The 70,574-nt window shown below is 47.9% G+C and overlaps 2 protein-coding genes across 5 annotated transcripts; one reads left to right on the plus strand and one right to left on the minus strand.

Annotated features, from left to right (window-relative positions):
* The first annotated feature begins 7,880 nt into the window (after positions 1-7,880).
* On the plus strand, positions 7,881-37,119 carry LOC113405781 (leucine-rich repeat-containing G-protein coupled receptor 6-like). Its single transcript, XM_026647031.1, has 8 exons — positions 7,881-7,928; positions 8,167-8,232; positions 10,634-10,705; positions 14,538-14,609; positions 16,631-16,756; positions 19,666-19,826; positions 33,091-33,171; positions 34,270-37,119. Exons 1-8 carry the CDS (start codon positions 7,900-7,902, stop codon positions 35,505-35,507), a joined length of 1,845 nt encoding a protein of 614 aa, XP_026502816.1. The 5' UTR covers positions 7,881-7,899; the 3' UTR covers positions 35,508-37,119.
* A 3,223-nt stretch (positions 37,120-40,342) lies between these two features.
* On the minus strand, positions 40,343-58,197 carry LOC112119319 (ubiquitin-conjugating enzyme E2 T). Of its 4 annotated transcripts, none has more exons than XM_024217955.2 (8): positions 58,110-58,191; positions 51,407-51,519; positions 50,089-50,158; positions 49,002-49,107; positions 48,197-48,295; positions 47,949-48,032; positions 41,075-41,184; positions 40,578-40,699 (listed from the first exon to the last, which is right to left on the minus strand). In XM_024217955.2, exons 2-8 carry the CDS (start codon positions 51,513-51,515, stop codon positions 40,672-40,674), a joined length of 606 nt encoding a protein of 201 aa, XP_024073723.1. In that variant the 5' UTR covers positions 51,516-51,519; positions 58,110-58,191; the 3' UTR covers positions 40,578-40,671. The 4 variants fall into 4 exon arrangements, with proteins under 4 accessions (XP_024073729.1, XP_024073723.1, XP_024073715.1 ...); XM_024217947.1 differs by lacking the exon at positions 40,578-40,699 and adding an exon at positions 56,166-56,290 and having other exon boundaries at positions 40,708-41,184; positions 58,110-58,197; XM_024217961.1 differs by lacking the exon at positions 41,075-41,184 and having other exon boundaries at positions 40,343-40,699.
* Between the last annotated feature and the right edge of the window lie 12,377 nt (positions 58,198-70,574).

The raw sequence follows: 70,574 nt of genomic DNA on the forward strand, positions 1-70,574 counted from the left end.
TCTCCTTTTCCTCCCTCTTACACCAAGCATCTTCCATCCCCACCTCGCCCGCACTCTCCTGCCATGCCTACTCCTGCTCTATATCGCCCGCTCAGTTCTTCGTCTCCCGCTGCGACAACCTAGTGCCCCTGTGCTATGCCAGCCTCCTCTCGGCCGCACCGGTCACACCCATGCCCAGAGTCGCCGTCTGCACATATGTGTGGGAGGGCCAGCGAGAGGGGCTGCTCACCGAGTGGCTTCAGGGAGGCCATGGTGGCCACATCACTGTCCGGCAGAGCAAGGGGAGTGTTTGTGCTCGCCCAGCCTGCTGGCAGGGTCACCAGCTCAGCTAGTCAGTGGCTACACGAGGGGGCAGAACTATTGTCCGTCCAAGTGCCAGGGAGGGGCCCTGAGACAGGGATGAGCCCATTTTGCAGAGAGCCCTGGTTCCCTGTTTATTTATCATCACTGAGGCCGTGCCACTCATTCGTGGTGATGTAGAGGGGGGGCATGGGGACAAGAGGCAGCCCCGTTAGTATTTTGAGGAAGGGTTGGGTGGGAGACAGAATTGGTTTTGGTTGGCCGGAGGAAGATGAATTCCCTGGGTAGGAGGAAGATCTCTCGTAGTAGAACCAAAGGCAGAGCTAGAGCCAACAGCTGGAAGCTGAAATCAGAGTGGAAACAAGAGGCACCTAGTTACCAGCAAGGGGGAATTAACCGTTGAAACGGGTTCCCAGGGGACGTGCTGGCTTGACCATTGGTCAGAGGTTGGCTGGTTCATTCTCAGCTATCTCCTATAGCTCAGCCACACAACGCTGGGCTCAGCGCAGGACTCCTTGGGTGAGCGTCTCTGGCTTGGGTTAGGCTGGGGGCAGAGTGGAGGATCACAGGGGTCCCTCCTGGGCTTTACCCAATCTGTGACAAGGTGGGAGGCAAACGGTGGCCAGGAAGTGCTACGGCCAGCCCTGCATCAAGCCAGCCGTACCACGAACAGGCTGCAAACGTAGTTAAAAGTTGGACAGACGTAATGGTGAGACTTTAAAACAACCTAAAATCCTTGGCTAGATAAAGTGGCATAAAATGGGCCCGTTCCTTTCATTGTGCTCCCAGAATCGGACACTCGATCCAGAAGTAATCCCCCAGACTTCAGTGGAGCTATTCATGGCGTGCCATGCTACTCAACATGAGCAAGGCAAGCAGAACCAGGCCCTAGGTCTGATGTAGCAGGGCTGTCAATGATGCTCCTTCTACATTTGTTTCAGTGGCATTATGGGTGAGACAGAGTCTACGGGTGAGTCTGCACGACAGCTGGGCCACTGGAGCACCCGACGTTAACGGCAGGGCTTTTCCCTTGATATAGTTAATCCCCTTCCCCGAGAGGGGGTAGCTCGGTTGACAGAAGAATTCTTCCATCAGCTAGCCACGTCTAGACAACCGAACTACAGCACTCGGGGCCAAATTTTGCACAGCCCTGAGCAACACAGTGAGGTCAATCTAATTTTCGGTATAGACCACGCCTAAGGCTCTGATCCCATCCTAAGGGTCGTGGTGGATTCTCCATCAGTGGCCATTTTTCAATCAAGACGGGATGTTTTTCTAAAAGCTCTGCTCTAGGGATCATAGTAGAGATGTGCTCTGACCCGTGTCCTACAGGAGGACAGATGAGATGATCGCAATGGTCCCTTCTGGCCTTGGAATCTATAACTCTGTGCATCCCCTCTGTGTTTCAAATCCTCTGCCCCTTTTAAGGGGGTTTCCTTTCCCATCTTCTGACCCAGTCACATCCTGGCCTTTCTCTTCCAACAGGGGTTTCCATAACAACAACATCAAGGCTATTCCAGAGAAGGCATTTGTTGGGAATCCTTTACTCCAAACCATGTAAGCAATGTGAACCGGGCTTTCCTACTTCATTCTGTATGGGGATCTCGGAGCTTCTTTTCACTGGCTGGAGGCTGTGTCCATCATTTCCCAGGGTTGTCATCTGACATGCATGTGCCAGGGAGGGGGGGATAGGATTAAAGAAGGACCCTAAGAAAGAAGGTTTGCCTCTTAGTTCTTCCCCTCCTGTCCTCTAACCCCCTCCTTTTCCCATGTGTCCCCCCAACCCCAGCTCTGACGGCTCCAGTCTCACACGAAGCCCTTACAGAGGCGGAGAGATGAACGGATCATTTGTACGGCAGTGGTATTGCTGTGTGTAACACACAGCGGGGGAGGGGTTTCTCCACTCCTGCCCAGATGTTAGCCCATGGTGATGCTTAGAGCCCTTGCTTGGAACTTGTTTGTGATAGCTGTAGCTGTGAGCTTGGGCTGCGGCTAGGGGGAGCTGAACCAAGCCAGTTTGGCAGGCCAAGTTCACCTCCCCAGACCCAGCGGGGTGTGAAGGCCCGTGGGTAGGATGCAGAGGGTTGCCGGCACCACTCCCATCCCACCATGCAGGTTTTCCAGGCACTTCCTCCCTTTGCTTCTCCCACCACACGTTTGGCAATGAATTGGTGGAAGCTCTGACGGGCTGGTGCTGTCTGTCGCGTGGGGGAATCCCATCAGAGGGATGGGAAAATAAAATCAGAGCCAAGCAAAGCGACCCTCAGCCCCATTCCACGCGGCATGCGCAGCAGTTTGGCTTAACAGGGGAGCAGCGCCATTGCGCCATGCGCCTTCTAGTCGTGGCTCCGGAGCAGTAATGGGACTTCACAGAGGCACCTGCAGCCCAGCAGGCGAAGCCAGGGCTGCGGAGCGCTTCCCCACGTGCAGCAGGATTACAGGCCCCTCCCTTCAGTGCTCAGCCTGGATTGGAGCCCGTAGCATAGGCAGGAATGATCTGGAGCAGGTGGGCTCACCACGAGGTTGCCGGAATCTCTTGCACAGCTCATTTCTAGTCGCTTCCGCTGCTTTGGACTGACACTAGCATCTCCTCCAGTCCGCACAGGGTAACTAAGCTGGGTATTTGTCTCCTTTGCAGCCATTTTTATGACAATCCCATCCAGTTTGTCGGACAGTCCGCTTTCCAGTTCTTGCCAAAGCTGCACACTCTGTAAGTTCATCACTCGGGTCCTTAAAGAGGTAACACAACTGGCAGTCCATGCCTCCGGGGCCAGCTGACTGGGCATCTTCCATCCCCCTTCCCCCTTGGCCTTCCAAGCCCTTGTGTCTGGAAGTACCTTCACCAGGGGATCTTGGCAGAGCTCTGCATGGCCCATGTTAATGATCCAGGTGTCCACGGTCACTCAGAGCAACCTCCTTTCTCACTGCAAGCGGGGCAGGGCCTGGCTGCTAGCCCCCCAGGCCTCTCCAGTGTCCCTGCACCTCTCTGGAGAACCATCCCACTCACCAAACATCAGTGTGCCTCCCGCCACGGCCCCGCTTGAGCCGCAGACACTCCTTAACTTGCTGCATTCTCCATGTGCCGAGTCTCACACCACTGTGCAGCACTGCCCGGCCCTGGCAATACCGTGCTGCCAGGCATAGGCGTCAAGGGGACAGCGGCTCACAGATCAGACACCGAGTAACGTGTTGCCATAGCAGTGTGTCACAGCTGGAAACAGCCGCTTTCCCCTGACAGGCATTCGCCTGCATCTCCTCTGGCACCACTTGCCATTGTGTAGTGCATCTTCTTGACCAGCCAGGCCCCCACATGGAGTGTTTTGCAGCCAATCCTCCGTTGGTGCACAGCAGATGGGCCCGTGGCAGAGGTAACCTCAAATGGGCTCTCTTTACTAGCCTCATAAAGCCGCTGGGTGCATAGTTATATGCTCCAGCTAATAAAATAACTTCTAACGAGAACCACGCAGCGTTCTTTAGCTCCCTAGGATAAAGGCACCGGGGAGCTTGGAGGAGATCCCCTAGCATCATTTTGTTGTTTGAAGCAATTTGCCAAGAATGTCAGGGTTTGGAGGAGGGGGTTCTGACCCTGCCAAGTTTCCTGGGGAGTAAACGTCTGAGTCCCTGGTTCAATGCATCTGTGCCCTGCTCCATGCCCCAGCCAACAGTGACACTCTCCTGGGAGAGGTATCTTCAGGAGTGGGGGTGCTTCCCACCTTCCTAGCTAGGCTTGGGCCACCACCAGTCAGCTGCCAAAGCTTTTGGAGAAGAGGGGATTTGAAGCTCCAGCACCTGCCCTCACTCCTTCCAGTTTGCTCTGCCCGTCTTCCATATGACCTTCCCTGAGCTTGTCCGTCCTTCTCTGCAGGTCACTGAACGGAGCGACAGACATCAGAGAATTCCCAGATCTTAAAGGAACCACCAGCCTAGAAATTCTGTGAGTGGCAAGTCTCCCTCTTCCACGTTCCTTGTGGTATTTCCTTCCAGGCTTCGGCATGGGCTCGGAGGAGACAGCGTTTACCAAGCTATGCAGTGCAGGGTCTTAGACACCACGGAAGACTCCACTGCCTATCATCTAGGCTCCTCTCTGCAGCTGCTGCCAGTAGCTCCTCCTGGAGTCTCCCACCCTTGCCCGCCATGTGTCTCTTTGCCACTGTGTTCTCTGGCTCACCACCTCCTCCCCACTTGGTCTGTAAAGCCAGCTACCCACATGGCCCTCCAGAAATTTTATCCAGCACCAGCCATTCAGTCCCAGTGCTACCACATCATTCCCTGTGGGAGGAGGTGGGGGGCTGTGCTGCCCATAGGTGTGTGGCAAGCCGGAAGGCAGGGACAAAGAAATCCAGAGGTTGTGAAATTTGCAGCCTTTGAAACTCACCGACCCTTCCCCTGGGTGTGCCTTGAATTCCAGTTCAGCTCAGCTTTAACCCCAGCGCCCTCCTCTTCCCAGAACCTGACCCAGGGCAGTCAGGAGCCCAGGCTCCCAGGGATGAGCCTTCCCTGCAGTGCTCTGTCCTGGGATGGCCTCACCCCCCCCCCCCATTCTGTAAGGCCAGCTACCTCCCGTCAGTCCCAGGACCCTTCTCTCCAGGACACTCCTGGGAGATCAGAGAGCTCCACAAACAGGGACCCCACTGACACTGCAGAACCGCCCACCATTTCTGCAGGGCCTCAGATTCCCCCGCTGCGCAACCCTGATCCCCAGACGGAGGGTGCTCTGGGGGACCAGCACATTCCCCTTCCACAGTCTCCAAGGAGAAGCCCATTGGCAAGTTAGGTGTAGAACCAAGCAATCCGTGAGCCCCTGGGTGTGTTAAACTCGTTCCTCTCCTCCCCCAGCCCAGTGCAGGGTCCTTCCTCCCTGTTACCAAGTCACCTTTAATTTCTCACCATGTGCTTTGCTCTTTCATTTGCTCCGTCCTCCCCCAGCGAGGGCTGGGCTCTCTGCATGCCAGCTTCTCAATAGCCCCTTCTGTCTCCTTCACGCCCCCAGGACCTTGACCCGGGCAGGGATACATTTGCTTCCCAGAGGAATGTGCCAGCAGCTGCCCAGCCTCCGAGTCCTGTGAGTAACCCACACGCTTCTCCACCGTATTTCACTGTCCCCTTCTTTGGTGTGCTTGTCTGATCCCAGCACAGCACCCAGTGAGGCAGCTCTGGGCTCCGGGACATTAGCTAATAAGACACATGCTGGGGTTGACTTCTCTCTGCTCTGAGGCTTTGTGTGCTATTCGCCCCAGTGTCAGGGCGGAGTGGAGTGGGTGCGAAGTGCTTCCAAGTCAGCATGGCCGTGTTTTGCCCCTGCTTTGCGCGGATGCCAATGGCACACCAAGTGCAGGGCTGGGGGGAATCCTACCCGCTTTGCACAAGGCATTGCGCCAAACAAACCGAGGCCTCTGAGCCCTCCCAGGCACAACTCCTGGCGGAGCGAGGGCTCCCCCTGTGTGCCTACAATGCAGCACTGATTAAGGGGGTCTGGGCCTGATTCACTTCTCACTTACCTGGTGTAAATCAGGAGTGACCCCCAGCAATGGTGTGACACTGGTGTCAGTGAGAGGGGGATCAGTCCCTAAGACTTTCCTGATGCGATGTGTGACCGTCACCAGAGCTGGTTGGAAAATGGGTTTTTTCCCCCATGGAAAATTTCAACTTTTTGGCAAAAAAATGAAAACTGGACATATTCAGTGGAAAAACTTTTGGCAAAAAAAAAATGAAAATTTGATTTGGAAATGCTGCCGAGGTGCCACTTGGGACTGTAGTGCTGAAGCCTTATGCTCCCGTTCTCCTCTATGGGCCGGTCTCTTTGGCCAGACTACATTTCCCATGATGCACCCTGGTCTCCTTTCTTGTTGAGCCGCTGTGGTGTATCCTGGGAGTCCCTGGCTATGGTGAATTGTGGGAGACCTGGTCTGGAAGGGGAACACAGATCATAGAGGGGAATGGGAGCATCAGGCAACTGGAGGCACTGTGGTAGCAATTCTGAATCAAAAAAATTAGGTTTTGGCCAAATTGTTTCAGTCTTCAGGTATTTGGGGATTTTTTTGAAAAAAAGGATCCAAATTTTCCACCGAAAGCAGAGACTTTTTGTGAAAATTTTCATTTAGTCAAAACCCCACTTTCGGTTGAAAAACTGTTTGGATGGGAAATTTTTGACCAGCTTTACCAATCATGCTTTCCTCTCCTCTGTGAACTAGATGGTTTTGCCTCTTTCTCTAATATTTTCCTTGGTGTCTTTTCTCTGCCTCAGGCCATTAATTCTATTCATTATTGATGGGAGACAGAAAGGCTGTTGGTTAATTCTCCCTTTTTTATAGTGCTCTCAGGTCAGGCAAAGCAAGGGTCAATGTCTGTGTGGTATGGTAGAGTTGTCTAGTGGTTAAAGCAGGAGACTAGTTCTCTCTCTCTCTAAGGTACTTTTCTGGCCTTCATCACCATGGTATCTGAGCACCTCACAATTTTAATGTATTTATCCTCACACATCCCTGTGAGGCAGGACAGTGCTATTAGCCCCATTGTACAGATGGGGAACTGAGGCCCAAAGAGACTAAATGACTGCCACAAGGTCACACAGGAAGCCTGTGGCTGAATTAAGAATTGAACCTGCTAGGAGTCAGGACTCGGGGACTTTGTGCCTGGCTCTGTCACTGACTGTACGTCTTTGGGCAAGTCACTTCATCACTCTATGCCTCAGTTTCCCCACCTCTACAGTGAGGAAAATAGCTCACAGGAGGCATAGTTAATGTTTGTAAAGTGTGTTAAGATTCTGGGCTGGACAGTGCCATAGAAGTACAAAGTATAAGGACTAACGGTTGTACGGGGGGGGAGTTTGAGGGCAAATGCTTGTGACTGGTGCAGTGTGGGCAGGGCCGGCTCCAAGCACCAGCGAAGAAAGCAGGTGCTTGGGGGCGGCCAATGGAAAGGGGCGGCACGTCCGGGTCTTTGGCGGCAATTCAGCGACGGGTCCCTTAGTGCCTCTCGGAGCGAAGGACCCGCCGCCAAATTGCCGCCGAAGAATGAAGCGGCGCGGTAGAGCTGCCGCCGAAGTGCCGCCAATTGCGGCTTTATCTTTTTTTTTTTTCCCGCTTCGCCGCTTGGGGCGGCAAAAAAGCTGGAGCCGGCCCTGAGTGTGGGGCACAGATGGCCCAGCAAGGACTTGGGGGGGGGAATCACATTTTGAATGACGTCCTGGAATGGGGGAGATGCAGCTGACAGGCAGGAACATCCTGCACTGGCTGTAATGATACACTGAACATGCCGTCCTCCCAGAGAAGGGTTCAAAATCAGGATCAGGCCGGTGGTGCAGCTTGGTGCATGTGCAGTGCCTGAGAACAGGCACCACCACCACCACCCTGACTACCCTGTGAGCTAACATGTCTCCTGGCCTCTGAAAGTGCATCTGCCGCGCTCATCCATCCCCAGGTGCAGGAGGGGAGCCTTGACATGCACAATTCCCTGCTCTGTCTGTGCAAAGGCAAGGCTTCATGCAGGCCTCCCCAAATGTTGCCGCTGCCTCTGGGGCGGGGGCTGGGTGGGGAGAGCTACGCAGCCCTGCCCCTCAAGAAAAGCCAATCCCCAGCGGTAGAAGCGGCTCGTATGTGACGGATGGAGCTGCGCTGGGGCTGGGTGAGCAGGTGAGCCATTGAGCAAGCTGTGCACAATGCAAGGAAATGAACGAGGAAATCAGTGCCAAGTGTCAGGTGTGCGGAGAGCAGATCTGCCTCTGTGCCGGGGTTTCCTGCTTTCCCCAGCTGCACGGCCCGAGGTCAGTCCGCTCCCCTCCTTAGCAATATCTGCTTTCCAAGAATGCTCTCGGGATGGCCTGCTTTGCTTTTAATCTCCTGCCATGTCTGTGGCATTCCTTTCCCACAGCGAGCTCTCGCACAATCAAATCGAGGAGCTGCCCAGTTTCCACAGGTGCCAGCGGCTGGAAGAAATGTGAGTCGAGAGATTCCCTCCTTCAAAGCTTGGTTCGGGGGCGGGGGGCCCTCTTGAGGCGGTCCTGGCTCGGAGGAGACCCGAGGGACTGAGCAAGGCGTGGGAGATCCAGATCCAAGGAGATAAAAACTCAGCCGGGGTTTTGCCAGGACTCAAATCCATGTTGGGGGTGAAAAGTTCAGTTCACTAACACTGGACTCAGATCCCCTGAAATAAGCAAGAGAGGCTGTGCTAAGGGCCCAGCACCATCTGGGGTGCACTGAGAATTAGTGTTATTATATATGGAGATATACCTACCTCATAGAGCTGGAAGGGACCCTGAAACGTCATCAAGTCTAGCCCCCTGCCTTCACTAGCAGGACCAAGTACTGATTCTGCCCCAGATCCCTACGTGGCCCCCCCTCAAGCAGGGCCGGCTCCAGCATTTCTGCCGCCCCAAGCAAAAAAAAAAAAAAAAAGCCGTGATCGCGATCAGCGGCGGCAATTGGGGGGGAAAAAAAAAAAAAAAAAGCTGTGATCGGCAGGTCCTTCGCTCCTAGAGGAAGTGAGGGACCTGCCGTCCCCAAATTGCCACAGGTGCCGCCCCTCTCCCTTGGCTGCCCCAGGAACCTGCTTGTTAAGCTGGTACCTTGAGCCGGTCCTGCCCTCAAGGATTGAACTCACAACCCTGCATTTAGCAGGCCAATGCTCAAACCACTGAGCTATCCCTATTATGTGGAATAGTCACCCCAGCCATGGACCAAGGCCCGTTGTGCTAGGTGCTGTACAAACATAGAACAAGGAGATGCTCCCTGCCCCAAGGAGCTTAACCCACAAGGAGCCTTCTCCGGAGAGATCCCAGCCCCAGAAGGAGAAAGAAGGGCTTGATTGCATTCAGCTCTGCTTTAACTTCATATAAAGTTTAATTCCCCATCTGAGCATCCTCTGATCTATTCCAGCCGATGGCATTAATAGGACCCCTATCACCATGGTAGCTAAGGTTAAGATTTTCAAAAGGGCCTAAGCGAGTTAGGTACCTATATCCCATTGAATTTGCCTTGGGCCCAGGTATCCTGCGATTCTACAGCTGCAGAATTGGCTGTGGAATTCACCCACTTGCCGTAGAGCTGTGCTCCACAATCGGACCTTTCATTTAAAATGATATGTGTCTAGCCTTTATGGTTGGGGAGAAAACCTTGAAAATAGAAACTGAGTTTAATCGGTCATGGGGTCTGCCTGAGTCTGCAGACAGCCTGAACCAAGAGATGCTCGGGAACAGCACAGAGACCTGGCAGGGGAGCAGACAGACATGAGGGCTGAGGGTGAGTCCTCCAAAGCATTACAGCTGAAGATGAGATGCTTGAATGTGTTTCAGTAGGCAAGAGGAAGGGAGGGTAGGATGCCCACTCACAGCAGGACAGATGGAATTGCTTGTGAAGCATGGATTCCCCTTAGGGGCGTGGTGGAGTCTTCATCAGCTGGAGTCTTTACAGCAAGATTGGGTGTCTCTATCTAGAAACTCTGCTCTAGCTCGACCGCAACTTATGGGCTGGATGCAGGGATCCCTGGGTGAGGTTATGCAGCAAGTCAGAGCAGATGCTCAGAATGGCTCCTCTGGCCTTTCTGAATGTGTGACTTAGAGACAGACTGGGCTGCGAATACGAGCTGGTCTTGTGGGCAGTGCAGAGAAGAGCTCCGTGAAAGGATCGCACCTCCCGGAGTGCATGGGGAGTGTATGGTTCCATAAGCCAGTGCAGCATGGCTCCAGCCAGGGCCATGATACCTTCCCACCCCCTTGGGTGGCTTGTGCCCTGGGTTGCCGGGGGCGTGGTCATTGCATTCAGGGGAATGCAGGGATAGGGCTTGCACATGGTACGTGGCTGAGACTTAAAGAGGGTGCAAAGCATGGGATTTGGAGATGGTGGGTCAGAGCTCACGCCTCTGAATGGCTCTTTGTGAAGGGCTGGATTGAATCTGCTCCTTGCAAGTGAGTGTGCGCGCACACACACACACACACTCACTCTCACGCTAGCGTCAGTCACTGTCTAGCCCTATAGCGAAGAGCCATTCGGGGCACGCATTCTGACTCACCGCCTCCAAGCTTTGCACTGTTGTGGAGCACCCAAGCTCCATGGTGGGAGGGTGCATGGAATGGGAGCAGCGGCCCGGAAAGGCTGGGAACGCGGGAGCCTTTGACAAGCCCAGACAGATGGTTCTTTTGCTGTGGGGGTGGGGGGTTGTGTGTGTGAAAGGGAACGCTGTCTGAGACCCAGCGTGGTGCTTGGGAGAGGGCTGGGTTTGGGTTGCTTTGTGTCCTGACCCGCTCACCCCTTGAAATAAGAGCAGGGTTGACAAGCTTTCTTCTGCTGCCAGGGGGCCCGGAGAGATCCTCTCTCTCATGCCAGCCTCTCTGTCTTTTCAGAGGCCTCCAGCACAACAGGATCCATGAAATCAGAGCAGACACCTTTGGGCAGCTCGCGGCCCTGCGCTCCATGTGAGTACAGCTCTGGCTCCGCCGGCACTGGAAACTGCGGGGCTCTTTGTTGTGAGGAAGGGGAACTGTGGGCTCACTGCCAGGTGTGTGCAGGGTGCTCACGCAGTCCCAGACCTGAAAGCTTTGCTTGCACTGCTTGGCTCTTGGGTCCCAAACACCCGCCCAGGGGAAGCAATGGACCACAGGGCTATACGGGCACATGGGATAAAAGCCCTTTGAGCTGGTGAAAACCAGCTCCAGGCAGAGAACTCATGGACTCTGGCAGTGGCTGGGTGCAGATCATGCCAATAATGGCAGTGCATAAGAATGACCATACTGGGTCAGACCAAAGGTCCATCCAGCCCAGTATCCTGTCTGCCAACAGTGGCCACTGTCAGGTGCCCCAGAGGGAGTGAACCTAACAGGTAATCATCAAGTGATCTCTCTCTTGCCATCCATCTCCACCCTCTGACAAACAGAGGCTAGGGACACCATTCCTTACCCATCCTGGCTAATAGCCATTAATGGACTTAACCTCCATGAATTTATCTAGTTCTCTTTTAAACCCTGTTATGGTCCTAGCCTTCACAACCTCCTCAGGCAAGGAGTTCCACAGATTGACTGTGCTCTGTGTGAAGAAGAACTTCCTTTTATTTGTTTTAAACCTGCTGCCCATTAATTTCATTTGGTGGCCCCTAGTTCTTATATTATGGGAACAAGTAAATAACTTTTCCTTATTCACTTTCTCCACACCACTCATGATTTTATATACCTCTATCATATCCCCCATTAGTCTCCTCTTTTCCAAGCTGAAAAGTCCTAGCCTCTTTAATCTTGCCTCATGTGGGACCCGTTCCAAACTCCAATCATTTTAGTTGCCCTTTTCGGAACCTTTTCTAATGCCAGTATATCTTTTTTGAGATGAGGAGACCACATCTGTACGCAGTATTCAAGATGTGGGCGTACCATGGATTTATATAAGGGCAATAAGATATTCTCCGTCTTATTCTCGATCCCTTTTTAAATGATTCCTAACATCCTGTTTGCTTTTTTGACTGCCGCTGCACACTGCATGGACATCTTCAGAGAACTATCCACGATGACGCCGAGATCTTTTTCCTGTTTAGTTGTAGCTAAATTAATCCCCATCATATTGTATGTATAGTTGTTGTTATTTTTTCCAGTGTGCATTACTTTACATTTATCCACATTAAATTTCATTTGCCATTTTATTGCCCAATCACTTAGTTTTGTGAGATCTTTTTGAAGTTCTTCGCAGTCTGCTTTGGTCTTAACTATCTTGAGCAGTTTAGTATCGTCTGCAAACTTTGCAACCTCACTGTTTACTCCTTTCTCCAGATCAGTTATGAATAAGTTGAATAGGACTGGTCTTAGGCCTGACCCTTGGGGAACACCACTAGTTACCCCTCTCCATTCTGAGAATTTACCATTAATTCCTACCCTTTGTTCTCTGTCTTCTAACCAGTTCTCAATCCATGAAAGGATCTTCCCTCTTATCCCATGACAGCTTAATTTACGTAAGAGCCTTTGGTGAGGGACCTTGTCAAAGGCTTTCTGGAAATCTAAGTACACTATGTTCACTGGTTCCCCCTTGTCCACATGTTTGTTGATCCCTTCAAGGAACTCTAATAGATTAGTAAGACATGATTTCCCTTTACAGAAACCATGTCGACTTTTGCCCAACAAGTTATGTTCTTCTATGTGTCTGACAATTTTATTCTTTACTATTGTTTCAACTAATTTGCCCAGTACTGATGTTAGACTTACCGGTCTGTAATTGCCGGGATCACCTCTAGACCCCTTTTTAAATATTGGCATTACATTAGCTATCTTCCAGTCATTGGGTACAGAAGCTGATTTGAAGGACAGGTTACAAAACCTAGTTAATAGTTCTGCAATTTCACATTTGAGTTCTTTCAGAACTCTTGGGTGAATGCCATCTGGTCCCGGTGACTTGTTACTGTTAAGTTTATGAATTAATTCCAAAACCTCCTCTAATGACACTTCAACCTGTAACAATTCCTCAGATTTGTCACCTACAAAGGACAGCTCAGGTTTGGGAATCTCCCTAACATCCTCAGCCGTGAAGACTGAAGCAAAGAATTCATTTAGTTTCTCCGCAATGACTTTATCGTCTTTAAGCGCTCCTTTTGTATCTCCATCATCCAGGGGCCCCACTGGTTGTTTAGCAGGCTTCCTGCTTCTGATGTACTTAAAAAACATTTTGTTATTACCTTTTGAGTTTTTGGCTAGCCGTTCTTCAAACTCCTCTTTGGCTTTTCTTATTACATTTTTACACTTAATTTGGCAGTGTTTATGCTCCTTTCTATTTACCTCACTAAGATTTGACTTCCACTTTTTAAAAGATGCCTTTTTATCTCTCACTGCTTCTTTTACATGGTTGTTAAGCCACAGTGGCTCTTTTTTAGTTCTTTTACTATGTTTTTTAATTTGGGGTATACATTTAAGTTGGGCCTCTATTACGATGTCTTTGAAAAGTGTTCATGCAGCTTGCAAGGATTTCAGTCTAGTCACTGTACCTTTTAATTTCTGTTTAACTAACCCCCTCATTTTTGCATAGTTCCCCTTTCTGAAATTAAATGCCACAGTGTTGGGCTGTTGAGGTGTTCTTCACACCACAGGAATGTTAAATGTTATATTATGGTCACTATTTCCAAGCGGTCCTGTTATAGTGAATGGAAGTGAATGAAGCACAGGGCAGAAAACACACACATTAATATATGTATGTGTGCACCACAAATACACAGATGCCCTCCGTACACACATCACATACACTAACCACACATATTAACCCCACAGAAATACCACACGTGCTAATCACACACAAACATATGCACACTATGCAGCACCTGTACTAACTACACAAACACACAGACGCTACACCCTGCACATACTAACCACACACATTTGCACACTACTTACTACACCTACCAACTGCACACAGATGCTGTAGTGTACACCACACATGCCACAGCTACTAACCACACACATTCACCCACTGTATCCCATGTGTACTAACTACACACACACAAACTCATACGGACACACAACTGCCCACTAACCCCATCCATTCGCGCCATGCATGCTAATGCGTGCACACCAGCACTTCGCACACACTTGCACACCCGAGCCCTACAGATTCCGGCCCTGCTTGCCCATTCCTGGGGGCCTCCCTGTAGGGTCACTGTACCGGGAGCAGAGGGTACAGGGCCAGTAGCCTGCTGCTTTGGCACTAAGGGGAAGCCGTGAGCTGCCAGTACCTCGGAGTTTAGTATTTCAATGCAAAAATCCCCAAACTTGCAGAAAGAAGCTCAGGGGGGGGGGGGGGGGGGAATCTTTCCTCAGGGGCCAGCCAACTTGGGCCCTGACAGGGGCTGTGCAGCCTTCGCCCTAACGGAGCTGGATTCCAAAGCTCCAGGGGGTACGGATCTGGCTTGATTTCGGATGGCTTCCTTGCTGAGAGAGAGCCCAGGACATTCAGTGATAACACCCAGAGTCCCAGCAGCCTGGGGGAGAATGGAGGGAGGGAAGAAGGGACATGGGGAGAGGAAAAGGAGAATGCACATGCCAGCAGAGGGGACTCAAGAGGTTTTACTGGGGATCCGGTCTGGGCTGATGAGAATTTGGCCTTCCTCAGTAAGAGAGGGGTCTCCCCAGGGCGTGGTGAGGACCAGGGGAGCTTGGACATTGAGATTTGAAGGGGTAGTGGCTGGGTTTCACATCTTGGCCTACCAATCTCGATAGCTTCCCCATTCACAGGCACCCCACCATTCTCCTCAGCCCCTCTCACCGCCATGTACTTGCCTTGCAGAGACCTGAGTTGGAATTACATCCAGTCGATTCATCCGGAGGCCTTTGCGACCCTCCACTCGCTCACCAAGCTGTAAGTTGCTTCGAGATTACTCCTGCAGTGGGACAAGGAAAGTGCTGTTGTGGGGACCTCAGGTTCCCTCGCAGAAAGGGGGCTGGGCAAAGATGCTCACACACGCCAGTGATGAGTGTGGTATAAATGCCCACACAGACAGACTGGCAGACAGGATGCCTTGGTGGGCCCTGCATGGTTGCTGTGGTGCTCATGAAAACACATGCACCTGAACGTGCCTCTCAAGTGAAATCTTGAAGCTCCAGAAAGAGTCACAGAGTTTAAGTCCGGAAGGGACACACAAATCATCCAGTCTGACCTCCTGTGAATCACAGGCCACTAAACACCACCCAGCCACCTCCATCCCAAGCTCCACAACCAGAATTAAAACAAGGTATTACTGCCCTCAGGGGACTCAACTGTTATGTGCCACAGGCAGAGAATAGGAGGGACCAAGGTGCACCAGTGCCCAAGGCCTACAATGGCAGGGATTGGATTTGGTGAGATACTCAGATGAGCATAGCAAGTGACCTGCACCCCATGCTGCAGAGATAGGCACAAACCCTCAAGGTCCCTGCCCATTTACCTCCCATGGGGTCCATATTTTCCCTAGACACCTTTTGCTAATGATCAGCGTGGATGCTATATCAACACGGGACTTAGACCCCGCTCCTCAAAGGTTGCTTTCGTTGGGAGTTAGGATCCTAAATACTTTTGAGGATCTGGGGCCTTCCTCTTCTTATTCAGCCTTCTTCCATGCCATGATCCTGCCGTGAAGCTAGTGATAGCTCACCAGTCTAAACGTATCAGGGGATGGGTATTGACCAAAAGTCATCATCGTCTGATGACCATTCAGTAGCTTACGTGCAAAGATCCGTTGGTCTCTGTTGCTAACGGACAGGTGTCCAGTCCCCAGAATTGCTGGGTAGCAGCCTGAGCAGGGGGCCAAGGGCTGAGTTTGAATGGGACACACTCTGACCCCTTCACTAGAGAGCTGAGGCAAAGTCTCACCCTAGGTCAGGACTGAGCCGCGTTAACAGGGCAGGATGAGTACGCTTGGGCTGCGGCTGTCCATGCTGTAGCTGATCAGGGGATGAACGAAAGACTTCACCCTATAGCTGAAGCTAATGTATGGGCAGAGCGTCAGCAAACTGAGTACGTGATTGCAATCAGGGGTAGGACCCTACTTTTGATGTCATGTGGAAAATACCAGAGATAGTGCTTTGCCACGCTAATTGGCCTTCCAAGACCCAAACCCAGAAAATCGTCTAATTTATAAGACCTCAAGAAAATGGGAAGTGATGGATGATGGGAGCGGGGGAGCAGATCAAGGCATTCTAATACCATGATTACGAGAGCAAGGTAGAAAACCAAAGTAGAGCTTACAGCAATGGCCAGCAGTGACGGAGTCTTCCTAATAGTGGGAGGCAACAAGGCCCCGCCCACTCTGTGGCCCTGCCCCTCCTCTACCCCCCAAGGCCCCGCCCCCTGGCCAAGCCGGAAGCTGGCGCTGAACCGGGAAGCCCAGGCCCCTCCACCTGCCTGGGGTGGGGGGGCCTGAGAGCAGCCCCTGGCCTGTGTCCCCACCCCCAGCACTCCCAACCAGGGCAGGTGGAGGGTCCACGGCTTGCCACAGCTGCCCACACAGCTCTTACCCCGACCGGGCTCCAGCTTCTGGCCTTGCCGGGGGGCAGGGCCTCAGGGGGAAGAGGAGGGGCAGGGGCTAGGCCTGTGGCGAAAAGGGGATGGCCCAGGCCTGTCCACTTTCAACAAGTGGGAGGGCCATGGCCCCTCGGCACCCCTGGCGACGGCACTCCCCTAATGATTGCTGTATCTTTTCATTCATCCCCAAATTGGGACTGGCCCCCAGTCAGCGCCCAGCAACACTTCCTGCCCTCTCCATTTCAGTATCATATTTTGGACATCCGCCAGGTCAAGATGACCATGGGCCATCTGCAGAGCTGTCCAGCCTCTCTTGGTTAACACACCTCTGATCAGCAAACCCCTAATCCTGCTGCCCCTCCTTCTTTTCACTACAACAGAGATTTGACCGACAACCAGCTGGTAACCCTGCCGCTGAATGGTTTGGGTGGACTGACCCATCTGAAGCTCCAAGGCAACCCAGCGCTGTCTGAACCCTTCAGCAAAGAAAGCTTCCCTAAGATGAGGTATGGTTTGGCTCTGGGTGCCTGGTTCACCTTTATCCTCCGAGCTCCATGTGGGTCTCGCCAATGGGCCTTTATTTGTTTATTTCAATCAGACTCCTGCTCTCCTTGTTTACTGGACATTTTCCTGCCATTCTTCCAGGCCGGCAGGTCGAGAAAGCCCAGCTTCATGCTAACACTCCGCATCCATCCTTCCGAGCCTTCCGTGGGAAACCGATGTTCCGCTTAACGTCCCATTGCTCACATCCGCCAAACACACACACAAGCAGAGCTCGTGAAGCCAGGGGCGTGAGCCTGGGGCGTCTCTGAGCGGAAAACATTCTCAGAAGCCAGTTCTAGCTAATGACATCCAGCTTTCCTTCAGTAAACGCTGTTTGTGTGGCCGGGTCTTGTCTGCTATGGATTAATGAGCCGCCCGAAGGGGTCACATTAAGCAGCTAAACAAGACAATGCTGCATAAGGCACCGAGGCCACCTCTGCACTGGGAATGCCGGCTTTGTGTTCCCAGCGGCGCTGGCGACCCTCAGCACCTATGTTAGCAGTGAGTTCTTAGCGCCGTCCCCTTGTCACAGTGAGCTGTGGCTCGTGTCCGAGCCACATTCATGCCCTGACTCGGAGGTGAAGGCCAGCATTTTTCAAAAGTGGCCTCTGATTTGGGGAGTCCTTGTTATTGGGTGGTTTTCAGAGGTGGTGTATGCTCCAAGCTGGAGCCACGGGGTCTCGGTACCTATGCAAATCAGACCCAAAGTGTCTCAAGTTGGGCTTCCAAAAATGGAGGCTGCCAGCATCAGAGGCCGTTTTTAAAAATGTTGGTGTTTGCAGCTGAGGGATTGGTGGGGATAAGCCGCACACTGCCTTTTAAATCTGCCTCGTCAATGTGACCCCAGAGGCTCTCTCTCTCTTGATCCCTGCCTTGTTATAGCAGCATCCTGTTCTGTGGCTGTTTCCCAAGAGGTAGCCCAGAAAAATTGGATGGCTTGTTATATCCCATGTCCTGACATGCAGGCTAATACCATGCAGTGACATTGGGCCAAATTCAGCTCTCCCAGGCAATGGTGTGAATCCAGACTAACCCTAGTGATGTCCATTTAGCTGGTTTGGATTTACATCGGTGTAACTGACATGGGGAAGGTGGGCCTTCGACTCAGACTCAGCCTGTGCACCCACTGATCTTTCCAAAACATCGGCTTGCCAGTGCTAGAGAGACCGTATCAATCCTAATTGCTGCCCTTTCTGATGGGGGCATCTGGAAACAGTTCTTAGCCACCTCCTAAGGATCTTCACTTTCTTACCACCTTTTGGTAATAGGATTTAATCTGGAGTTTACAACAGGAAGCAGATCTGTATACAGAGTTCCCATCGCCTCCCGGGGCTCGGCCAGAAATGTTTGGTAACTTAAAACGAAACCATATTTTTAGACTATAGAGTTTCCCCAGATTTACTAATCCTGTCAAAAGACCTTAACTGCCGGAAAAACTGAAGACTGTCTCGACTGGATTGCCAGGCTTTACTGGCTTCCAGAAACGAAGCAGGCATTTGCTGTCAGTGGTGGAAGTGCCATTTCAGCCTGATAGCCCTGATATTTAACTCTGATGATATTCAGCTGCAGTTTAATTGACCTTGTAATACAGGATGTAATTACTGGCCCTGCTTCTGATTAGCAGTCAGCTGCATTCAGGTATCTCGCTGAATTCGAGAAACATAGCTAGGCTTCCTTGAGTGGGCTGGCAGGGCATGACCCAGGGCCATAGGGCTGGCAGAGCTAGTTGGGGTATCCCCGACTTCTGATTCTAATCTAACCCCTGTGCCCGAGTCCCCCTCATCCTCAGAGTTTTTGGTGAGTCCATCACCATGCTGGATAGCTACCGTCTCGATGCCTCCGCCAAAGTGAGGTGCACATGCAATGTTCTCAAGAGCCTGGGCAGGTGCAGGTAGCACTGGGGCATCATCTAGGGACTGTAATGGGAGCTGAGCATCCAGCCGGTGTTGGGTGACACGCTGTGGGCTGAGGGCACAGTGGAGGCCTGGCCTGAGGACTGGGATCCTAAGTTGCATTTTCAGAAGAACAAGCTACTCCACATACTGGAAGGTCACTCAGGTGAGAGGCACAACCAAGCCACAGCGTGAGGTGCTCCAGTAGCAGACTGCCCCAGGGCGGCTCTGTAGTTTGTGCACCTTCCAAACAGTCGGCAAAAAGGGTAAAAATACACCCCCCAAGACACAGGCACCTGCTTGAGGGCCAGGGAGGGTAGCACTCAGCCATCTGGCTCCCAAGGGGAGTCATGAGTTATTACTTGTAAAGCAAGGTGAAGCTGGGAAGTACGCGCATGACACTTAGCCATGTTGTCACAATGTCCTCAGCTTGCTGTGAGGTTAAATACTTGCTTTTAACTTGTTCTTTGGATCCTGGACATGTGTACTAATCGGTTCAGGAACAGGACACCCACCTACTCCTGCCCTGTGCTGCCTGAGTCACTTACAGCAGGGCAAAGGATGCAGAGCGCCCCCCATCCTGGTTTAGTCGCATTTTGCACTGACTGCACCGAGCGTAGGGCAATGGGAAATCAGGCCCTTGGTTTCACGAACAGTGACGTGTTACATTCTCAGCACACACACACAGAGAAACCTCACTGAAAGGTTGCAACGTAACATAACGTTGTTTCTTGGACTCCAGAACGATAACACACAAGAATCCAAAAAGCAGAGAGAACAAAAACAGGCTGCTCCCTAAGGCACAACTCTCCCAACCTGGCTTTTAAGCTGCCTCTTTCCAGGCTGACCCACATTGCAGGCTTTGCTATAGAGCCCCATTGCCTGCAAGCAGGAAACTCTCCCCACTCTTCAAGCGATAGCTTGCAATTCCAACACAGTCCACATGAAGTAGCTAAGAGACCTGCTTTTCCCCTCCGTAGAATCCTAGAAGTGCCCTATGCCTACCAGTGCTGCGCCTATGGAGTCTGTAGCAACTTCTTCAAGGTATCCAGCCAGTGGGAGACAGAAGACATGAGCCCGGAAGATGAGGATACCCACAAGAGGAGCATGGGGTTGTTTCCGGGTCATGCTGATAACCACTGTAAGTAAATTAGGCTGAGCTGTGATCAATTCATAGGCCAGGTTTGGCTGTATATTTGGGCCTGATTCTGCATTCTCTTACACTGGGGTACATCAGGAAGAACTCCAGCGAAGGCAATGATTGGCATTAGATCAGTGTAAAATAGAAGCAGGCCCACAGTTTTCCATGTCTGGCTGGTCAGGGGGTGTATCATTTCCTGGATGCTGACACTTTGGGCTGCAATCAGTGTCACTGTCTAAGGGCCCAGTGGAGCTAGGCTGGAATCTCCAAAACAGCCTGGATTGGACAGAATGGCCTGGAACTCGTCAGCAGCTGGGGGGCAGGCTCCCTGGTGGCCTCACATTTAGGAAAGAGCAGTCCCCTCCCACAATTCTTTTACTTTCAGGACTATTTCTCCCCTCAAACAATCTGACCTGAGTTAGTGACTGGGCCATTTGGTCATCCTGTGACAGTGCAACTGCCGGGCAGAATGCTGATCATGCAGCATCTCTGTCTCTAGTGTAACACACCAGATAAGGACACCGCTCAGGGTGAATACTGCTTGTAAGAGAATAAAGAAGGACGAGAAAGCATAAAGCACAGAACTGGAACAAGGATTGGAAATCACAGAGGGTACAATGAAAAACAATCCTTTTGTGCCTGGCGATCAAAACATCAGGCAAAAGTGGCCCACAGTCAGGCACGAATAAAAGGAAACACTGCTCCATCCGGCAAACACTGTCAGCCTGTGGGCTCAGATGAGATAAATACTGGGGCTAGATTATGCAGGAGTGATAGCATAGTTAAGATTGAATGAAGCTTTCTGTTTCAGAGCCAGTTTTTCAAAGCACTGTAAAATGCACATAGAATCATAGAATATCAGGGTTGGAAGGGACCTCAGGAGGTCATCTAGTCCAGCCCCCTGCTCAAAGCAGGACCAACACCAACTAAATCATCCCAGCCAGGGCTTCGTCAAGTCTGACCTTAAAAACCTCTAAGGATGGAGATTCCACCACCTCCCTAGGTAACCCATTCCAGTGCTTCACCACCCTCCTAGTGAAAAAGTTTTTCCTAATATCCAACCTGAACCTCCCCCACTGCAACTTGAGACCATTACTCCTTGTTCTGTCATCTGCCACCACTGAGAACAGCCTAGGTCTTGAAAATTGCTGTGCCCATGAGAGCCAGGAATAGAGTTGGTGAGCAAATTTGGGGTCATTTGGTACAGTGGATCAGCAGATATAGCCTCCTCCCCCTCCCCCCCACTGAAAAAATGACCAGCCTCTAAGATGTTCTGGTTCTGATTTATGCCCAGAGCTGGAATGAGAGGTACATATATGCAGGAGCCACATAAATTGACATCAGTAGACATCCCCTGATCTCATCTCGTGAAGGACACCAAAAGCCAGCTGCTGATTGTAATATTTCCAGAGTTATTAGACTGGCTGCATAAAGTGCTATGCAGGCTGCTGCAACCCAGATCCAGTACAGGAGCATGTCAGTTTCAAGACCATTGGTTACAGTGCTCTAAAATTGACAGGCGCATTCAGATCATCTTGAAATTTGGTGTGCCGTTAGAGAGCCTGGGGTAGAGTTTGTGGCGTAAATTTGGGGTGATTTGATCAGGCAGGCTCCCCAGACACATTCTCCTCCCAAGTGACCTGTCTCAAAGTACTCCCGAATGTACATGCTTAGACAGATTACCTTGAAAAGAGCTTTAGGGTGCAAAGTTGGGACCATGCAGTCAAGGGTCTCCTGAGATAAAGCCCCTCCACACACACCCAAATGACCCGCCTTTAATTAACAAAGTGCTCTAAAACGTACATGCACAGCCCAATTTGCCTGAAAACTGAGGAACCATGGGTCAAGCCCATGACTTCTGCCTTTGTCACTCTAAAAAGCTGCCGTCGTAGGTTTCACCCTGATGAAATGCATCAGTATTCTCAGGAATCGATGTTTGTTGCGCACCAAGCAAACACTGGCAGCTTCCCCCAGCAGCGTGAGCTGGATCCTTTGGTGGAGGCGGGAGTGGGAGGGGGAAACCTTCTGATAAAGGCGAATACAAATATGAGACCCACAGTTCCTGTTTAGCTGCTGATATCCAAACCAACAGAGCGAAGTAAGAGCATTTCACAGTGCAGCCGGGAGACTGCTTGATTTTTTACGTGTTTGTGTAAATACGTGACCCCACGCACATTGACTAGTTATGGAGTCACTTGAAAGGAGAAACAGATCAGGCTCAATCCTCCTTCTGGGCCAACAAGTGCCCGGTGTGTTAGAAGGGGACACTACTCCCCTACCCCTAGGACTGCTGTGCACTGAGCCGGTCTCCTGGCATACAGACCTGCCAAATGGATGATACAGTAGCAGGCGATCTGTCAGACATAAAGGACCCCTGGCCATGCCCCCTGCATCAGCAGCAGGGAGGGAGGTGGCATAGGCGTCCACTGGTGCTGTGCCCTTGTACGCTGAGGCCTAATGCTCGTTTTAGGTGCATGGTCTGCCGGAGGTGCGGCACCAAACAGTTGTACACAGTGCAGAATCCGGGCTGTGCCTTTTTTTTGCAACTCTAAGGAGAATGCAAGGTCCACCCTTGCCTTGCCAGGCATGCTGTGCTAACCCAGAGCACGATTAATGCTTCGTTGAAAGCATGGTTCTATCCATTTTTATGTCAGAAGTTGCTATGGTGCCCTCTCCCCTGGGCCAGGAAGTGAGAAGAGTTACTCAAAAAACCAGAACTGCTCAATTCCCAACTGCAGGAAAATCTGAGATTTCAAAATTTCATTTAGCCCCAAAGAGGGACCAAAAGTCCAAATCGCCTCATTTTTCACAAAATGAACTATTCCAAACTCTTGCCTTTATCATTTTGACCATATTATATATTAGTAGAACCATTTCAACTTTTATATTACATTGTCAATTATAGTATCATAACATTCAACTCAAAATGAAAGGTTTGGGTAATTTCCCATAAAAATGCTGACAAAATCGATACATTCCCCCAAAAAATGTTTCCATTTAATGGGCTCGGCATTTTCCAGTGGAAAACATTTCCTTTGGAAAATTTGCTAGAAGGAACTTTTGGAACAAAATGAATAGCTAGATATGGAATGGAATGGGTTCCCTAGGGAGGTGGTGGACTCTCCATCCTTAGAGGTTTTTAAGGCCCAGCTTGACAAAGCCCTGGCTGGGATGATTTAGTTGGGGATTGGTCCTGCTTTGAGCAGGGGGTTGGACTACATGACCTCCTGAGGTCCCTTCCAAACCCTGATATTCTAGATGACCTCCTGAGGTCCCTTCCCACCCTGAGAGTCAATGATTCTATTATATTGGTCTGAATTATGGGTATACAGCTATGAAAATGGTCCATAGACCTCACATTATTGACCAGGGCAGTCTGTACTCCCTCCCCCCTCCGATCTATTGGAGCCTATGAATAAGCTTCATTAGTGAAAACTAATAAACTTAGCTCTTGTGAGTGCGGCAGGCCCAGGAATCATGGCAAGCTGGGTAGTAACACTGAGTAGGTGATGTAGAACCACGTGTTAACATCAGCGCTGCAGGAACCTCTTCGCAGCCTTGTCATTTTTTCCATCATTAATGTGTCCCATACTTTAACAACATTGGTGCACGCAGCTGGGGCGTTGGCCCAGCGAATTGCAGCCATTTCAATGAAATGTAAAATGAACTGGCTGTGCTATGAGTGTCAGCGACACTCCCTGCAGATCCCCACCATTCAGGGACTAGCTTTCTCACTGCCATTTGAGTCATTTGATCACTCAGTGGCTACTCTGTCGTGCTCCGATCCTGCCGGGGGCTGAGCGCCCAGAGCTCCCGTTGAAGTCAATAAGAGTTAAGGGTGTTCAGCACCTCCCAGGAGACCCTGAGCTGAATTAGTTCCAACACCTTTTAGGGTGTTCGTAGGGTATTAGGACCAGGAAGTGAAGCAGAACAATTCTGAGGGATGAGACTCTTGGCAGCCCAGAGGGAGGAAGAGCCACCTAGGCCTATGCTAAATGCCTGTCCGAATAATTCCCATGGTCTGAAGGTGCAAAGATCGTGCATTGACTGTACAAGCATGTCCTTAGCTAGGCGTGGCCCTGGCATGTCTCGGTCATTAAACATTCAATAATGGACCCTTGCGTCTCCAGTGAATGACTCACTTTTGCTCGTGAGTTTTTTAAACACATGTATAAATTGCTATTTTAACATTTTAGTAATTGTTTTATTCCCAAGGCCTCCTGTGTGGCCTTCAGCAATTGTAGCCAGGCCTTGTTACATGAATTTAGAAGGACAGTAAATTAAGTGCCTCAGTAAGGAGGAACAAAGCTTTCCGCCCTTCCCCCCAGAGATTAAGCTTCTTGCTTAAGAGCAAATAACCCAGGATTTTTGCCCAGGATGTAGCAATGGTGTGAAAGACAGGAAACTGGTGCCGTACAACCAGATTGCTCCAGGCAGATGGGAACTGCTAGCCATGGTAAGCAGTCGACCTAGGAGAAGGGACTCCAGTTTCAAACCAAGAGCATCAGACTTGGCCAGCTGGTGTGTAAAAGTTGTGCCAGTCACACGTGCTCTGTGGGTCTTTGTCTCCAGAGAGTATTTCAGTACAATGCTAGGGCGTCCCCTGTACGAGACAGGCAACTGCTTCACCTAACAGCTGTGGAAAATGGGAAAAGGCCACCGCATTCCTGGCACATGTGACTAAAGAAAGGAATCCAAGAACTATGTATGGCTTCCCTGAATGTGGGAACAATGACTGTGAAATCAAGAGAAGTGGCCAAGATGTTGAAAAGGACAGTGCACAGTGCCTGTAAACAAAAAGACAAAATTGAAGGGATTGAAATCCATGAACATCAGGGAGGGTTACAAGATAATGTATCAGGGCTCAGAAGCAAGGCGGAATGGATCAGGAATAATCATAGCAGAAATATTACAGGAAAAGGTAGTGGACATGCAAAGGAAGACTGATCAGCTGATAAAAGTTAGAATAGCACTGAACAGAGAACAAATATACATGCTGGAGTTTGGTTGTATGACTGAAAAGAAGAAATTCTGAGAAGATAGCACTGGACCAAGTGCTAAGTGAAGAACCACAAGGTGAGTACTTGATGATTGGAGCTGACCCCAATGGACAGGTTGAGAACACAGTGATGGCTACAACAATTGTCATGGAGGATGAGACTTTGGAACCAGAAGTGAAGCTGAAGGATACTTTAGGGTTAGCCAGAGCCCATGGCCTGAGAATTTAATTACATACTGATCCCAGACTGACTACTTCCTGCCAAGAGGAAGAGATCTAAAAAACATGAGAAACTGTAACGTGATCCCAGGAGAGCAGATAGCGGAGCAACATAGATTGCTTGTCATGGACTTCCGGATGAAAAGGCTACGGGGCAAAAGACAAGTTGTGGAACAAAGAATAAAGTGGTGGAGGCTCACTGATAAGTCTGAAATTTAAGGATGAGGCTCTAAGGAGGTTGGACAATGACCAAACCGATCATGATAATACCAGCGAAGACTGGGGGAAAATAGCCAAATAATATTACAGAAAGTGAACAACTTTGTCTGTGGGCAACCAACAGGAGGGGAATGTCATGGCTAGGAGATGTGGCGATGGTCCAGCAATATGCAGGAAGCAGTAAAGAAGAAGAAGGCAAGGTTTCAATGATGGCAGAAAGTAAGAACGGTGGAAAGTTATGAGGAATACACGCTGGTAAAGAAAATGGTAAGAACCGTGAACGTGGAAGCTAAGGGTCAGGCATGTAAAGCCTCATACACGAGTCTATTAACGAAGGAAGGGGAAAAAGCAATCTATAAATTAGCCAAGATTAGGCAAATAAGCACAGAGGACTTGGAAGTTGTGAAGTATCAACTGTGAAAACGGAAGCGTGCTGATGGAAGACGGGGAAATCAGTACGAGGTGGCCACGGTTCTATGAGAAACTGTTCAATGGGGAGGATGTGAAGAAACTGTTGAGGGGAGTACGTGCAAGCAACAGCCTTACAAGACCTATCCCCGTGGTGGAGAATTTAGCTAAGTCTAACCCTGCAGCTGGGAGCATGCTTCCCAGCACAGTTACACAGACGCGTACTAGCTTTGCTTGAACTTTCATGCTAAAAATAACAGCCTATCCAGGGCAGCACTGGCGGCAGCTCGGGCTAGTCACCCAAGTACGTACCCACCTGGACCCCCTGGGTCTGTACTTGGGTGGCTAGCCCGAGCCACTGCCCATGCTCCCCCAGCCATAGTATTACTTTAGCATGCTAGCTTGAGCAGGGCTAACACGTGACCGTCTACCCATGCTGGGAAGCCCGATTCCAGCTTCAGACGATCGCCTCAGACAATGCTAGAGATGATGACAGGTGAGAAGGGAGTGGGACCCAATGCGGGACCAGTCCAGGCATGTAAAGCATTAGGCCATGAGGGAGTGGCGATGGTAACAAACTTTTTCAATTTAATTCTCCATATTGAAAAAAAGGCCTGATGTGTGAAGGAAGAGCACATCAAGTATCAGATAGGGAGATGTGAAAGAATGTCATAATTACCGACCCATCAGCTAGGGTTGCCAACTTTCTAATTGCACAAAACTGAACACCCTTGCCCCACCCCATGCCCTGCACCTGCCCCAAGGCCCCGCCCTTCTCCGAGGCCCCACCCCTGCTCACTCCATCCCCCCTCCCTCTGTCGCTCACTCTCCACCACCCTCACTCACTCGCTCATTTTCTCCGGGCTGGGGCAGGGGGTTGTGGGGGGGGGGGGAGGGGGAGGGCTCCAGCTGGAGGTGCGGGCTCTAGGGTGGGGAAGGGGATGATGGGTTTGGGGTGTAGGAGGGGGCTCCAGGCTGGGGCAGGGGGTTGGGTTGGGCGGGGTTACAAGCTGGGGCAGGGGGTTGGGGAGCAGGAGGGGGTTCAGGCTCCAGGAGGGAGTTTGGGAGCAGGAGTGGGCTCAGGGCAGGGGGTTGGAGTGTGGGAGGAGGTGAGAGGTGCGGGCTTTGGGCGGCGCTCACCTCAGGCGGCTCCCCTTAAGCGGCGACATGTCCCTTGGCTCTTAGGTAGAGGCATAGCCAGGCGGCTCTGCGTGGTGCCTGCTGCCTCCACCTGCAGGCGCCGCCATTCCTCCGCCTAGGAGCTGAGGGACATGCCGCTTCCAGGGAGCCACACGGAGCTGGGTAGGGAGCCTGCCAGCCCCGTGCCAACCACACTTTTAACGGCCCAGTCAGCAGTGCTGACCAGAGCTGCCAGGGTCCCTTTTCGACCGGGCGTTCTGGTCGAAAACCGGACACCTGGCAACTCTACCACCAACTTAATGAGTCACACGATGAAATGACTGGAAAGAATTATGGAGGAAAACTTCAGGAGGAGTTGGAGTATCAAGCGGTTGACCACCAATTCAGGTTTATGCCAGGAAGGTCAACGATGAATGCAGTGTTTGCAGCCTGAACATTGCAGGAGATACACAGGGAAAGATGCAAGAAACTGCACTTATTAGCCATGGATTTAGAGAAGGCCTATGACAGAATTCCTAGAGAATTGTTATGGTGGTGCCTGCGGCCACACAATCTTCTGGAGACATATGTTCAGACTATCATGGACATGTATGAGGGTAGCACAACAGTAGAGAGCACAGAAGAAACTGCACCGACAGCGAGTCATTCACTGGGAGGGTGGGTATACATCAAGGCTCAGCCTTAAGCCCATTCCTTTTTGTGACTGTAGTGGACACCTTGACTCAGGAGATTAGGGGAGAGGCTCCGTGGAGCATGTTTTCACCAATGACATTAGATTGTGCCATGAAGATAAATCCGAACTGGAAAGGGACTGAGAACTATGGAGGGCTGCATTAGAAGAAAATAGCTGATGAATTGGCCAACAAAAGACTGAATATATGCAACGCTCCATTGAGAGGGACAACGAGAAGCCAGTAAAACAGGGTGGTATTCAGTTCATGTCTGTGCAACAACTTCCATAGCTTGTTCAGTGTTGAGTGATGAATGTGGATGTTAGGAGCCGTGCGACGAGTCCTTTGTGAAATGGAGGGGGTTGATGGGACCTCTATGCTTTAAGGACATGCCAAGTAAACTAAAGAGCAAAGTGATACATCCATGATTAGGCCAGCCATGATGTATGGGTCGGAACGCTGGCCAGTGAGGAAGAGAGAACAACCACTGCACACTGCCGAAATGAGAATGCTCAGGTAGACGCTGGGTAAGATGAGAGCTGATAGGCTACGCAATGAAATGGTATGAGCCATGACACAGGTAGCCCCCATCATGGAAAAGCTGAGGGAGTATCACCTGATATGGTTGGTCATGTGAGACGACAAGATATGGGATAGGATGCACAGAGAGTACCAGAGCTAATAATCGTGGGACAAAGACCACAAGGAAGACTTAGAAAATGGTGGTTTGAGATGCTGAAGGAGGACATGAAAAAGGTTGGTGTCAGCTTAGAACACTCACTGGACAAGAACGCTTGGAGACCAAGAACAAGAGCCACCAACCCTGATGGATGGGACATGACAAAGGCGAGGAAACAGCAGCATATAACAGTTTGCATTCAGCCACTTCATTGCTGTAAGACAGCCTGCAAGAAAGGCTATGGGGCAGGTTTTCAAATGATAACTAGCTCCTTCCATCAGTAGATCTTAAAGCACATGACAAAGGAGGTCAATATGGGGAAACTGAGGCACAGAAAGGCAAAGTGACTTGTCCAAGGTCAACCACCAGGTCAGAGCCAGAAATAGAAACCAGGTCTCTTGAGTTCCTAGTCTGGTACACTATCCACTAAACCACACTGCCTCCCAATGAGCACTACTTCCATTTAGCCTCCTAAATGTAGTGACCAGGTTTTATTTAGCAGCCATCAGCTTCGAGAGCAGGATGAAATCAGTGGGGTTGTTTTGCCCAGTTGTGATTGGTCTCTCTTAGTTTACAGCTTTGGCAGGAGAAAGGACAACGAAGATGGCAGCAAAAATTAGCAAGGCCATAAAATATAAGCCTCATTTCCTAAAACCAACAGACTATCAGAACTCGGGGGAGAGAAAACATTCCGTCTTTCTGTCTGATGCACAGTTATCATCAATGAAAGGTCACCATTCGCCAGCAGTCACCATGCTATGGTATTTGACATTGAAATTGTCAACTCTTTAGACATATGCTCTTCAGGGCATGGACCATCAAGAATAGAGCTGAGCAAATATTGATTTTTCGGTTTGATGGACAAACCAAAACGTAAAATAAAAATCAGTTCATTTCTAACCAAAAATGAAACTTTCTTGGGTTTTCTTACCAAAACAAATAAAAAAAAATGAACAAAAATTCTTTTCAGGTTGAATGAAATGTTTCATTTGACCTAAAACAATTTTTTGTTGTTGTTTCATTACTTTTTGGGTGCTTTTTACCCTTTTTAAAAAAAATTAAACAAATTGAATGAAATTTAGAAATGAAACACCATGTCAAAATGAAAAGTCAAAACGTGTTGTTTCCAAAATGTCAAAATGAACCATTTTAATTCTGTCCATTTCTTTTTTTCTATTTTTTTATTCAGCCGAAACTATTCGTCAAATTCAACTCGAATTCCCAAATAGTTTCATTTTGGGGCGACTTTACTATTTGACCAAAAATAATTGCCCATTCTAGTCACACCTGTATGTCTGTAAAACATGTAACACAGTGGGTTCCCGATCTCAGCTGAGGCTTCCAGATGCTAGCATAATACAAATGATAATAAAGATGTGGGATACCGCTGTTCCCCCATACGAAGAGCAGGAAATAACTGAGGGACTTTAGATCCCATTGTGTGGTAACTGTTGACCAAGCTGATTTTGTCAGTTCATTAGACTGGCTGCTGTCTCAGGGACCCAACCCAGAGCCCCTTTCTCCTGGCTGTAGAAATTCCTGTTCCTAGTGAATGACTGGACTGGGTAGCTCACTTCTGTCTGGGTGGCACTTTGCATCTGTGACAGTCACACGTAAAACACAGACTGGCTTTTTATTCCCACTTGTAATGGATTCTGCACGCATCCTCCATTATCTCCAACTGTGCTCCCATGGAGGTCAATAGGAGTTTTGCCACCAGTTTCAAAGGGAACACAATGGTGCTTCTTTGTGTACTTGGGTTGTTTTGACTAAAGGATGTTTATGGGAACATGCGCCTTTTCCAGACATATTGCCTAGCTCGCCTTCTTAGCACCTCAAGCTAAACAAACAGCAGAAGATCATCTGTCTAGACAGTTGGGCAACACAGCCTCTTCTATCCCGGTTGCTGACATGCTCGGAGCTGTAATGTGGCTACCGTAGAAAAGCAATGCAGCTCATTGCCAGGCCGCCTTTCATTCATAACATTATTCATAAATTATGAGGTGTGAGAGCCCTGGTTATGGCAGAAAACAAGATCTATATGGAGTGAGAAATAGCTAATACAGAGCGTCACTCTTCGTTAGCTCTGACCTCTGCTCTACAGAGTAGCACCCCAACGCTCTGCTTTCAGGCTCCTGGGATCAGCCCATCAAGCCATGGAATGACTAGCTGAGCGCCCATGCCCAAAGGCTTGTAGGCCTCTTAGCAGAGTCCAAATAAACACATTAGGGGATGTTACAAAACTAAGGCAACCTGCCCTGCTAGAACAGAACTGGGCACTGTTAGACTATTCCCACTCACCGAGGAATAGCTCATTTATTCCAGCGCTTTCCCGGCTGACGTGTGCCCACGTTCCCAATGAGGAGAGGAACTCCCAGTTTACATTTCCTGCCTTGGTTGGAGTGGCCTTGGCCCAGGACCATCCTGCAGTATGGAGCATCTGTTAAATGCAAAGCAGTCAAGGCCTTATGTACAGCAGCGTTCCCAAACAGGAAAGGGCTGGGCCAGAGAAACTGAAGGCTTCCATTGTCAGGGGATCAGGACACAGTGTGCCAGGGCCTGAGAGCAGAAGAAGACTCGATGGGTATACAAGACTGTAAAGTACAAGGAGGAAATATTTTCCACCCCACTCTGGGTGTTTTCTTGCCAGACTCCAGAACAGCAGCAATATTTTAATGCTTGGGCAAACAGATGAAAAGCAGTCTGTTTTTTCCAAGGCTTCCTGAAACCAAGAAGGCCACAGAATCTGTCGGAGGTGCTGAAGACAGCACATTATTTATCATTATTATTATTATGAAATAATACTCTTGGCCAAATGTACAAAGTATTTAGGGACTGGAAGATGCAGACAGGTACCTAGTGGGATGGTCAAAAGTTCCTAAGCAGGTTAGGTGCCCATTGGGTTGAGCTGCTAAGCTGCTTAGGCCCTTTAGTAAATCCCACTAGGTGGGTATCTGCATCTCTAGGCGATTATATACCTTTGTAAATCTGGCCCTATGTTCCCTTGGCCATGGCCTCTGCAAACAGCAACAGTTGCTTCTTGCATTGGGCAGCCACCCCCATCAACAACCTCCCCCACCCCACTGCCCCCACATGGACAATCCCATCTCCCTCGGGGCTTGGCTGAAGAGTCTCCCCGAGTCCTACAGGGCAGGAAACATGGGCTGTGGTGAGATGCTCCCAAACAAGGGTGCCGAGAATACCCACAAGGGCTCCAAGCCAGGGTGTGCTAGCCACAGCAGCTCCTCAGCTGGTGCTGTGCGTTGTGGTGGTGCAATGGGAAAGCACTCACCCTTGTTTTGGTGTTTCCATAGCTAAGGATTCGCAGCAATCAACTGGATTATTTGGGGCCAGATGCCATTGATATGTGAGTGGCAATGGAGAAAAGCAGGTCTTGGATTAGCCCACAAGCACCTGATTCTTACACCAGGAAAAGGCCTGGTCCTCAGGGTGCAAGCGTAAAGACTACAACTGCATTCTACCCCTCCTCTCCCCTGCCTCCCCCCCCCCGCCCTTCTCAGCTGCTGCTCCAGACAGAACAGGAGCCTCCTCCGGGACAGCCCACGAGTTGTGATCGGGGTGCAGTTGCAAGGGAGCACACAGCAGGCCAGACTCTGAGTTTATTTACACCTGTGTGCAACCAAGACCGAACCAACCAGCTTCATATTTACAATGGCCCAGCTGAGATCAGAATCCACTGGCTCAGGGAGCTGGGCCACTTGAAAACCCACAAAGGTTCCCGTTGGCAAAATTCAGCAGGACCAACTCCAAATGGTCAAAAATGGGGAGCCGGGCCCCAAAACATTGTGAGATTTTAAATAAATAAATAAACAAACTTTGGGATCTTTGTCTTTGCCTTCCAGTTTGAGTCTTTAGGTTACTATCATATTACTGTAGCACATAGGCATGGGTCAAGACCCCACCATACTTAGATTATCTGCTCTTTGGGCAGGGACCACCTTTTGTGGCCTCCTGCTCCAGGACTAGGGCACCTCGGTGCTCCAGGCATACAACTATAACACTTGTGCTAGGTGCTGTACAAAGGCAGAACAAACAGACAGACCCTGCCCCATCGAGTTGACACTCTTGGGTCACGTGTTCAGGCTTTTCTCCGCTACCAAGAGGGCTAGGAACATCCACTTTTTTTTTAAGGCAAGCTGAGATGCCCATGTAATCACATGACTCTGGGACCTGGGGCTTTAATTAAAACATCAAATATTGTGAGACTCATTTTTAAAATGGTGAGGGGCTGGCTTCCCTGCCAACTTAACAGCCTTCTCCAGGGACATGCACCCTCTGCCCTCTCCACAGCAGTAAACACAAAGGGCAAGCAAGACCGCAACATCCCCTTTAATCCTGCAGGTTGGTCTCACAAACACAGGCAGTGGGAGCGGGTTCGAAGAGCCACAAGAATGATTAAAGGGTTGGAGGACCTGCCTTATAATGAGAGACTCAAGGAGTTCAATCTATTTAGCTTAACAAAGAGAAGGTCAGGGGTGATTTGATCACAGTCTGTAAGTACCTATGTGGCGAGCAAATATTTAATAACAGGCTCTTCAGTCTGACAGACAAAGGTCTAACAATGTCCAATGGCTGGAAGTTGAAGCTAGACAAATTCAGACTGGAAATAAGGTGTAAATTTTTAAGAGTGATGATAACTTACCAAGGATTGTGGTGTGGTTCTCCAACATGGGCAACTGCTAAATCAAGACTGGATGTTTTTCTAGAAGATCTGCTTTAGTTCCAACAGGAATTAACTCAGGGCAGGTCTCTGGCCTGTTCTAAGCAGGAGGTTGGACTGGATGATCACAGTGGTCCCTTCTTGCCTTGTAAAATTTGAAAAGCTCCCGGCACCGGCCTGGCACTGACCTTGTGTCCCGGCAGTGTTCTGTTCTGAGCTCATTTTCCCTTTTTCCTTTTCCTGCCTAGATGACCTGGACATGGATGACTTCCAGTTGGAGTTTGAGGAGTCAAAGCTGCACCCCACCATCCAGTGCACACCCAGCCCCGGTGAGCAGCGAGCTGAGAGGAGACCCCGCCTCTAAATAAGACTCGAGGCCCTTCTAATGCAGCCAACTCCCACGTCTTTCCCCCTACATCTCACCACTCGCTACATACACACATAGACCAAAATCCGGGCTGGGTCCTGGGGGCAGCGGTGGGATTCCTCTTTCCCATGCTGAAGCCATGGAGCTAGTGCCCTCTCAGGTGGAGAGGGAGGACTCACGGTAACCCCATCCTTCTACAGAGCTCTTCCCACCTCCAGCCTTTTCCTGTACAAGGTCCCATGCCTAGGAAGGCTGTATGTCCTAGCAGAAGAGGGGATTGGATTGGCCCCATCACACACTAGTATAGGAAGCTGCAGACCAAACCACCTACCCTGGTACCAAACAGAGCAGCAGTGCTTCACATGTTCACCCAAGGCTCCCGCACATGTGGGTTGCTTTGCAGAAGCTAGTCTTGACTTTCCAGGGGGAAATTCCTCCTCAGCCCCAAATATGGTGATCAGTTAAATCCTGAGCATGTGTGCAAGACCCACCAGGCAGACACCTGGGAAAGAATTCTCTGTAGTAACTCAGTGTCCCATCTAGTGTCCCATCTCTGGCCGGTGGAGATATTTGCTGCTAGCAGTTGCAGATCAGCTCCATGCCATTGTAGGCAGTTTCATCGTACCATCTCCTCCAGAAACTTACCAAGTCAGAGTAAAGGGGTGACGTTCACACCACACAGCCCGGGGCCATGCACACAGATGCCAGCACAGCCCTCCTCGCTTCTACACTCTCTGTCCTGCTCAGGAATGTTCGCTCCTACTTATATGCATTGTGCTCTTACCCACTGGGCAGCACCAGCACCCCCTTAGGCAACTGGGGGGGAGGGGACATTGGGGAAGAGCTCAGGGGTAACACTGGAAGCACAGGGCTCTTGGAAAGTCTCCTGGGTAAGAGGTGCCCTTAGCGGGTCTTGGGCATTTGTTCCGACCCACTTCTGCTTGGTAGCGCTGAATGGGAGTGGGACTGGCTGGGTCAAGCCCTGGCCAGGATCAGACCGAGGTGCCGTATCAGCGACGCTACAGCAGGGTCGATGACTTTGGGCCTCGTTTCCTTGCAGGTCCCTTCAAGCCTTGCACTCAGTTGTTTGAGAGCTGGATCATCCGCCTGGGGGTCTGGGCCATCGCGCTGGTCTCAGTGCTCTGCAACGGGCTGGTCAGCCTGGCCGTCTTCGCCTCGCCCAGCTACCTCTCGCCAGTCAAGTTCGTCATCGGCTCCATAGCCGGGGCCAATATGCTGACGGGCGTCTACTGCAGCATGCTGGCCGTGGTCGACGCCCTGACCTATGGGCAGTTTGCCAAGTACGGGGCCAGGTGGGAGACGGGCGCGGGCTGCAGGGCGACGGGCTTCCTGTCCGTCTTCGCCTCAGAGGCCGCCATCCTCCTGCTGACTCTGGCCACTGTGCAGTGCAGCGTTTCGGTCTCCTGCTTCCGGCTGTATGGGAAGTCGCCTTCCTTCAACAGCGTTAAAGCCGCCACGCTGGGCTGCCTGACACTGTCCTGCGCGGCCGCGGCGCTGCCACTCTTCTCCGTTGGGGAGTACGGCACGTCCCCTCTCTGCCTCCCGTCCCCCATCCCCGACGGGAAATCCTCCACCCTGGGCTTCATGGTGGCCCTGGTGATGCTGAACACCCTCTGCTTCCTGATCATCACGGGCACCTACATCCGGCTCTACTGCAACCTGCTGAAAGGGGAGTTCGACACCCTCTGGGACTGTGCCATGATCAAGCACGTGGCCTGGCTGATCTTCACCAACTGTCTCCTCTACTGCCCGGTAGCCTTCCTCACCTTCTCCTCCATGCTCAACCTCTTCCTCATCACCCCGGAGGTCATCAAGTCAGTCCTGCTGGTGGTGCTGCCCTTACCTGCCTGCTTGAACCCCCTGCTTTATCTGCTCTTCAACCCCCACTTCCGAGACGACCTGCGCCTGCTGCGACACAGGGGCCAGACCAAGGGCAGCTGCCCCCAGTCATACGCCTCAGATGACATGGAGAAGAGCTCGTACGACTCCACCCAGGCGCTGGTGACCTTCTCTGACGCCGATCACATATTTGAGGCGTCCGACGCCTTGGGTGTGCACCCCGTCCTGGATGGCTACAGCTTCCCCTCGGTGACGCTCATCCCCTGCCAGCAGAGGATGGGTGTCAGAGGGCAAGAGAGTGGCTACTCTGCCCGCCACCCCTGCCTGACCGATGACGAGCTGCTGATTTCCTCGGAAAGCAGGGATCCAGCCAGCAGCAGCCTCCGGGTCAGCTTCTTCCCTTCCCCGCCCGCACCGTCCTTCACATCTCACTTATAAACCCCCCGAGTGGCCACGCAGGCAGCCCCTCATCAAATGAGCCAAGCAAGAGCCCCCCACCCGGCCTTGAGGGGACGAGACGCAGGCTGATCTGTGTCAGGCATTGACACGCCCCCACCGCATCATAACCCTGTTCAACAGGCAGCACAGCCTGAGCCATCATCCCAAGGGCTCAGGGCTTTCATGGCAGGACACAAGTGCACGACTGTACAAAGAAACACTGCGTCCCCTCCACCTCTGCCTAAGAGGGGACCCCCCGAGCCCAGAGAGGGAGCTAGAGAGACCCCTTTCCCGGGGTTTCCCTAGACAGGCCCCTAGCATACCAAGTCAGAGCAGGAGGGACCTGCAGCTAAGGAGCCAAAATGCTTCTAGCCCAGGGAGACGCCCCTCCCCAAGGGAATGACCCCACAGCCTCTGTGGTGGAGCGGGAGCTCTTGCCAAGCCTGCTGCCCTCTGACCCTACCAGCTGTGCCACTAGCCCACACACAGTCCTGCTGGTCGTGTGTCCTGGAAGAGGACAGGCGAGCGCATGGAGCAGGTGGGAGTGACGTGGCAGCAGGCAGCATCCACAGCGGCAGCAGCAATAACCCATTGCAACCCCACGGCAGGTGGGAGAATCCTCATGCTTAGCACCTCGCGGGACACGTTACAGACACCCTCCGGTGAGCGCCGCCACGCCCTGGGACGGGAGTCAGAACTGTGCCTTCCCCATTACGCAGCTGGGGGAACCAAGGGAGGGGATTAAGGGCAACATTTTCAAAAGTGGCTGTTAATTTGGGGCCTCGCATTTGCCCTTCTCCAGGGCCTACTAGAGGAGACAACCACCCTTCCACAGTGCCAGCCTTCCAGCGGCACTCACACAGCCATTTGACCCCTTCCCACTGGGCCTAATAACGAATAGGGCCATCTGCTCCCCCACCAGCTGGGATCAGCGGGCGAGTAGCTGACCCATCACAGGCACGGCTGAGCCCGACTCCCTTTAAAGGGCAGTGACAGCTTTGTGATTGCTTGCTTTCGTGTCCAGATCCTCAAAGGCATGTAGGCAGCTAACTCTCATTGGTCTCAATGGGCAGTAGGCCCCCTAAATACCGTTGAGGCTCTGGGCCTCTGTGCTTATATGGATAAACCCTTCCAGAGCTGTTTTTCTCGGTTCCTTCTTATTACTCCAAATATGCATCCTCTACCACGCTCAGGGCTGCCTGCCATTTGTTCTCCTCAATCAGTGTTAACATTATCAGCCACCATGCTCTGGGATATTGTCTTACTGGAGGTGTTAGTCTGCGGCAAACACAGTCTGCTTTTAAAGGGCACCAGATTAATATCATTCTGATCATTTATTCTTAACATTAATTCTACCCTATATCAAACACAAACCATGGACACATCCATCTCTCACATGCCTGTACTAAGAGAAACTCTGACTTGGATGTAATGCCTTTAATACACCATGTATATGTTATTGTATGTATATATGATGCCATATATAATATCCAGCATGCGTGCGTGTGTATATTATGTGTATATTTATATATAACCAGTTTCCCTCCCCTGCAGACCATTCCTTTAAATTCCTACACCCTCTTTGTGTATATGAACTGTAAAGCATCCTGTATGAAAGACGCTATAGAAAAATAAATTGTAATTTTAAAATAAGTTATAATTGCTGCAGTTTTCCCCTAGAATGGGGTTAAAAACCCATGACTGGTTGGTTATGTCTCATTAACATTAGTATCGCGCCCAATAAGCTTTTGGGGATACAGAAGAGAAGGTAAAACAAACACCATCTGAGACAGAACCCTTTGGACTTGGCTAACTCCATTCTGTGTCTGGGATATGTATATAATGTAGACATGCCCTGAGAGTCAAACTGGGCTCCTTCTGTGCATCTAATACAGAATGCAGAAGCTTTAACACAGACAATCCCTGAAGGTGAGTGGGGCTAGCAGTAGGAGAAAACATCCCTTTATAGGTAAATTGAACGCATTTGCTCTGGATTCGTTGAGACTCACACAGAGTTCCCCAAGGCAGTTCAGAGCAGAACCACATTTTAATTGTTCAGTGGGACTTCCTGCATGCTCAAGCACTTGAGGGAGGGGAGGTAATTGACTTTCCACACGTTCATCGTCACTAACTACCTCAGAATTGGTACAGAAAGGGCTGTGCCCTGTTCCCCACGTTCAGTCCCTACTGGAGAAGCAAACTCCTGTTGAGCTGTATGGGAAATATTTTGATCAGGGCCGGCTCCAGGCATCAGCTTGCCAAGCAGGTCCTTGGGGCGGCCACTCCGGAGAGGGGCGGCACGTCCAGCTATTCGGCGGCAATTCGGCAGACGGTCCCTCACTCCCGCTCGGAGCAAAAGACCTCCCGCCGAATTGCCACCGCAGATCGCAGCTTTTTTTTTTTTTTTTTTTTTTTTTTGCACCGCTTGGGGCAGCAAAAACCCTGGAGCCGGCCCTGATTTGGATGCAACTATTATTATTACTCTGTATGGAAGGGGAGGGGAAGAGCGTCACTGAAGCACTACTGAAGCAAAGGCTTTAATTTCCCGGCTGCCTATACGCTGAGTCTGCATGGAGTGGTTGGAGGGGCTCCCTGCAGCTTCTGGGAGAGCAAAGGCCTGAGAATTTAACATGTTCCGGTCCCAACTTCATTGAGGAGTTTCAGGTAGTCAAAGACATGAAGTTTAGGCCTAGAAATTAACAGACTAGCTACAGGGAACTGTTCTCTTTTAAAAATCAAATCTCATTCAACTCTCTCCTGAGGATAAGTTGACTTTGAAGGCCCTGCCCAACCTCTCCTCTGCCTCACTCCATTCCTCCACCTGCCTGTCACTGCCTCATCTCCTTGCACTCAGCCCCAGCTGCTGCAAGCACCCCTCCTTTCTCCATCGAGCTCCCATTCACTTCAATAGGAGAGGTTGCAGAATTAGGCCCATGGATTCACATTTCCCTTCATGCTGGCCTTGTGCATGAAACAGCCTTCCACCTCTTTTGTCCTTCCCTGCACACTCTCCTTCCCCATGTGCTCTCTGTCCTGTGTTGCCAGAGAAGGGAGTCTCTTTCTCCGGGGTAGGTGAAGTGCTAGGTCTAGTTACAGAATTAAGCATGTAGGAATAAGATTCAGCACTTACAGTGATTCTTGCTCCATAACTAGGGCTCCTGGAAATTACGGTAATACACAAACCATGGCACAAAGACACAAGAATTCCATATTCATCCACATCATTAGAGTGTCATTGCCCACAAAGGGGTTTCTCTGAAGCATCTAGTACAGTGGCCCCTAAACTTTTCAGGCACTGGGGACACAGCTCCCGGGGAGGGGGGAAGAGGGCACAGACAGGGGTAAAGGAGCCACAGCTGAGGGCAGGGCAAAGGCTGGGGGCAGGGCCAGAGCAGAGCTGGGGGCTTAGCGGGGCTGGGTGATGTTCCCTCCCCGCTCTCTGTGGGGGCTAGCCTAGGCTTTGCCATACCCCCCCCACCGCCCAAACATGCCTTCACGGCCCTCTGGGGGCCCGCCCTACAGTATCATCAGAAACAGGATACTGAACTAGATGAGTCTGATCCAGCATGGCAGCTTCCATGTTCCTATTCATAAAGGCTATTAGCCTAGTCGATTTAACATGTATGTCCTGCATAAATATGTAATTTTCTATAGAGCTGTGGCTCTTGTGTCTAAGGCCTGGCCTACACCAGGAAATTAGGTCAGTATAATTACATCGATCAGGGCTTTGAAAAATCCACACCCAAGAGACATAGTTAAACTGACCTAACCCCTGGTGTAGACAGCGCTAGGCCGACGGGAGAATTCTCTTGCTGCCTGAGCTACTGCCTCTCAGCAAAGTGGATTCCCTACGCCAACGGCAGAACCCATGCCACTGGCAAAGGAAGCATCTTCTCTGAAGCACGGCAGTTGAGCCACTACAGTATTTTAAGTGCAGACAAGCCCTAATATAAGCTAGTGACAAAGCACTTCCATTCACTAAACTACTGCTTAGTTCAGATTCAGTTTAAGGGCCCATTGCAGAGGTGGTGTAAAATGGACATTTTCAGGACTTTGCCAGAATTGCTCAACACCCATAACTCCAACTGAAATCAATAGGATCGCAGTACCTCTGAAAGTTAGACTTCTTACACCTATATACTAGTGCATAAGGGAAGTGAAGCTGGTAAAACTCACATGTTGGGAAGTCAGAAGGAAGTGAGGAATAGCAGTTGCTGCATTAAATTACAATTTCTTACATAGCCCAGTTAGCATAGCAAGAGAAATAACTCTCACCTTTTTCAGTCCCTCGGGTATCAAGATTACCAAAATTTAGATTCCTTTACATTCAATGGCCACATGCAGACCTGAGGTGTAAGTTACAAGTTGATGAGTGGATGCAAATATGCCTTAAGGGACTGGAAGGTATAAATTACACCAGTTTAAGTCTCCCCGTAGACTCTGCTCCAGTTTGGGCTATAAAACATTAAGCCATCTGCTCAGCTTGTGGAAGTAGTGTTCTTCTGATTTATGAGCTGGTTACTGATTGCACAGGTGGGAAGATAGCTGGGGAAAGGGTGAGATACAAAGTATACAATATGTCCACACTCATGTATCATTTACTATTATTACTCCAACAAGGGAAACTGAAGTGTCTGCTACAGGCAGGTGTGCTGATGTTTCAATTGGGGCGGGAAACAGCAAAATATTACTTACAAATTCAAGTATATCCTTTAATTATGTGCTCCAATTTCTAGCCTGTCATCAACCACAAAAAAGCCAGACTGGCCACATACCGTCCATGGGCAATGTTAAGCAATTTCTCATTCACACAATAACCATCATCACAAGAGAACTCAAACATATAAGACTGATTATTCCCAATTCTGCCTTCCTTCACAATACTTAGAGACAAACAATGTAAGACAAACAAGAATACAAAACATGTAATGCTACTGAAATAAAAGCAGCTTTAATTTGAAAACAACCCCCTGCCATCGCAAGTATTAGCTCACGCACAGAGAGACAAGTGAAACCTGCCAGTGTTACACATTCAGAAAAATGTTTATTTACACAGAGAACCTCTATGAATCGAGGCAGGGTTTTTTCCCCTTCTTGCTGATATCATTTGCTTTTCTTTTCTGGGAGATGGCAGATTCTTTGGGAGTGCTAGCCTCGCTTTGGGTCACTTCCTCATCTGGAGTTTTGGAAGCCTGGTACAGAAGACACAAAGGATTCAAACAAAGAAGGTTACCTTTATATTTGTAACATTCACAGTCAGTTTGAAAGATCAAGTCTGCCCTAGAAGGAGCGTTCACTTCCTGGAGACACACTAGCACTTCCTCTTGGAAAATTATTGCCAGACTTACACATTTATAACACAGTGTGTGGGGGGAAATATCCCAAAGCACTTCAGACTACTGTATACAAATCCAACACTAAAAGTGTATAAATTGACCAATTTAGGCTGGAAATTAGAAGGTTTCTAGCCATCAGAAAAGTGAGTTCTGGAACAGCCTCCCAATAGAAGCAGTGGGGTGAACAACCTAACTAGTGTTAAGACAGAGTTTGATAAATTTATGATCCACGTTATTTGATGGGGTTGCCTGTGATAGCAGGGACTGGACTTGATGATCCAGGAAGTCCCTTCCACTCCTATGTTTCCTTCTGCCACTCTGGAACTTTCTAACTCTTCAGACTTCCCGAATTTTGGGAGTGAAGGAAAAAAGGGGAAAATTAATCAAAAACTGTGCCAAAAAAACACATTCCTGTGAAAATGTCAACCAACTCTAGTTAACTATGTTTTTATTTAAAGTATTATCACTGGCATCCGAGTCATCGCCCATGAGACAAATGAGGCAGCTCACACTTTAGAACTATTTGTTTCTCACTCAGGCAGATGGTGACACTTGGGTCACATTTTCAAGGTTGTTTTTCCCCCCACAGCCATAACAAGTAGAGCCTTAGGTTATGTCTACACTAGAAACGCTACAGTAGCATAGATGTAGCGTAGAGACTCGCTACAGTGATGGAAGGGGTTCTTCTGTCACTGTCGTAAATTCACCTCTCTGGGAGTCAGTAGCTAGGTTGATGGAAGAATTCTTTTGTCAACCTAGCACTGTCTACACTGGGGATTACGCCAGCTTAACTACGTCTCCCAGAGGTGTGAATTTTTCACATCCCTGAGTGACATAGCTGGATCACCCTAACTTTCTAGTGTAGACCTGCCCTAAGTTCCCCTCCTCCCCTTTAATTACATGATCACATACTATTTTTCCTGAGGACTCCCATCTCATTCAGTACACAAGATGAGCAGTGTTCAGGGAACAAATCAGGCTTGCATAGTGAAAGAAGCCATTGTCCATATTGTTAAGAGTGTTTTCCCTTCACCCTCTCCCCTGGTTCTTGTCACCCAGGCAGAAAGCAGAAGACCAGAAATCCGAAGTGCAGGCAATGCGATGTTTATTGGGGTTAGTTTCCAGCAAGCATGTGTCCCACAACTCTGATACCACAGAGCCTTGTTTCCCAGTGTCCTGTCCCAGCCCTCCTCAGCAGGCATAATTATACCTGAGATGCACGCCCATAGTCCCACCCCTTACAACTTATGGTCCTGTTCCATTTTGGGGGGTCGTGGGTCTTCGTCCCACCTCTTTTGTACCCCATGGCAGGGGTAAGGAGTGAGGTTGTGCTATGGTCAGGGACAGGCATTTCTTTGGCCTTTTAGTGTTTTATACCTTCCCCCCAATCCCCATTTGCCCCTCCCCAATGGTTGCTTGACCTTGCCTTGAGAGAGGAGTTGAGGCAGTCTTAAAGTGTGCGCTCTAGTAACACAATCTGCTCTTATCTGTTCCCAGTATGCTAATAAACCCATCTGGCTAGGCAGAAGCAACATACACAGTGCATTTGTCCTTTGTTCTCACATATTAGTAAGAATGTAAGTGTATCAAGACTCAAACAGGCAAGCAAAACCCAAAATGCTATCTTAGGCAAAAATACAGGCCTGAATCTTACATTGGCATTAGCACTCTTAACAGGTAGGAGCCCAGCCTCATTTGTTGCAGAAGATAACTGTGTCGTGAATAAGGCAGTGAATTACAGGAAGAGAAAGGATGGTCTCGTGGTTAGAACAGTTGAATGCCACCCTGAAGAACTGGATTCGGCCACAGAGCTCCTATGTGATGCTGGGTAAGTCACGTAAAACCAAAATTTTCACAGGTGGCCACTGTGTTCATTTTCTAGGTGCCCAACTTGAGATTCTGGAGCCTGATTTGTAGACGTGCTGAGCACTTACAACTGCTAATTGAAATCAATGGGAACTGTTTGAACATACAAAGTGCCATAAAAATGCTAAGTGACCTGAAAAATCAGGCCCCGCCCATCTCAAATTGGGCATCCAAAATTTGTGGACACTTGGGGCTATTTTGGCCTCAATATCTGTGCTTCAGTTCCCCCACTATAAGATTAAATTAATGCCTCCCTACCTCAATAGGGATGTTGTGAAGATAATTTCATTAATGTTTCTGAAAACTCAGATACTATAATGAAGAGCACCCCAGAAAAGCCCACAAGGGAATTAATAATTCTGTCTCCAGAGCAGGATTTGGATGATATGCACTAAGTGAGGCACAGGGTAACTCAATGAGGAGAATAAAAACACTGAATAACCATGTCAGTGAATACTGTCCATCTGTTGCACTGAATGAAGCCGGGGGGCTCTGGCAGAAAGTTTGTACTTTGCCTTTATCTAGCACAATGGGATTCTGGTCCATGACTAGGGCTCCTAGCTATTACAGTAATACAAATAAATAATAAGTGTGTGATCATTTAATTAAAAACTGAGTATTATGAAAGAAGGGGGCAAATTCAGTTTGTACAAGCAACCTTAACTCTGACACTTCCTAACTCTCAAGTGCTTGACTTTGCAACCTTAACACTCTTATTGTCTTTTTTTTCCCCCAAGTACATAACAGGATACAAAGGAGTTACAGGGCACCTAAGGAATACAAGCTAAAATAAGCAACTAGATGAGAGCAGCTGACTGGAAAGATTGAGGTGAAGCTGGTGGAGAAAAGAAGCACCTTTGCAATATCACCCTGCATCATACAGCCTCCCTCTCAAATCCTTGAAACAACCCACAGGCCTAGTGTCCACTTGGATTGGATATTCCAGTATCTACGGCCACAGGGGAATGCCCTTTTCAACTTACGGCCAGTATGCAGAGCCATGCACGGATACAAAATTTGTACCTGCATCCGATCCACAAGCCGCAAACGTGATCCATGGATATCCGCAGATATAAAAGGGATATCTGCAAATTTGCAGGGCTCCACTGCTATGACAACTTTGCATCCTCCTGGCAGGTGCAGACTTGGCCACATTGATCCACACATTCATGGACCTCCAGGCTTGATTACTGTAATTCTCTGTACCTAGCTATGAAATCAACAATCTTAAACAAACCTGCCATTAGTTCAGAATGTTGCAGCAACACAGGTGCCAGGTGTGCATTATCCTACTATTCTGCTCACAATACTGGCACCCCATTGAAAACTGGGCACATTCAATGTCTCAGTCCCCATCAGCAAAACCTATAGGGCTGAGAGACTGTTACCCAAGGGATCTCCTCACCCTGCACCATCACAGCCTCCCGTGACAGTTACATTGCAATGGACCTGCCAGTCACAAAAGCAAGGCCTGTATACATAGGAGACAGACCTTTCAAATCAAAGAAACAATCCCTGCATAAAGAGCTTACAGCCTAAGTTAGAGAGGACTTTGGGACAGACAATGCTCAAGGATGCAGATAGGGGAGGACAAGGCTTACACAAAGTAATGTCACAAGGCTGATTGTTTATATGGGGTTAGTTCCCCATAGTTTTAAAATGTGATTTAAATTACTAATTTAAGGGAGGAGAGTGGTCAGGTTAGGGGAGATCAGCAGAAGAAATGGGGTGTTGGGATAGCACAATGGCTCCATGGCACGCAGGATCAGAGAGCTTGTTTGGGGCACACAGGGTGCCCACAGAGGTGCTTGGGGGAGAAAGACAAAAAGGGAGTGTGACAAAAAGGGAGCACAGGGCCCAAGTGGAACAGGGGTTGGTGGAAGCAGTGAGCCAAGGGGCAGGCACAGAGCTGTGCAGAGCCTGGGAGGCAAGGACTCTGTCAGACATCAGTCCCCATTTGCCATGAGAAGCTGAGATAATACAAAACCAAATACACCACCTACTGGAGGAACAAGACAAGTACATTCTCCAGTAGGAAGGTAAGTTGGTCAACAAGTACCTCATTTTCATTAGTCTGGGGAATGAGACTGCCCAGCTATTTTCCAGAAGTCAGACAATTGTCAAGGGTGCAGGTGCCCCCTAGTGTTACAACTGCAAAACAATTCTAGTTGTTTCCTCTACAGCTTGCTGGATATTTGAGCGGAAAAAGGAAACACTAACCAACTGAGGCTGAAGGCCGCCTTTGACTCCTTTGTTAAAGCCATTTTATTTGAAAGGTCAATAAACAGAAGCTATTCCGCAGTTGCTGCACTTCTCTAATCAAGCACTATGAAGAGTTCTGAGTCACAATCCATCCTAGCAGCTAGTTGTGGGGGGTAGTAACAGGGTCCCTGCTTTTTCCTCTCCTCCACACATCTAGGACCTGATTCTCCACGGTCCAACACCTCATGCAGTCATTCACAGCAGTGCAAAGTGAGTAACGCTGCCAACTGAGCACTTTACACTGGCCTACATGACAACACACGGTACAGGACAATGGAAAATCAGACCCTAAGTAGCCTTCTTTTATCTCTCCGTAACTGATGTGTTGAGAAATTAGAGCATCCCTTCTATCACGAGCTCCACTCCCTCCCATTGCGTCCAGGGGAGAATACTAAAACAGTCTCTTTGCTGAGCATGTGGAAATGGGCAGCGGCTGGCTGCATGTTTTTCTGCCTCAAGAGACCACATCTCTAAACTTGCCCTAGCATTCTGTGCCTACAACCATTTGTCTCGTGCTGTGCAAGGGGCAATTTCTCCTCCATCACTACTATGACAGACCTGTTGCCCTCACTCCTTTCACACTAGGTCTACTAGGGCCTCAACTTTGTACACATACAGGAGCTTGCTCAAAGAGTAAAATCCCAGGGAACTCCTGCTGAGCCTATTAGCCACCCTAAACATAGGACTTCAGGTATACACTTTATCTGAAAATGTTTTTAATGTTGCCTAAGGAGTTCTGGGAAGACTCCTGACCATGGCATTCCATCAGGTGAGGGTGCAGAAGGATGCCTAGTTATATCATCTCATCCTTTCACTAATATGCTTCAGCATAAGAGATCTCTCCCAAACAAACATGATACTAAGGAAACCCACCTGCCAGAAAGTCTTCAGTGGGTTGACAGCCCACTCCCTTGTCCCCATTGAGCGTCACCACAGCACTGGGGCAGCTAGAGACACAGTCCATTATGACTAGAATAAATTTGTTGGAGGAGAACTAAAATGTCTAGCTCCATCTTCAGGAGCTACACATAAGGAAAAAAGAGTTGAATAGCAGGCCCTATATGTTTTACCCGCATGGTAAAACCACAGAGAGGAGTGACCATCATATTCCATGCCTGTGAATATAGGGTTAGTACATTTGTAATGCTTACAAAACACGTAACATTGGCTGGGCAGCTGGTGTGTCTGCCCTCTGCTTTCTACTCTAATCATAATCATTGCACTACTTCGTTCTGCTCCCCCATACATTCGTTGTATCCAGCCATTGTCTCTCATTATATATACTCAGACTGCAAAGTCTTTGTGGCGGGGACCCTCAGTTCAGTGTGTATGTGTGTATACACACAGTGCCTAGCACAAAGGGATCCCAAGCCTTGACTGGGACTTCTAGGCATGACCACAATACAAATAAATAATAAAGTATGGAATCAACTTTTGTTAAATTCATTTAACCTCTCACAAATACTAGTAGAGGGATGTTGTCACAAGGCAGGGCTTCTCCCCAGCTTGCCAAAACACTCTGCCACACCCACAGTCTCTTTAATGCAGTTTTATTCCCAAACTTAAACAAACCAACAAAAACATTCTCAGCTCACCCTTTGAATCTCAGGCTTTCAATACCTCCCCTCGACAGGGATTCTGGCAGTCCTGCCTCCTGCAATTTCCTGTCTCACTCTCCATCAGCCAGTTCCTTCTCATAGCCAGCCCTTCAGTGGAACTCACTCTACAGCAGCAGGTGCAACTCTGCTCCCTTACCTGGCCTACACCTGGGAGCACCTGCTCTGACATAGGGGAGTTGGACCTACTCAGTTACAGGGGCCAGCCACCCTGTGACAGATGTCATGAGCAATCCCCATGTTAAGAGGACATAATCCCCTTCTATAATCTGCATATGACCATACATTTCCCAAATATAACTGTACATTTATATTACACAAACAGAAAGCCAGCACAAAGTACAACAGGAAGGGACATTTTGACAGACTCCAACTCTTAAAAATATCCCAGGGCACTTTGCGTAAGTCCATGCAGAGCAGACACAGGAAGTGGAAGGACTCACCTGAGATAGAGGTCAGGTATACTCTAGAAATGTTGCCAGTATAATAATGTCAGTTATGGGTGTGATGTTTTTAAATAAAAGTTTTTAGAACCAGAAACGAGCCCTAGTGTAGACACAAGCTATGTCTACACTAGGAGCACTTTACTGGTACAGGAATATCAATATACCATACCAGGAAAGCACACTTAGTGTGGACACAGCTACGCCGACAGAATATGGTCTACATATATGGTAAAACCACCTCTCCAACCCCATCACAAATGAGACAAACTATACTGGTAGAAGAGCAGCTTTGCTGGAATACCTGCATCTACATTAGGGGCTTCTGCCAGCACAGCTCTGTCAGTCAGGGATCACACACCTCTTCACATCCCAACTGACAGTTATCCAAGTAGAAGTCTATAGCGTACACCTAGCTGCAGTTATATCAGCAAAAAAGTCCTTTTGCTGGTATAAGCTGTGTCTACACTAGGAAGGTTTTGCCTGCATAACTATACCAGTATAGTTATACGGACAAAACTTTAAGTGTATCCTAGGCCACATACACAGGAATCTCTAGCTATGACAACATGGGTAGGGAAACAAAGTAAAGTTTACCTAAACAGAATTAACAAAAATTTCTTAAAGAGCGAAGTTAAATTCAGAGAGTTCACATTAGGGCACAATCACAGCCCTGGCAACCCAGGGACTCAATTCTATGAAGACAGGCAATCCACTCCCAATAAAAAAATACTGGAATTGGAACTTGAAATAGACATCCAAAAATGCACTGGGGTCAGTGGGTTAGAGGCTATTGAAAGTGATGCCTATATCTGCGTCACTCATATTACTTCCTGAGGACTAGCAAGATTATACATGTGAAGATTAGCCTACACCCAATTCTTTTGTAGCAGAGTCAAAGCATGGTACATTTCTTACCCTCTTTTGCTGGCTTGCATGCTTCTCAGTCCATTGTTTGGCATTTCTGATGAACACTTCCTTATTGTATTTATACTCCGAGGACTAGAAATAATAAAGCAAGAGACAAGGAGGATAGACACTTAATCAAGCACCTGTGAACACTCTTAGTTCCCTATATAGAAGAATGAGCACAAGTACCATATAGTCTCTGCTCTAACTTGCATGCACCAGCATTTGCACCAAAGGAACAAAAGAAGAGTACGTACTATGTCTGCCATGAGGGGGTCATCAGGGTTAGGCTCACTCATCAGAAGCTGTATGGAGGTCAGCAACGTGGAGATATTCAGGGACGGCCTCCATGCACCCTTCACAGAAACAGAATAATAAAAAACAGAGCTTAACAGGGAAAAGAAGTCTGATCATTAGCTGACATACAGAAAACAAATTTTCCTCTGGAGTTTCCAGACCTCAATGCAGTACATAAGGTGGTTACCACCAGGTGGTCAGTTTATACAGCAGGGAAGACATCTGATGCCAGGTTAGTGGATCTCAAACCAGTAAGGTTTTGACCTCTCCTACAAAGGAGAAAAACCATTCCAGGACCGACCTGGCTCTCACTCTTTTGGTTCACCACAGCTACAGTGCTAACTTGCTCTACAGCAGACAGACAGAGGCACAGTGCTCATACCAATTAGCCCTGCAGCTTCTATTCGGGCCATTTCAAGAGAGCAATTCTAGTTACACAGAGATCTCACTCCAACTTAATTAACACTGACCCGCAGTGTCATCTACATCTGTATTGTATCAGGATCCAGGCTGTGATTTTCAGAGGGGCACCTGACTCATAGGTCCCTTTGAAAATCCCAGCCCTTAAAGCATCAAAAAAAGCAAAGGAAAATACATCTTAGTGAGTAACCAATGGCATGCATTATACAGTCGCCTGTATCATGAGTATCCATGTAAACAAGAGCCAATATTAAATATCAGTGAAGCTTTTTACAGCCAGGACAATAGGGGAGTTTAGCATCATCTGTAACTTTGTTGATCCCCACTAGAGTAGCACTGCCTTACTTTGGGCGGTAATCTGAGAACATCCAGGCAAATCCTTCCAGCAGAGTCAATGTTGGGATGGTAGATGGGTGTCAGAAAGCGAATCTTCGGGGGTTCAAATGGATATCTTTAAAGAACAGGTGTTAAAGAAACAGATTTCATTTGAAATATAATCTAAATTGAATGTTCAGTTCCATTAGCATTCCATTTGCCACATTACCACAAACAACACTATAGTGTCCTCTCCCCAGCCACCTGCAAATTCCAACCATCTTCTCCTCAGCAAGTTTTTGGAGGAAACAGCCCCATCTCTGGTCATGCCCTCTAACACAATGGCCTTGACTGTTTTCAGTTTGGTTTCTGTCCTTTGCACAGCACTAAATTCCCTTTTGCTCGGAAGCTAACTTCTCATTGCCTCAGATTACTTGCTTTTCTCATTTTCCCTGACATCTCTTTTAGTTACATCAATTCACTTCAGCTGTAAACAGGAAAAAGATGCAGTACTGGGTCAGACCAAAGGTCCATCTAGCCCAGTATCCTGTCTTCTGACAGTGGCCAGTGCCAGGTGCCCCAGAGGGATGAACAGAACAGGTAATCATCAAGTGATCCATCCTCTGTCACTCATTCCCAGCTTCTGGCAAACAGCGGCTAGGGACACCATTCCTGCCCATCCTGGCTAATAGCCATTGATGAACCTATTCTCCATGAATTTATGCACCATACAGGTACTTTTTCCCCCCTTTCAAAATTGTTTAAAGGCATCAAAATAATTTAAGGATCCTGACAAAGTATTTCTCGATTTTTTTGTGCATTGTTACACACCTTGGGAGTTTGAAAGTGAAATCTTCATATTACAAATAAATAAGTACATTAATAAAATCTCTCTCACCTAAAAACTGATTGATAATGTCACAAACAGGGAGGCTGAAGGCAAAAAAGCAAACTATTACACTTTATGCCCATTGCTCCAATGCTCCTAATATACAGGATACCACCTCTTCGTATCTCACACAAACTGACATGTTTGACAGGAAGTTAAAAAAAAATTCCTTCTTACTATGTGTGTTCCCCCGTCTGCCCACCTTCCTAGATGCAGTGATTTAATTACCTTTCAGGAACAACTACTTCCAAGTTGAAAACTCCTTTATCATATGGCGTGTTTGTACCACCCAAAATTTCTTAAAGAAAAAAAATTAGACAACTATAACATTCAAAATGGGTAAGTGTTCCCCCCGCTCCCGCTCCCACTCCCATCATGCTTCTGCTACAGTCGTGCATTCCCATCACACCGTTTTTAACTGTAGCAATGTCCGGATCTGCCAACAGAAGTAACCACTGCCACCTCGTCACATTTTGTTCTACCCTGCTGTGCAGTAAGGTCAATAACCCCTATGTTTTAAGTGAGAACTAGGGAGAGCCTAAACAATCATTAGTTATCTAATTTTGGAAGCAAAAAGAGTGTGACTGTTACAGGTTGGAACCTCTTCACTGACAAAAATTGTATTGCTGGAGCTCAGCTAAGCGAGTGCTCCGCATAGTCAAGAAAGAGTATGTTATTTCACTAATTCCTTCCGTGTGTCTGACCTTCCTATGTTTATATCCAGGCGAAGCCTTGATACTTCCTCCCTTCTCATACTTCAGGAGTCATGGCCAATTTCAACTTCTGAAGGAGAGAAAATTTTTCAAGTTCCAGACTGTGAGCATGATACAATAACTGGTGAATTTTCAGCCAATACTTGAAAAAGACGTTGAAATAATGTTCAGCCCTAGAACCAGGACTGAGAATTGGCCTAGTGACCCAAGCACTCTCGTGGGTTAAGGTGGCAAAGCTAATGTTTAGGATTATAGGGCCATAATCTTCAATACTGCTCCCCTGTATTGTTTCTTCTGGAAGTCAGTGCCTGAAATTGAGTTAATCTAAAGGGCCAAAGGCTGAGTTATGGAGGGAGAACTCTGTGGATGCCTGGCCTTCCTCTTAGCAGGAAACCTGAAACCTGAGTCTCCAAGCCATCTATAAAACCTTGTTAGCAAAGCACATCCAACCCCCTACATGCACAGACTCCTTCAGCAGTGTTGAAAAGCCATGAGGGGGTTACAGCTACTTCTAGCAACAGTAACTCATGTTACAGGAAGCATACCAGTGTGGCTGTTTCCTTAACTACTCCCCCCGGTCCACGCCGCCTAGCCACATGACCAGGGATCCAATCAATAGGGAACATAAAGAAGGGGAATTCAAAAAAAAAAAAAAAAAAAGATGAAGAGTGGACAAGAATCAAACAAATGTCATGGACTGGGGTTAATTTCATCCCCAAATTGCTAAGTACAGGCACTGCCCAGTAAACATTACCACAGCAGAGAGAATTTTAATGATACGCATACCACCCCCACCCCCCCAAAAAACCCCAAACCATGATGGTAATACATACGGGCTCGTAGATCATCCATCCGGTTTTTGTTTTGCCAGAACATAATGCCTGGGGGAGGCTCTGTGGTCAACAGATGCAGCTCTCTCTTCAGTCGTGAAGTTCTTTGCATTGTGCTGAAATATTGTAAGGAGAATTAACACCTTATAGCTAGCGCCTTTCATACTGTAGATATGGTACTGGCTTTCACAATAATAAGTCAAACACCAGTTGTGCAAGGACAGTCATTTGAAGCAGCCATTAAATACTCATCAACACCCAGCACTTAGCCTTTAATATTAGAAGCTATTCTGTTGAGGGTGACGCAGAGCCATGAAAAACAACAACGATCCTTGGAATTCTTTAAAAACATCTCATCTCTATGGCAGCAAGAACCAAATTTTATACACCCTCATGTAGCCCAACCACGTAGTAAGATGATTTGGTCCACCAGAATGGATAGAGCACTGGGCTGGGACTCGAGAGACCTCAATTCTATTCCCAGTTCTGCCACTGGCCTGCTGCATGACCTTAGGCATGTCACTTTACACCTCTGTGCCTCAATTTTCTCCTCTACAAAAATGGCAGTAACAACACTGACCTCTTTCGTAGAGCACTTTGAGATCTAGTGATGAAAATCTAGGTATTATTATTAAACTGTACTAACCAGGTTAAAACAAAAATGTGCTTTATCCTAGGTATAGATCTTGGCTAAAGCATGGAATTCTGGTCTTTTTTTATTAATCCTTCCTCAGCAGGGTGGGGTGGGGGGAAGATGGGCTAGATCAGGGTTTCTCAACCCGCGGGTCAGTACCCAAAATTGGTGTTTCAAATGGTCACGTGACAGCTCCTGGGCTGGCTGGGCAACCTCTGAGGTCCCAGCGCCACTCAGATTTGGCCCATCTATCATGACGACGGGAGTCTGGGTAGGCCAAATTTGAGTAAGCGGCACTGTAACCCCATGAGCAGGTCACAACTCCACTCACGCAAATGGCTCCTGCAGCCAGCCCCACAGCACAGGAGCTGCAGGAGCCAGCACTGTGGGATGAGTGCCACAGGATCTGACCAAAACCACCCAAGACCTCCATCCCTAGACTATTTACTGGGTTACAATGGACCATAAACATTTACAAATAGGTCCTGAGCCCAAAAAGATTGAGAGCCACTGGGCTAGATAACCTCTTGAGGTTCCTTCCAGACCTACATTTCTATGATTCTATAACTAAAAACTGACCAAACCATCTTATAAGCCAGCTCATGCACAACACAGGTTCAAAATAATCAACCATGCTGGGTAACCAGTTACGAGACCATCAGGCCTGTTGGGACCAAAACACGTTATAACATGTTGTGGCTGCAATACAGTACAAATGTACGTGGTTAAAACCGTCCCGAGCAATCTCCATGAATATTCCCAGTCAAACACGAAAACATCCTCACCCACCAACTGGGACAAGAAAGAGAACCAGGAAAATTTCCCTCATCTGCCAAAAAATAGTTACTGGCAATGGGGAACAGATTTTGGCACGTGGGAATTAAAATGGGATCCAACCTTGCCTGCAGCAAGATAGATGAATAGTAATCAGGAACTTCCTAATATGGGAACGGTCTCACCTGTCAGAAATTATAGCCTCCCTGCACTCCATGTCAGTGGTTACTTCAAAGCAGGGACAATCTGCCCCTGTGTGTGTGGAGGGGGGAGGTGGTACAGTGTCACTCACCCCGCACCAGGATAACTATGTATCCCTCTGCCCCCACCCAGCTGTGGGGAAGAACCAAGCATTCCCTTGTGCACACACCCGCCCCCCCCCCCGCCCCCAAAGTCAGGCCCACCCCCCCCCCCCCCCCCCCATGAGGGCTAACTGTCCGCCATCTCCCCATGATTACCCCACATTGTTTTCTCCACAGGAATTGAAATTAGAGGCGGTGTTTGAATTTACAGGGGGTGTGAGAGCCAAGGGGCGAGACCATGAGGACGAAGGCGGGTTGTATGGCACCACAGTAAAAACTGAAAAATGTTCCACAAGCATTTTATTAGATTTAATTCATTTTAAAATCATCACACAAATGAAGTTGGCTATTCAAGCCTTCTGTGAAGCATTACATCTACATCCTTCTTGGTTTCTTGTAATTTTGCACAACTCTGTTAATGAACTTCTCTAATGCAGTGCGTTCATCTTTGGTGGCTTCTCGTGTGTCCGGTACTTCCAGTCCTTCAATTGATATGCTCATTAGTTTATTCACATGATCAGGCAGAAGGCGACTTTTTTCACAACACAAAATCCTATTCAATGATGAAAAAGAACGCTCAACTGTAGCTGTTGTGACTGGGAGTAGCAAGAGATGAATTCCTACTTCTTTCATCCCAGGAAACATAGCACAAAGATCAGGTTGAGCCACTAACAATGATAAAAAAGAAGCTGCAGTCAAATCTTCATTCATTTGTTGCATGACAGTCCACTCTGCGTTCAAATTCTCTATTCTGTCCTGATCACATGGCGGCCCCATTGCCGGCAGTGCCTTACTCCACTCAATTGCAGGTGTTTTATAAGACAGACATCTGTAAAAGCTACACAGAGGTTGAGTAGAATCCAGAAGTTGCTGTTGTAGATTTGTAAGAATCAAGTCAATGTACTTTTTCAGCTGGCTTAACAAACACTTCTTGTCCTCTTTACTTAAGGAAGAGTCATTAGTCCTTCATTAGTTAACTTCTGGATTGAAGTCTTTGCTTCTTCCAGTACATTGTCAATGGATATTTCTCTGATTGATCCAACTGTAGCTTCTATTGCTGGACAAAGATCTACTACTGTTGTAGCAGATGCCTAGATGGCATTGTTTAATGACCCAAGTGGTTTCAACAGTAAACTTACAAGAGAGAGAATAGTGATTGTTTTCTCTGAACATAATAGCAAAAGTAGTGCACCAGTCTCACTACTTAGATCGGTCCCCTCTTGGTAGATACTTTCTAAAGCCAGTAATAAGGGTTGCAGTAATTTTAAGACAACAGCCAAGGATAGCTCATGAGAAAGCCAGTGGGTTTTCTTTTGGACTAATTTGAACTTCAGTCCCAGAGCATCTTCTATTTCTTCCAATACGTTCAGTCTTTTTGGACTCTTGCTGAAAAAAAAAGAGTACAATGAAGACATTACAATTATGGCTTTTTTAATGTCTTTTGAAGATTCTGCAGCTCGTGCTAGCTGGAGTAGACGGCCTTTGCAGTGTGTATAGGAGAGATTAGGGTTACACTTTTCTCTGAGCAAAGCTTGTACTCCACCATGTCTTCCAGAGAAGTTTGCTGCTCCATCAAATGCACAAGCAGCCATCTGTTTGGGGTCCAATTTACAAACATTTAACTCTTCTAAGATGTGGGTTGTCACAGATGCAGCCGATGTGTCTTCTATAACCTGAACATCTAGAAATGCATCCACTGGCCTACCACTGACATCAAGATAACGTACACAATGACTTAATACTTGACACCCACTTGCATCAGTGCATTCATGAGCCATGTATGCAAAGTTTTTGAATGTGGTAAGAGAATTCTTCACTTTTTCAACTGCTGAGTCTTTCACTGTTGCACCGCATGCTTCTAACCACTTACTTGAGTTTCTTGCAGAAAGATAGTGAGCATTTGCCGGTCTTGTTCAGGGTTAACAAGTGACAATGCACTTAACACTGACCTCCAGTTTGTAGTGTGTGGTATCTCTTGCTTAAATAGAAAGTATGATGCGACCGACATGTTTGTTCCCACAAACTGCGTTGTGCATTCAGCATTCTTAATGGCCTCACTAAGTACTTCTAGATTTTGTTTTGACAGTAACTGGCTTATAAGGCTTTCTGCATGTTGATGCAGTACAGAGGCTTGGTGTTTTGCAGCCTTTTCATGTAGTTTATCAGCATTGGCTTTGCTGATAGTTTGCCAGACCTAAGCTCCTCCAGTATTACCAACTATAGCAGTGGGAAACTTTCCTTCTTCATAAGTTTTTTGCAAGAGGTGCACCATCTTTTGTAACTTTAATAAATGGAAAAAGCTTGACCGACAAACATCAGGAACTGCCTTCAGGTTGTGGAGACACTGTTTCTTCAGTAGGTAGTTGTATTTGTGCTTCGGACTGTTCGGATGTAGATACGCCACCTGAACCTTCAGATGACATGTTGGTATATTCCTGATGCTTGGTATGTTCTTCATCTTGGCTGATTTGAGGCCTTTGAGTGGAAAAATTGTTGAATTGTTTTTTGTCTTTTCATTTTCACTTTGACCTGCAACATATAAAACATATAAGAATGTGACATTACCCAAGGTACAATCTGGACTGTTGAACAGCTGTTTCCCCTTAGTTTTTGAACCTGGGGTGTCTTTTACACTGCGAGAACGACCACTCCTGGTCTGTTCACACACAGCCTCCAGCATGTAACTTGCTCCCAGCTACACAGTATGAGTGCTATAGTCAGTCACTCATGAATTACACTGCAGAACACCAGGAAACTCTCCAGTCCCAGACTTTCCCCCAGAAATATGCATCTTGTACTGCCCAACACTCTACTGGACAATGCAAGCTCACATAAAATCCATCATTTCATAAACAGAAAGTGATATGCACAAACCCTGTTATCTCAGGTAGAGATTCCTCGAACACTTTAATCCAACACACTGGTTTAGATAAATCAATAAAACAAGTTCATTAACCACAGAAAGAAAGACTGTAAGTGATTACAAGTAATGAGGCATAAAAGTCAAAATTGGTTAAAAAAAATAAAAGGCAAAACGCAACTAATAACTTACTTAACGGGCTAAGTGAATTCAAAGTACAATGTCTTTCTTGCCACATGCTTTTGCAGTCTCGCTGGCTAGAATCCTTTCAGACAAGCTCCCTCCCCAGTTCAGTGTTCCTTCAGGTGTTTCTGATGCTGTGAGCAAAGAGAAAGGAGTGTTTGGGGGTTTCTCTCCTCATTTCTTATAGTTCTCTTTTCCCTTTGAAGATCATCTTCATCTAGGGTTCAGATGACAGGAGACTGGAGGACAAACTTCCAGCTGTTTTGCTGTCAATGTGTAAAGTTCTCACTCACACCTTTCTTTCTGCCAAAGAATGGCCAATTAACCAGGTGATAGTCCATTTGATTTTGTTGACACCTGGATGAAGTGTTGGCTAGTTTTTTGTCTCTGGGGAACCGGTTTGAAGCTGGTTCCCCAGATTTGGAACATGCCTTATAAAGTAGAATTCTATAACTTCACATACAATGTTGCCACACATTTTACCAGGACAATAAAGTTTGACAGATTATGAGTTTTCAAATGATACCTCACAAGGCATTCTTTGTACATTTATTTATCCTAGCCTTGTAAAAAGGGTGAACATAAGAGTACAGACTGTCATAATTAATAAATTTAATGTTTTGTTAGGATAATGCAAATTTAACATAGGACAATGCAAATTACACCAAACACAACAGTTTTAGATTTCTAAAGCAAAATATATATCATTTTTAATGTGTTTAATTTAAATTGACTTTTGAAAAATTATTATTAAGTGTTTAGTTCAGAAACTCCCCAAGATAATGACCTCTCTAGATAGCAACAATGCAAGATAACGACATTGGCAAATAAGGCATTTTAAAAACCTTGCCTAATAGGAAACATATATTTCTATATATGCCACAAATCTAGCATTCTAGAGCAAAGTCACTAAACACACTAATCTAGTCATCCCAAGAACAAGAAATTATATTAATTCCTTCTATATATATATATATATGCATAAATTTTATTGAAACTTCATGAAAGGAGGAGTTAAGCTTGCTGTGGCTGCCCAGCTACTGTAAGCAAGTTTCATACATTTTTGTCGGCAAAGCAATTTGGCGCTAACTCTTGGTCTCACATTTTAAACATCATAAAACATCAATAAACATCAGCATTTGAATTATGATGATTTACTGTTGTTTATAAATTATAATTTGAAATTATTAGGTCGGCCAACCTCTCTGAAATGAATGAGCCAGCACTGTCGGAACAAACAGCTGCGGGAGGCAGCTAGTCTTTGTTCATAGGTTTCAAACCTACTATGCATTTTCAGGAACAAGTATTTTATCATACATATGCTTTTAAAGTGTGTGTTAATGTTTCAACTTCAATTCAAATTTCCAAACAACAAAATGAATTTTTTTTCGAACTAGAAAATTTTAAAAACTAGATCTAGCTGGAAAACGACTGGCCGGGGGAAGGTAGGGAAATCCCTGTTTGGGGACATTCCCCACGGGGAGTAATTGTTCCCATCCCCCCCACTACAACCAACCTGCCCCAAGGACCAGGGTCACTCCCCACGGGGACTAACTTCCCCCCAACCCTACATGACCAGCCCATCCCAGAGTCAGGGTCACACACACCCCGGGGGGGGGCACCTGCCCCTCTGTGACCACCCCACTCACAGGGTCAGGATCACTCCCCCATGGAGGCCACCTGCCCATCCCCCCCACCCTCAGAGTCAGGATCACCCCCTATGAGGGAAACTGCCCCCCATTCCCCAGAGTCAGGGTCACCCCCCCCCCCCCCCGGGGGGCCAACCTCCCCCCTATCCCCCCCCCCCCCCGCGGATCAGGGTCCCCCCCCACGGGAGCTAACTGTCCCCCTCCGCCATGACCACCCCGCCCGCCATGCTGAGGTGGCCCCGAGCTCCGCGCACGGGTGACCGACCGCCCTGCCCCCGCTCGAGGCCCCGCCGCCCCCACTCACCCGCACAGCCTCGGCCTCAGGACGCCGCCAAACGACCGCGGTGGGCGCGTGAGGCAACACCGGACGGCACTGGCTGCCTCGCCTGGCCACGCCCAGGGGCGGGACTTCCCGGGGCGCCTAGCAACCAGCCGGGCACACTCTGAGTCGCTCTGCAGAAGTGCCGATCTACGGGGAGCGCGGGGCTGATTGGCCGGAGAGGACCCGAAGGCACCGCCCTGGGGCTTCAAACCTTGGGAGCGGGGAGGAGACGCGGTGTAGGATTGGAGGAGCCGTCCCGGGGCCCCGCCCACCCCTCCTCGCGGGCACCCTCCCCACAGGGGGCGTCACAGAGGCGTAAGGGGTGGGGTGAGGCCTTACTGCAACGGCCTCGCTGCTGCCCTGTGCCTTCCAGGCAGGGCCCGGGGGTGGATGCGGGCCGCGGCTCGAGCCCAGTCCACACTGGGAGGGGGGTTTTGACCCCCGGGGTGCATGGGGCGGGCTGGGTTTACACACTTTAATGCACACACATCACTATATGGGGGGGGGGTTGGACCCAGCTGCTGGAGTCAGCGGATTGCCTGAGAATGTCACCTGTTAGCAGTGCTCACGTGTGTGCGGGCTGGGGCTGGGGGAGGTTTTGCCCCAGCTGCTGCAGTCATGGGATTGTGTGAGAATTTCACACATGCTCACACGCACACACGCTCATGGAAAGGGGGAGGTCTCACCCCAGCCGCTAGGGTCAGGGAATTGCCTGAGGATCTCCAGCCTGGTTTGCAGCCACTCAGGGTGGTGGAGAAACGCCTGATGCTGTTGTGAAGTGAGAGTCGCTTCACCCCAAAGGCTTGTAAATGAGAAGGCGAAGGGAAAGAGACCTGTGGTTTTATATATATATTTAAATCTTGTGATTTTGGGGGCCTGACTTGTGATTTTTTGCTTGCGCAGGGTTAGTCACACTGTACAGTAGCTGGCTGTGGTCAATGTGTAAGGTCAGTTTGTGCCAGGGCAGGTTACAAGGGGTCGCAGACCCAGCAAAAATAAGGTTTTAAATCAGTCTGGGTCGCTGAGGGGTGCACTTTAAGCATTGTCTTTCCAAAGCTGCTGCTCCTAGATTATGATAGATCCCCACAAACTTTATTCAGACCACTTTAAGAACTGGTTGAGGTGAATCCTTGCTTCCCCTCCCCACAAAGGCCTTGGCTGCACAGCTACTTAGACTATAAACTCTGTGGGGCAGGGACTGTCTTTTTGTTCTGTCTTTTTGTACTGTGGGGTCCTAGTCCCTGATTGGGGCTCCTAGGCTCTACTGCAATACAAATAATTAATAATAATATATCACTCTCTCATAACAGCATCTGGGCTACAGATTTATAACCTGTTGTAACCTGGTCATCCCATAAATATGTGGAAACTGAGTCCCCTGACTGAGTTATAACTGGAGGAAGATGGGGCTTTAGTCTCTCTTTACATGATGGCAACAATAGACCAAGTTCAGCTATCTGGTGCCCTTGCTTATCAGACACCAAAGAAATCCATTAAAGAAAAATGCTTTAATATTATTCCCATCTCGGGATATTTGTAAGTCTCAGCCTAGTAAATGCTTGTACCAGACTCCAAGGCCTCAACCTGGGCTTTGTGGTTCCTTTGTAAACTGATTCCTTAAAAATTCAGATACAATTTCAATTAACGATTGAATTCCTCAACTGTCTCTGGACAAAGAGAGGCTGCAGCCTACAAAACAGCCCTAATACAGACAAACAAACATTTATTTAACCCATTGCCTTATTATTTAGACAGCACCATACATGTGCATGGTATTTTATAAAATATATAAACAAAGCTCCACATATTCTGTGATTCTGCAATATCAGCTTCAGTCGCTGCCACGGAACCATGCTCCAGAAAATCAGCTTTTGTTTAAAAAATTAAATTTCTAGCTCTTACATTTGGGAAAATAATCTCAAAACATGACCTGTGTGTAAGGGCTTGCCTACATTGGAGTTATGCCATAATAGCTATTCCCAAATAACTATTCCTAAATAGTTCCATGTGCGGACGCTCTTACTCTGCACTAAGAGTGTCTTGTTCTCAATTAGTTTAATGCAGTGGATTAAGATAATTTGGAATAAAGCATGCTTATTCCAGAATAAGAGTGTCCACATGTGAGTTAATTGGGAATAGATAATCCTATTTTAATTCATACCCTATTTTATTCCAGATTAATTTTCATGTGTAGCCAAACCCTGGCCTACATAATGCCCATTTGAATCTGTAAAGAACCTCTAACAATGGCTCTAAGAGAGAGGTGGGTAAACTAGCTAGCCCCCAGCCCCTCCCCTGCTGTCCCCCCTCCCCCGCAGCCATACGGGGAGCACTCTGACCCACCACTCCTGCCGGGCTTGTGCCTGCCTACCTCCCAGGCTTTCCAATAAGCCAGTCCTGCCACTCTGAGCGGCATGGTAAGGGGGCGGGGAGTGGGGGGATTGGATAAGGGGTAGGGGGTCCTGGGGGGCAGTCAGGGGACAGGGAGCAGGGGGGTTGGATAGGGGGCAGGGGTCCCGGGAGGGGGCGGGCAGGGGACAAGGAGCGAGGGGGGGTTGGATGGGTGGGGGGTTCTGAGGGGGGCAGTCAAGGGGCGGAAAGTGGGAGGGGTCAGATAGGGGGCGGGGCCAGGCTCTTTGGGGAGGCACAGCCTTCCCTACCCGGTCCTCCATACCATTTCGTAACCCCGATGTGGCCCTCGGACCAAAAAGTTTGCCCACCCTTGCTCTAAAAGATGTAAACTGCCCCAGCCATCTCACTCGGGGCCTGTCAGGTCCTGGACTCTGCAGCTGCGGAATCTTGCATTTTTCCAAGATACCACAGAAATCCGCATTTTTCTGCTGAATTTATCATTTTCCTGCTGCTAGATGCTGAGCTTTTTGTTTTCTGTCTCCCTACCCTGCTGGGACCTGCCTGCAGTTGCCTCTTGCTCTCCAACTTTCCTCACAGGAGGGAGGTCATTGGATTACATGTTTTCAGTGAGGAGGGGCAGGAACGAGACAGGGAACAAGCGCTAGAGTTCAGCTAGGGAATGTGGGGAGTCTAAAATGCAGGCTGGGCCGCTAGGCAGCCTAGAGACCAGAGCAGCAGCCAAGGCATGGGGAGCCGAGAAGATTAATTGCTGATGCTGACTACAAGTTCCCCCCTTTCCTAGCTCACATGTGGTGAAGGAAGGAAATTCTAAGCCAAGCCACTCAGACAACATTGTAACTGCTGAATTCCATAGAGCAGTGTCAAATTAATGATCTGGAGGATGGCATGGACTGCACTCTCAGCAAGTTTGCAGATGACACTAAACTGGGAGGAGAGGTAGATATGCTGGAGGGTAGGGATAGGATACAGAGGGACCTAGACAACTTAGAGGATTGGGCCAAAAGAAACCTGATGAGGTTCAACAAGGACAAGTGCAGAGTCCTGCACTTAGGACGGAAGAATCCCATTCACTGTTACAGACTAGGGACCGAATGGCTAGGCAGCAGTTTTGCAGAAAAGGACCTAGGGGTTACAGTGGACGAGAAGCTGGATATGAGTCAACAGCGTGCCCTTGTTGCCAAGAAGGCTAATGGCATTTTGGGCTGTATAAGTAGGGGCATTGCCAACAGATCGAGGGACGTGATCATTCCCCTCTATTCGACATTGGTGAGGCCTCATCTGGAGTACTGTGTCCAGTTTTGGGCCCCACTCTACAAGAAGGATGTGGAAAAATTGGAAAGAGTCCAGCAAAGAGCAACAAAAATGATTAGGGGGCTGGAGCACATGACTTACGAGGAAAGGCTGAGGGAACTGGGATTGTTTAGTCTGCAGAAGAGAAGAATGAGGGGGGATTTGATAGCTCCTTTCAACTACCTGAAAGGGGATTCCAAAGAGGATGGATCTAGACTGTTCTCAGTGGTACCAGATGAGAGAACAAAGAGTAATGGTCTCAAGTTGCAGTGGGGGAGGTTTAGGTTGGATATTAGGAAAAACATTTTCACTAGGAGGGTGGTGAAGCACTAGAATGGGTTACCTAGGGAGGTGGTGGAATCTCCTTCCTTAGAGGTTTTTAAGGTCAGGCTTGACAAAGCCCTGGCTGGGATGATTTAGTTGGGAATTGGTCCTGCTTTGAGCAGGGGGTTGGACTAGATGACCTCCTGAGGTCCCTTCCAACCCTGATTTTCTATGATTCTATGAAATGAAGAACACAACAAAATCAATCATTGAAACTAAACATTCAAGAATTGTAATTCAGAGACTATTTTCAGCTCGAGCTGCTGCTGTTGGATGACTGGGGATGGGGTATTTCCTGGGTATACAATGAATTATTATAACAGCTGCCACCTAGTGTGATACCAAGGAATGAACTGGGGACCTCCAGAGCACAAAGCATGCATTATAACAGACTAAGCTAGAGAACCAGGATAGCTACCTAAGCTCTATAACATATCCTCTGTGGCTTGGGCATAGATAAGATCACATAATACATTGTTTAGTAGGTTAAATTAACATTGCTGCAGAATTAGGGAGTCCTTGCAATTTAATTTAGGGGGCCTAGCCACAGAATCTGGTCCTAGTGCACCCTGAAGTAGACAGGGCCCTGTACACAATTCCTTTGTATTCTGAAGCAATCAGCATGCAATGGTGCCTGCTGTCTGTGCTTTCTCTGGTGCAGGAAGGTGGGAATTCTGTAGTTAATTCAGACAAATTCAAAAATTGTTTTCTTTACTGCATTAAACATGAAAAAAGAATATGAATATAGTATCCCATTGTTTATTTTTATATTACATATGAGGGTTTGTCTACACAGCAGGTGGGAGGTGTAATTCCCAGCTCAGGTAGATGTACATGCACTAGTTCTGTTCAACTAGCACCTAAAAATAGCTGTGTTGTTGCAGAGGTTTAGGCTAGCTGCCCATGTGCAATCTCACCTGCCACTCTATGTATGGACTCAGGCAGCTAGCCCAGGCTGCTGCGGCCACACTGCTGTTTTTAGGTGCTAGTTCAAGCAGAGCTAGCATGTGTACGTCTACCCAAGCTGGGAATTACACCTCCTTCCTGCTGGGTAGACATACTCCAAATGATTTGAAGGTGCCCCTGCTATTATATGTAAAACTAGCCACACTCAAATACTTTCCCCGGTTTATATATATATATATATAAACAAAAAAGAAATCCAGTTTAAATGACTGGTTAAAAATTACGTAAGAGCAGCATTTATTCAACCCAGCCCAGAGCCCTTCAATAAGTGTGGTGCACCGTGGCCTTTATCTATGTTTCATGCAATGGTGTTGCTTTTTCCCTGAGGCAATATGGTGTCCAGGAAACAAGTGTGATGATGATAAACTGGGTTCCACTGTATGAAATTCAAGGATCAAAGCATTTGCAAAGGGATATCTATATACATATGTATGGAGGACCAATGTTTATCTGAAGGTGAATTATTTGCAAAAAAGTGTACTGTGCATTTCAAACTCACAGGAGTCAGGCTGAAGTGAATCTATTCTACCACCACATTCAAATTAAATTTAGGACTAAATCTTGAGGCAAAACACTAGATATTGAAATGTATGGTTCAAACCTGCACTGGCAAGCAGGACTGGTCTAGTGTCTCTCCATCTTCTATAATTCATTTAGGTATTTGTAGGTGGTATCCCATCCATGTACCCAAACTTCTTTAGCTTGCAATAGCCAACAAGATCACAGCACAAGGTGCCATGGCAGCAGATGGATAAAAGCCATTAAGTTACAAACAGTACATCCTATCATTTGTACACAACAGCTACCACCTCAAAAAGATCCCTTTCAGATGCAAAAGGAAAGGGATAGTCTTTAATGGCTGTTAAAAATGCCATCTTCAATCTGCTGCTGGCTAGAAGACAGCACCCCATCCTGTAAAGCGCTGACCTGGCCATTATATTTTACATTTTCACACTCTCCTGGTTGGATTACTGCAGCTCACTCTAGCTAGGAATGAGCACCCCAACATTATAAAAAGCATGAATTGGTCCAGAATGCAGCAGCCCACCTCCATACTGTCATTGGTTGCTGAGAGTACCTCACCCTGGCACTCTGCTCACTATGCTGCTGTGTTATGGGGAGCCGGTTCAGATTCCACCTCTGCACTAATTTTTTTGAAAAACTCTTTATTTAGGAGGTTTGAACAGGTTTATAAATCTTTGCCATGTAAATATCAGAGACAAAACAATAATTATTACAACAGTGAGCTTTTCGAGAAACATTATTGTCACTTACAAAGCTAATCTTAAGCCTCACTTCTTCAGCCAAAGCTTTTCCACAGCCATAAAGCGATGTTGAAAATAGTTTAGCTGATAGGTTTTGTTCTCTCTACAAATACACTTTCTCAACCTATTACAGAAAGCGTAATAAGAAACTGGCAGCTGCAGATCATTTTCCTGGTGTCGAGAGACCCAAATGACATCTTTTCCCATAGTAGGACAGTGTTTGGAGCTGTAATAATCTATCATTGGTTCTCAACCTATTTACCATTGTGGGCCGCATCCAATACTACCTGAATGGCCCTGAGGATGATGTCACATGGGCTGCAGCTCTGTGCTGATTGGGCCACAAGTGGCCTGCAGGCTGAGAACCACTGGCTGGAGAGAGATTTCTTTGGTTGTGTCAGAAGACATGAGGCTTCCTAGCCAATAACTGCTCGACTGCCTTTCAGTCTTGCGTGTCCTGTATGAGCTTTGAACATGCTGATTATATTAGGGTATAGAATAATAGCATTTAAAAATAACAATGAACAACGCAGTATGGGGCTATTAGGAAATTTATTATAAAATAGATTTATCTATTTTTCAGTAATTTCTCTCTGAAAAAAAATGAGACCGAAAAAAAAAAAAGCACTATCATGACATCATGGCAAACAGTTAAATAACCCAAACCCACTCACCAGAGGATGTGAGCACCTCATTGTAAGACAATCTGATTTCTTTACTACTCATGCTGCCAGCACCAGTATCAACTCAGCTCTTTAATGCATTTGGGAGAAATCTTAAAATTCACCAAAATACATAAAAATATACCAGCTGTTATAGAGGAAATGAGGCTGCATTTCCTTTTGCCTGTGGATTCTGCCCTGAGGTCCTAAGACGACCTATTGTAACCTGACTGTTTAAAGCTTACTAAAGGTTCCTCCCTCTGCTCCTATCAGTCACATGAAATTGTATAATCTCAACTGCAGCCTTTGCCAGCAGAGCTGGAGTGACCTAAATTCTGTCTGATGACCCCGTTCTTCAAATTACTGTTATATAAGGAAGCTGGCGCCACATAGGAGAGATCCTCAGGAAGGAGCCAGGGCTGATCCTAGCAAATCACTTGAAGATCCCCAGAAAGGAGACAGCAGCTGATTCTGGGAAGGGCCCAAGGATCACCAGGAAGAAGGTAAATAACATGAAACATGCTTAACAAGGCTGCAAGCAAACCAGGAAATGACAGTCTCTCTCGCTGGGCCAGACTCGTGGCCATCGGGTATTTGCAGTGTTTTTAGGGGGAACCCTGCTCCCATCCAGTCTGCTTCTAAATCCAATATAGCAATAATGATGTTACTGTGACCCTTACTGCACAGGAAAGGGCAGACCCCTTCATAAGAGACACCTCCCCGTCCCTGCCCAATCCCCCTCTGGAGTGAACCCCATGTGAGCCAATCTCTGCTCCATCCACCACCAAGTCCTGTGGGACAGCACTACAGGCCTCTGGCCATGTCCTCAGGCCTGCTACTCCCACATACCCCAGCCATCCAATGCATTTTGTGAGAACCATAAACTTATTAGGGGGTTCTGGTCTGACTTTTAATCTAACAGGCTGGTATCCAGTTTAGGCCCTTAAAGGTTCTGGACCCATGATGCTTATTGAAAGCAATCAGTACCAGTTTCTTTTTTATAAATTGTATTAAAACTTTTAAATTAAGATTTAAAAAACAAGAAAAAACTATCACTGGAGCTAAGCCATCATTATTAGTACTAAACAAATAACTCCATCAAATCAACAAGTCATGCTTCAATATTGGATTGGACTTGTATCAACAGATTAATACCAAAAGTAAGTTCCTAAGTAGGTAGCTGTGTTTGGTTATTGATCGTACTAAAGAATTTTACCAAAGTCAATCAAATCTATAATTTGAGTCAAGTAGCCCAATACTGAAACCAGATCCTCAGATGATCCTCAGAGTCAATTATAAAGCATCCTTCTTATGGTTTGTCTACATAGGGAAATTACACCGGTATAAAACAAGGTGTGAATTTAAAGTGCTGTAGTTACGCCAATAGAGCTCTGCATGTGGACATTTACTCCAATATAAGAGTGCTTTTTTCTGTTTAGCTTGTTATTTTGGCAGAGGTTAAAGCTAAACCAAAATAGTCATGCTTAAACCGGAATAAGTGTCCACATGGGGAGTTCTATCGGTATAACTACAGCACGTTGAATTCACACCTTACCATATACCGGTATAACTTACCCATGTAGGCAAACCCTAACCCTTTTGTGATGGGGTATACAAACCCCACACTGGGATGGAAGCAGTTAAAGGACAGTACTGGGCCCAGCTAGCCCGTTAAACCTGCAGAGCATGAGCCAACTGGAGAAAAGGTTGAAAAGGGAGCAACCCAAGCTCAGAAGGCTGGAAAAGAGTACAGAGCTACCCTAAAGGCTTCTGCCAAAAGGGGCTAGAGACGCCTCCCTGAAGTACCAGGACTGAACTGCAAGCCTGCTCGGGGATGATGGTTTGGTTTCCCTTTCCCCTATCTGGGACCAGAAGCAAAGAGAAGCAGTGGTAGGAAGTGACCCGGGGAGGGTAACTCAGAGGGTCCCTGTGACACTCTGTATCTTGGGGAAACACCTTGGACCCCAATGCTCATCCTTATGATTGTGTGGTATCCAATGCAAAGTTTGTCATGTCGGGCGTCTTCGGAAGGTTCATGATGCACTGAGCATTGTTGTTATAATAATGTTATAAGTTGTAATTTCATGTATATAGTTATGAGGCTGAAAATGTGTCCTCATGGCTTAAAACAAGCCCAGGCAAAACTCTCCAGGAACAGAGGGGCAGTTCACACCTCATCAGGGCATGTATGGGACAAACCCAGCCCAGCCCAACAAGAACAAAGGACACTGGCCTAGGCAGCAACAAAGTGAGTCACCCCCCTTCCCTTGGTCAGTCAGGGACTACGATGAGGTAATGCTCACCTGACTCTGAAGGGGGGGGGGCAAAGCCAAGAGGGAAAAAAGAACATGATAAAAGGGAGAGATGTTGGCCATGCTCTTCCTCTCTCTTCCATCCCCATCTACAGACATCACCACCAAGTGACTTAAATGCTGATCAAAGGGGAGAGGCTAGCTGAAGGGAAACCAGCCAGCCTCTGGGGAGAAGCATCTAAGTTTCTAAGGGCACTGAAAGTGTTAAGATCAGCTTAGAATGCGTTTTGCTTTTATTTTATTTAACCAAATCCAACTTGTGCTTTGACTTATAATCACTTAAAATCTATCTTTTGTACTTAATAAATGTGTTTGTTTATTCTACCTGAAGCATTTGGTTTGAAGCGTGTCAGAGACTCCCCTTGGGATAACAAGCCTGGTACATATCAATTTCTTTGTTAAATTGACAAACTCATATAAGCTTGCAGCATCCAGCAAGCATAACGTGACACTGCACGACGGAGGTTCCTAGGGTTGTGTCTGGGACCGGAGATACTAGCTAGCATCATTCGGTTGCACAATCTAAGCAGTTTACATGCCAGAGGCTGTGTGTGAACAGCCCAGGAGTGGGGGTTCTCACAGCAGAGCTGGGTAAGGCTGGCTCCCAGAGTCAAGGATTGGAGTGACCCAGCAGATCACCGGTCCAGATAACACCAGGGGAATGTCACAGTCCCCCCTGGAAGTCTAATGCTGCTGACCCTCCTAGGACCCTGGGTCAGAGCCTGGTGAAGTGGGTGGGCCTGGGCTCCCCTACCACTGCCTCATGACTGAGTGGATGCTAACCACTAGGCATTCCAGCCCACTGGGCATTACACCTTTCCATTCCCTCCTCCTCTGAGAATTATTATACTGGATGCTCATGATCAGCAGAAACCTAACAACTCTTATTTATCAGAAGTTACAGGTAAAAACCTGGTGAAATGTGCTATATAAGAGCTACGTAGTATTATCTTCAAGACTTTTGAACACAGAACACTGTTTAATGAGTGCCTTTATGAGACAATATTTAGGGTGGTTTAAATCTGGGGAACTTGTCTTACTAGTACCTCCCTAGTGTGGGATTTATGAGTGCCTCCAAACCCATGCATGCCTACAGCCACACCTTCAGAGCCTGACAATAAAGAAATTAAAAGGCTGGGATGTCTCGTAGCTAACAGAAACGTAAATAAGAATGGCCAGACTGCGTCAGACAAATGGTCCATCTAGCCCAGTATCCTATCTTCCGACAATGGCTCGGGCCAGATGCTTCCGAGAGAATGAATGGAACAGGGCAATTTTTTAGTGATCCACCCCGTCGTCCAGTCCCAGCTTCTGGCAGTCAGAGGTTTAGGGATACCCAGAGCATGGGGTTGCATCCCTGCCCAGCTTGGCTAATAGCCACTGATGGACCTATCCTCCATGAACATATCTAATTATTTTTTGAACTCACTTATACTTTTGGCATTCACGACATCCCCTGGCAACGAGTTCCACAGATTGACTGTGCATTGTGTGAAGTACTTCCTTTTGTTTGCTTCAAACCTGCTGCCTATTAATTTCATTGGGTGACCCCTAGGTTCTTGTGTTATGTGAAGGGGTAAACAACACTTCCCTATTCACTTTCTCCAAACCATTCATGATTTTATAGATGTTTATCATATCCCACCTTAGTCATCTCTTTTCCAAGATGAACAGTCCTATTCTTATTAATCTGTCCTCATACAGAAGCTGTTCCATAAGTCTAATAATTTATGTTGCCCTTTTCTGTACTTTTTCCAATTCTAATACATCTCTTTTGAGATGAGATGATCAGAATGGCACACAGTATTCAAGGTGTGGGCAGACCCTGGATTTATAGAGGGGCATTTACTGTCTTATTATCTATCCTTTTGTTAATGGTTAGCTTTTTTTGACTACTCTTCACATTGAGCAGATGTTTTCAGAGAACTATCCATGATGACTCCAAAAATCTTTCTTGAGTGATAGCAGCTAATTTAAACTGACGGTGGATTTGCATGCTATTCATCTCCTGCAGCCTTCTGGAGCCTTGTAGGATAGGAGTTGGAACTACAGACAAGGAGCCAGACAGTGATGGCTCAGAACTTCTCTCTAGCGGACCTTCAGATGCAGAGAGACTGGATCAAAGTTTGGAATGGCCTGTTTGCTGATTTAGTGACTTCTTCTCCATAAGGTGATCAGTCTTGGAGATTCTGGAACATCACTCAGCCCTCAGATGATTTGTTGACCTGAAAGGAGAGGCTTCTCAGCCTTACTCTTGATTTGCCAATTTGCTTGCTCCACCTTGCAGCAATTCCCTCCAAGGTCTTTGCATAAGTCAGGCGCAAGGCTTATCTTCGAGCCACAGAGTTGAGTTCAATTGAGTTTGAATTATATCATTAGCAAGTGTCAACCAGTTGAAGTCCTGCTTAAGCTAGCAATTTTTAAAATATTCAGTATTTGCCATATCATAGAGGCTATTGGTCTGTGACTCCCCTCGCCTGCCAAAAACATATTTATATAATCCAGATACTTTTGAGGAAACTGGCTTGATCTTAACTGGGTAAAATGTCTTAGAGAAACATGTCACCAATTCATGAAAAATTCAGTATAAAACCCCTATAAAAACAACTAATGGGAAAAACCCTAAGGGTATGTCCACACTGCAGTAAAACACCCGTGGTTGGCTTGGGTCAGCTGACTCAGGCTCACGAGGCTCAGATTATGGGGCTGAAAATTGCAGTGTAGATGTTGGGGTTTGGGTTGGAGCCTGGTTCCTGAGACCTCATGACGGGGGACAACAAAGCCAATGGCTCCAACATTCATTCATTCACCAGCAAAATGATATTAAATACAGAACTTATTATAGATTTCAGCATCTCCACTGTGAATCTAAACCTAGGAATGTTCTTATTCCTCTTGCAAACAAGGAATTCTAGTAACCTTCCTCTTTTGGAATTGGGCTATGGGTCAGGCAGCTTATCTTCTGAAATCAAAATCTTGATAAAGAAAGGTTAGGACTCATCAAAATGAAACCCACTGACAATATAAAATTGTAAGCGTTGTGTAAGGTTTCCATGGCCCATGTGGACTTTTCTTCTCTTATTTTCTATCTGTCTTTAAAAGTGGAAAAAGCGTGTGCTGATCTCAGCGTCAGTCCCTGCTCCCCACCCCCAACGATTCCCCCTCCACAACCAAACGCCCAGGATTTCATAGATTCATAGATTCTAGAACTGGAAGGGACCTCGAGAGGTCATCGAGTCCAGTCCCCTGCCCGCA

The sequence above is a fragment of the Terrapene carolina genome, unplaced genomic scaffold (genome assembly GCF_002925995.2).
Source record: "Terrapene carolina triunguis isolate 2854851 unplaced genomic scaffold, T_m_triunguis-2.0 Scaffold50838, whole genome shotgun sequence".
Taxonomy (NCBI): Eukaryota; Metazoa; Chordata; order Testudines; family Emydidae; genus Terrapene; species Terrapene triunguis.

Excerpts from the sequence above, each read along its gene's own strand:
- LOC113405781 (XM_026647031.1), top strand. The coding sequence starts at position 7,900 with ATGGAGCTGCGCTGGGGCTGGGTGAGCAG. Across the intron at positions 7,929-8,166 it reads CGCTGGGGCTGGGTGAGCAG|CGAGCTCTCGCACAATCAAA; the intron begins GTGAGCCATTGA and ends CCTTTCCCACAG. Across the intron at positions 16,757-19,665 it reads GAAAGCTTCCCTAAGATGAG|AATCCTAGAAGTGCCCTATG; the intron begins GTATGGTTTGGC and ends TCCCCTCCGTAG.
- LOC112119319 (XM_024217947.1), bottom strand. The coding sequence starts at position 51,515 with ATGCAAAGAACTTCACGACTGAAGAGAGAGCTGCATCTGTTGACCACA. Across the intron at positions 49,108-50,088 it reads GAAGTAGTTGTTCCTGAAAG|ATATCCATTTGAACCCCCGA; the intron begins GTAATTAAATCA and ends TGTTCTTTAAAG. Across the intron at positions 48,033-48,196 it reads ACCCCCTCATGGCAGACATA|TCCTCGGAGTATAAATACAA; the intron begins GTACGTACTCTT and ends TATTATTTCTAG.